Genomic DNA, 72,089 nt, shown 5'->3' with positions numbered 1-72,089 from the left:
TCTCTCAAATGAAGTGGGACCAAATCACCTTGCTAATTACCCATTCAAAAACAAATGACCCTCTTTCTATATATTTTATTTCTCACAAAAAAAAAAATAAAGCCAAATTTGATATCGGATTCGGTTCACCCCTGGTCTGATCTTCGAATCGGATCGAATCCTATGATCCGATCAGAAATCATATTGGATTCGGATCACCACTATCCGATCCAATGTGTTATATATATATATATATGGTAGTTATTTATTTATAAATATATTATTTATATTGTATTTTTATAGATTTGTTATAATATTTATTTTTTATAAAATATATATATATATGATGAAAATAATTAAAAAGTACTTGTATTTTTTTTTCTTTATTTAAATTGGTATATTTTCTTTCAATAATTTATTATTTTTTAAAGAAAACAAGTCAGATTAAACCATATATGAAGATCCGAAGATCCGATAGGATTCGAATTCTATCAGATCCAATCGGATCAGTTACGACATGAACAATGTCGGATCGAATTCGAATATACCCTGATTTGAATCTGGTTCGATCCGTTTGCATCCCTAGGCCCAAACCCGGCTCAACTATATACATTTATACATTCATATGTGTGTATATATAAATGTTGCATACATATTTACATATATATATATACACGTATTTGTATATATAACATTTGCGTACATATTGTGCATACATATTTACATATATACATAAATATATGTTTTATATATTTACATAAATACATTTATATATGTTTAATTTTAGAGTGGGTTCATTGACCAACCCAAACCCGGGACTTGGGCCCAAACCCAACCCAAGTGTATCAAATTATAGTGTGGGCTGGGTTCGAGTTGGGAACAACGGGCTTGACCTCGGGCTTAGTCTGAGCTCAAGCCTTAAGCCCAAGTTTTAGGATCGGGCCTGGATTGACCATAAACCCGACCCAACCCTCCCGACTTGCACTCCCTACATACTATGAGTCTAGCACCAGAAGCTAATCACACCATTATATTGATTTTTTAGGTGTTTGGCATTGATGTCATTGCTCCAAAGATGTTTTCTAAGAAAGCAGTGTTGTATGCATGAGTGTCTGTTGCATTGTTTTCTCAGAAAATGACTTTTTTTTTTTTATTTGGCATTGATGCTGCTATATAGGTTGTTTTTTGGGAAAACAACATTGGTTTTGTTTGGTATCAGTGTTGTATAACCGTTTTCAGCATTGGTCTACAATATCCAACGCCTAAGATGATGAACAAAGTTTAGCTGAACGCTTTAGCTTTTCAATAGGTTGTGGAACCAATGATAAGGTTTCATGCCAATATTTAAATACATGGGGCTTGCATCTTTACAATGGGCCCCATGAATTTATTACTAGCGTGGAACCTCTTTATTGATTCCACATCCTACTGAACAACTAAAGCGTAGGTTGTTTACTAAGAAAATATTGAATTTGACATTTCTTCATACCACACTTTCCTGATTTCCAAGGTGTGGTCGAAAGCAACATTTTTTTTCTAGAAAAAGGATACCAAATAAGAGACCGTTTTCTAAAGCACCACTTTTTCTTATATGTACGACATGATGCCAAACATTGCCAATATCGTTACACTATGATATCACCCATGACATGGAGATACCGGCACTTAAATCAGCCTGTGCTTCAATACGACTAGAATTTTTTTCTCATTTTGGAAAATATTCTTACTATGGGCCCACCAAATAAACCCCGTAATTGTTCTTTCTCCAACGATCAGACCACCATTCTAACCATGGTTTTCAAAATTGGACCAGACCAGACGGTCGGACTGGAAAAACCAATAACCGTTCAACCCTTTATGTCTGATTATTCTGTAAACTGGTAAATCCTAAAAAACCGTTGAAAATGTCAGAAAATCACTGACCCGGGCGGTCAAACCGCTAAACTGTTTGACCCGGGATACAAATTTCATTTTCGTTGATTTAAAAAAATAATAATAAAAACAAAAAAAAAAGAATTAGTAATTAGGCCTTTAGGGTTAGAACGAAAGTCATTAATTTCCGTTTTAACCATTCCCTCCTCTCAGTCCTCATACCCCGACTGACGACTTGCGGCAGCCACAACTGACGGCGATTCACGACGACCAGCGGCGGTGGTAAGCTTCATCTACGGCGCTTTGCATTTTATCAAGGACTTGCAGCGGCGGCCGGCGATTTTGCAGTGGCCAACCGCCAGCGGCCACGGTGGAGTCACCGGTTCTAGGTAGAAATCCACAAGATTTGGCATAGCATCTCCTTTGACCAAAGAAGAGAACAACGACACCTACATTTTCAACCGAAGATTTGTAGTGGCCAACAGCCTTCGTGCACTTGAAGGTGAACAATCAACCGCCGGTGACCAAGATTTACAGCGGCAACCGGCGAACACAGTGGAAGGATTGCATCAGCCAGCTTGTATTGAGGCTTTCTTGCACCGACAACTACATCTTGCTCCCAAATCTCTGCGCATTAGTCATTCCCCCTTTTTGTAATATTGGGGCTTTCTTACACGGACAACCACCTCTTGCTCCCAAATCTGTGCGCATTAGTCATCCCCCCTTTTTGTAATATTGGGGATTTCTTGCACCGACAACCACCTCCTGCTCCGACTAGCATGTATTGACCGGCGGAAACTTCTACAACAGCCCGAGAACGAATGCAGTAAGTGACTGAATAATTGTGGAATCTCAATATCTCATCCTTTGTTTCTTGTATTTATTTAATTTTTATGATTTTTTATTATTTATAAATATTTTTTTGTTTTTTATTTTATTTATGATGTCACGGGTCAAACCATTCAAATCGTTCGACTCGAACGGTTGAACCAATGAACCAAAAAACAGTGACAAGAACGATTCTATTTCCGGGTCGATTTTCAAAACGATGACTCTAACACTCAATCACGAACACTTTTATCTGTAGCTGTTCCATCCTCAAATTTAGCACTAACCCAAACCATATGGGCCGGACTCCAGGACAACACAACAGAGTATGATCAGTTGTTTTCTTCGACTTACCACAAATACAACATGGGCCGGACTCCAGGACAATACAACAGAATATGATCAGTTGCTTTCTTCGCCTTACCACGAATACAACAGCTTTCACCCCACACATGGCACATTTGCAAGTTTTAACAAGTGGGTAAAGCCTGCATTATCTTCAGATGAAGGTGCTTTTGGGAATTCTTTTTTGAAGGGAAGATCTATCAACTATAATTGAGCTTTTTACATAATGATTTTGGCAGTCCAAAGATCATTTGGGTGGAGGTATGTCTTTCCACACAAAGACGAAATGAAAAAAAAGGTGAAAAGCTCTATTTCTAATTTTTTGAAATAAGTTTAAATCAAGTTTCTTATGTTTACTTGAAACAATTTTTCATTTCCCAACCAAACAAAGAAAGACCAAAAAAACAAACTGCTAGACTTCTCGAATGAGGAATGTTGCCTAATAGTCGAAAGAATCCATGATGCCTATCTATACCATGTCATAATCTCATGGTCAATGAACTGAGCAACGCTACATACATTTGGTGAATGTAGCTACTGATTTGGGTGGCCCAGCATAGAAATCCAAGGATCACAAAATGCCAGAATACCCCATCCATCGCTAACAATCCACCTGCATCCCCATGTAACAAGGTCTCTTTGCTTATACCCCCTTACCTTGCTCCTTGCCCCACCCAAAATTACGACGTAGGGCACTTATCTTATTACAAACATTCCTTAGTAAGAGGTTAGTTTGCGCGTGGTGATGTGGTACAACAACATTGACTCGATGGTGGTTTTGATAGAAAAACTTCAGCTGTTGGGGCCCTGCAGCCTATGCTGTTGAGAGAATTTTTGGGAATACCATGTTACCATGAGAATGGATAAATTAGTAATTATATAGTAATTTAATTTTACTAAAATCCAAAGCAGGGCATGAATAGATGAACTGCCCAGAATATACCCAGCCAAAAAACTGTCTCAACAGCCTATGCTGTTGGGCCCCAACACCCAAAGTTAATCTGGTTTTGATAAGTACACTTAAGCCAGCCTGTGATAGAACATTTATCTTCCAATCTTGAAGTCTACTTTTTAATCTTATCCAGTAAGAACTTCCACCCCAAGTTTTGATGTAAATTTTCAAATAACATGCCTCTGAGATATTTGTCTTGTTTTCTCGTTAACTTCACCGCAGAGATTCTTGTATATGAATTATATAAATGACTTTGATATTATATTTCACGAACAATATGAATTGAAAATCATGAAATTTGGACCCTTGACAATTTAGTAAGAACATGACATTCAAACCAACTTTACTAATAAACACAATATAAATTTTAAGTATATATGAAAATATATATTTAAATCAAATTGAATTGTCTTATATCAGATTGCATAGAAGTAGATCTTCATTTGATCCAATTATAAAAAAGTTGAAATTCAGATCACTTTTAATGGGATCAAATCGTCTTTGGACAATCAGATTTTGTTTACAGTCCTCATATTTAAACCACAGTGCCCATATATATATATATATAAAAAAAAATCAGATTTTATGGATGACATTGGGTTTATCTATATCTATGATATACTACTATTATTAAAATTATCAATGAGTGTGAAACTTTTGTTTAACTAAAACATCCCTATTTTTAAATTTGATCCCTCTCTAATTGTGAGGGCAGAAAATGTAATTTGGACTACTATTTTTTACTTCATTTAACTCCCTCTCATTAAATCTTAGATTTAAGGTATTAATTACTATTGTCTCTTTCATTGAATCCCATTTTTAAGTTCTTTTTTTTCTCACCAATAAATTCTAACACTGATATCTATATCCAATACTTTGACAATATAAAACCCATGTTATTTTTCTTTTAAATTGACCCAAAAATGAAAGGGTTTTTCTATTTTGTGGCAAGTCAATGGTTCAACCTTTTAGGTCAAATGTGTCAAACCGTTGATATCATAATTAAAAATAAAAATTGAAAATAGATGAAAAAATACAAAAGTATGAAAAAATATAGAAAAATTTTGTAGAAAACATTTGGGCACATCTCTAATATTTTATATTAATTATAATAAAGAAAAATAAGTGTGGCAAACAAGAATTGTTTTTAATGATGACGAAAATGAAATACAAAATATAAAACTAACCTAAAAGTGAAATTGTTTTCTTATTTGGTGGCAAGTCAATAATTTAACCTTTTAGGTCAAATGTGTCAATCCCCGGTGTCATAATTAAATAATAAAATAAAATATAAAAATAAGAAATAAAAAAAATCATAAATATTGTAAAAAACATTTGGGCACATCTTTCATATTTTATATTAATCATATTAAAGAAAAATAAGTATGAAAAAGAACTGTTTTTATTGATGATGGAAACAAAAAACAAAATTTAAAACTGACCAAAAAATGTAATTACTTTCTAGTTTGGTCGCAAGTCAACAATTCGACCTTTTGAGTTAAATGTGTCAACCCTTGATTCCATAGTTAAATAATAAAAATTAAAAACATAGAATCACAAAAAATTGAAAAATACAAAGAAAAAATATAAAGAACATTTAAGCACGCCCCTAATATCATATACTCATTGTTTTAAAGAAAATTAAATGTAAAAAATAGGAATTCTTTTTATACGCATAGAAATATAAAAATTGTAGAAATTTAAAAAATATATTATTACTATTGTCATCTAAAATTTCTAAGTACAAAACACAAGAATAATTGTGTGAATTGCTAGTTAATATTGAGTTAAACGGAACATATTTATTAATAAAAATTCTTGGTTTAAAAGAACTCTAGTACAGTAGTACAAAACCCCATAAAAATTAACAATTGCAGTATAATTATATATCAAGTTGTGGAACTCTGGTATTTTATGATTCAGGGGCTATCATATTTTCTTAGGCCAATTGTTTATGGTGACAACATTGGATTGGGTCAAACAACAAATCATACCCTGGTCCAACCCGTTGAATGCCTATGAAATACGCACTGATCATAATTGAATCAACAACAGGTCATTGAATATGCTTGACACCATTTTCACGCCTTCCAAATGACAATATTACTATTGTCGTAGTTAAAAAGTCATATCAACAAGTTAACATCACTAGTAGATCTTTACAATATATCAAATTATTCTTTTAACTCATTTTGCTGCAAAGTGGGTGTTTATACCGAGAATAATCATATTACTATTAATAAATAAGCAATGTACCTTTCGTATTGTCGCTTTGGCCGAGTGGTTAAGGCGTGTGCCTGCTAAGTACATGGGATTTTCCCGCGAGAGTTCGAATCTCTCAGGCGACGGTTAGAGTTTTAATGTTTTACATAAGGGTTCATTAACTGGAAATCGTTCTAGTATCATATGTTCCCAGAAGCACATTTTTTTTTAATTATTTTATAAAAAAACCAATGCTTTATAAATAGAAAATTTACTAATATGACTAGGGATAATCATGGGCCAGACTTAGCAACCTATGAAAAGGACTGTAGGCCAGGCCCAAGTTCCGGGCTTGAAACTTAAGACCAAGCCCACCTGATTATGGGCTTATAAAATTTATATGTAAAAAGTAAAGCATATATAATATTTTATATTATATGTGTTGATGCTTGGATTGGCCGAGGTGAATAAAATAATTTCGTCCTTAGATTTCGGAGGTTGATCGGAAGTTTCGAGGGCTTGGAGAGGTTATTGCCGAGGCCGAGGCGGAGGAGGCTCCGAGCACTATAGAAGCCAAAGGTGGGTTGTCAAGGTACTGCAAGACAGAATACGTCAGAGGCCTCGTGTGAAAACCCGAGGTAGAGTCTTCGACGGTCAAATTAGTATGGGGTACGAAGAGGGGAACCAAGATATGGTTTGTGAGCCCAGTTCTAAATTAAGACTGTAGATTGTATTCGATTCCTCCCCTTACCTGGAGGAGGGCACCCTTATTTATACTTGAACTGCTTGGAGGTAGGTGGAGATGAACGCCTAAGATGGGTGCTGTACAAGAACAATCAGAGAGCTCTGCGGGGACGCGTGGGCGCTCCGCGATTGGCTCCGCATTGGGGGAGCAAAGTAACCCCTGTTGTAGCGGATCTCATTCCCGAATCTGGCACTCATGGGCTAGGTCTCCCATCCTCAAATGGGCTGGGTTGGGTCACCCCACATCACTTGCCCCCCACTCTTGAGGCCGAGAGAAAAATTCGGCTTCGACTGATGGGAGTAGTAATGGTGAGCGCCAGTGGGCTAAGTAGATGAGGTGTACCCTGCAGTGGCACCCCCTTTCTCGTCTCTACCTAGTTCGTCTTTATAAGTTGGGCCGAGGCTGCAAGTGGCCTATGGCACTGCTGCTTCGGACAAGTGACCCGGGAGCGTGCTCAGTGCGGATACTCTGGTGCCATCATTTGGGCTGAGGACCTGTGAAGCCGAAGGCTGTTTAGGCCGAGGGCCTATGGGGCCCAAGGATTCATGTGCGGGATGGCTTTTCGGTTGAACCAGTGTGCATGCTCGGGGGAACGGGTCACCTAGATCGATGGGTCACTGTGGGCAGACATGCTGATCTGTCTTGAGCGTCGTTTCGTCTTCCAAGGATGAGCGCTCAGGAATGCAGCACGACTGGATCGCAGGTGTGGAGGTACTTCTCATCTGTTAGATTCGAGATGATCCGAGCCATTATCAGTGCGTCGCTTCACCTTCCGAGGCTGAGCATCATGTGGCGCGCCATGATTGGGTTGTGGAGGTAGTGGCTTCTCAGCTGTTGGATCTCAAGAAATCTGGGTTGTTCGCTCTTCTTTAAATTGGGGCTTCAATAGCAGAATTCTTGTCATTTTGCCTCCAAGTGCTTTCGCCTTCGAGTGAACTCAGCTCCCAGATTCTCCAGTCTTCAACACTCTACCTTCACTTCTTTTCCTTCCACTCCCCTTTTTAGGTAATTTCCAACGATGTCTTTCTTAGATTCTGGACCTGTGTGCTATGAACTTCCGAATGTATCGGAGGGGAGAGTGTAACCTCCAGGGGAGCCAAAGACATCTGCTGAGGCAATGACCATCCCTGTGAGAGCACTGCATCTGTGACGCCGAGGGAGGCTGAGGGGGAGCAAGACTCGGACCTCATCCTTGGGACAAGTGTTGAGAGTGTTGCCAAGGTAGTGACCAAGGCTGATCCTTCTCGCCCAGAGTTCGAAGGTTCTCTGGAGTGGGATAAGGTCAAGGCCTTGATGAGGCAATACTTCACCCCTTCGCCCTATGGGGCGAGGGCACCATAGGCGGGTGATCGGCTATGGACTCCCAAGGAGGGGGAGATCTGTGTTTATCAGCACTTCCTCCAATTCAGTCTTCGGTTCCCCCTTCATCCTTTAATCTCTGACCTACTAAGGGTGTATGGGATTACTCTTAGCCAACTGGCACCCAATGCGATAGGAACCATTGTGGCAATGCTGGTGGTGGCTCGGCTCTAGGGAGTAGAGTTGATGCTGAAGCTCTTCCGAGCGGTCTTCCTGCTAAGGAAACACTCTTTCGAAGCTGGTGTCTTCTACTTCCACCCCCTCAAGTCTAAGCCCGTAGATAACCCTTCTTCTGTGCACAACTGGAAGAGTAAATATTTCTTTTTATCTTGTTCTGAGGGCTAGTCCTTTAAGTCGGGGTGGGGAGAGGCCAGCTTGTCTGCGGAGAAAAGTGACCCCTTGCTTATGAGTGAGGAAAGTGATGATCTCGTGTGGCTGCTCAACCTGGGGAGAGTCCGAGCCCAGCCCTTGGTGGAGGAGGAGATCTCATTGGTTTTCGTGGGGCTCAATCCTGCTCCTCTCAGTAGGATAGGCCATGCAACTCCTTTCCACGTTTTCATCGTCTTCGTCTAGGTAATGGTACTAACTGCCATTTTGCTTGCAGAGATGCAGATGGATGCTCGAAAGGCCATACTTGACTGTGCCCGCGTGATATAAAAGAAGTGGGTGAAGGCTGGCGGATAGATGCCTCAAAGGTCCACTGGGGGCACACCAGCCCAGAAGGAGAAGGCATCAGCCCCTACAAAGGGGGGGTCTTCCCATCAGGTCCCTGCCAAGGGGATGAGAGCACAGGTCCTTGCCAAAGGGACTTCTTCAATAGCTCCCCTGAAGGGAGCCACTCCACAAATCCCCACGAAGGGGAAGGGGCCCATTGAGGAGGGCCATTCGGAGTGCGAGGAGTAAGCGCCACAACAACTGGCTGAGGTGCCGAGGGGACCTGCCTACGAGGTCAAGGCTGAAGGGATTAGAGATCCATCATATGGATGGCCGAACCCTGCAGGTAGGTTAGGCGAAATTTGAAAAATTTCCTCTCCCCTCATCTGGGAATCACATTCCCTATTTTAGAAAATCTGCATTTTTAAGAATCAATCTTGAACCATAAACCGAACCAGATCTGAAACCAGAAGCAGGAGAGGGATATACCTGATACAAAGAAACAGTATCTCCCAATAGAGGTGTTCACGCCCAAGGAAGGAACCAACAACTTTCCCACAAAAGATGGCGTAGTGTAGGATGGAGCAAAATCAGCAATGTTTGTCCAATGAACCAAACCCTTCACAAGATTTCGCTGGAGGCTATGAGCACAACTTCAGATTAGCCTTTCTCCAAAGACTGATATCAAGATCCAATCTTGATCGTTCCTACTTGAAAGAGGAGATTGAAGTGGTAGTTATGGCGGCAATAGGAAGGAGGTGGCAGGGAGAAAATAGCACAGTGGTGCTATGTTCTCTCTTCTGTGTCTCTTGCTCTAAAAATGAAAATGAGATCTTCTAAAGGCTGCCGAACCCTTCTCCTTTTATAGCCTTAAAGGGATCAACTCCTAATCCCATTAGGAGTTGTTGATCCAAATCATATTTGGATTTGAATTCTCTTTAAGAGATAAGCATAGACCCTTATCTTATTTGTAGATTAGATCAACCCTCTCATAATCTTATCTGAGTGGATAGGTTAAGACCCTATCCTATCTGCTAATCTAATCTCAGATTCGCCCCTTTATTTAACTAATCAAATCAGCCCAGCTCGAAATGGGCTTTAGACCCAATAAGTATATGTGCTCACTTAGCCTTCCAAACTGTTGCCCAGTTAGGCTTTCTTGTATGGCGTGGGGCCCAAGCATTGATCTACACATCAGCCACAAGGGTTCGGCCCAGCCTTTGTTACAAGGCCTAGTCGAATTCACTGGAAAGCCCAATGAACCCCCTAAGCCCATCACATGGACTCTATGGGCCCAACAGTTACACTAAGTGGTCCCTGGGCTAAGCCACCTTGTAACACCGAGGGACTGTGGGCAGATGCAAGATTAGCCCATCAGGCATTACCGTCAATTGTCTTACACTTAACCTTTCAGCCCTTAATGATCATACACTGCTCGACAAGAGAGGACCTCTCCCTCAACTACAAGGAACAATGCTGCACTCTCTACTCACATGGATCCCGGGAATTAAAAATCTTTTGCAAACGTTTTGAAATCATAATATATATATTTATATCTGTATATAAAATATATTTTGCAAAAAAAATTTCAATGATTGAAATCGGCTGCCGGCAATCTTGGTTTCCATCAGAGAGAGTACAGCCCCAATCATTACCTCTGTCCGACAAAGGGGCTGATTTTGTCACTATGATCACCCACTCAGATGAATTCTCAGACTGTCCCAACATACCCATGTTTTGACCCCCTCTAAGGATCTCACTAATTGGCATATCAAAGACAGCCCAATCCAACACCTAGTGTAGTATCATAATCAAGTACAGGGGTCAGGTGTAACTTTCTAGTTTTGCCCTCTAATCTCCAAGGTCCAGGACAATATTGAAAATCTGGTCCGATTTAGGGTTTCAAGTAAACCTACACTGCATGTACCTCGAGTCTCACCCTAGCAGTTGAGACAGGCCACCCCAACACTTGGCGGCACATCAGTGTCAGCCTTAGCAGGATAAATTTCCCCAGACTTATCCAACGACTGTGAACATTCTAAACTAACACGAGTCTCATTAAGTGTCCAGTTTAAGTGTATTACACAGAAACACACCACAAGAACATGAATCAAATATGCACTTTATTCATTTACAATAAATGTCATAAGTACATCCATCTGATTGGAGCTAAGGGCATACAACTGTCTAACAGCTCCCACTTGCACTTAGGTCCAATTTGGTATAAGTCGGAGTCTCATACTTTCCGCGTGTTTCTCAAACACTTTCTGTGTCAGTGGTTTAGTCAATGGGTTTTCTACATTTTCCGTTGATGTTACCCTATAAATCAGGACATCCCCTCTACCAACAATCTCCCACAGTACATGGTACTTCCTCTCGATGTGCTTCGATTTTGAGTGGGCTCATGGCTCCTTAGCTTGAGCAATCGCTCCATTGTTGTCACACAACAACGGGATGGGTGATGTGCTGGACAGAACTACTCCCAATTCGTGAACGAACGTTTTCATCCACATAGCTTCCTTGGCAGCTTTACTTATGACAATGTATTCGGTTTCGGTTGTGGAGTCTGTCATTGACCCCTGTTTCCTGCTTTTCTAGCAAATAGCACACGATCCTATCGTGAAAACATGCCTAGATGTAGACTTTCTATCATCTGGATCCGACTGGAAATCAGCATCAGTATACCCCTGGATCTGTAGTGAGCTACCGTCGAATACCAGACAAAACTCTTTTATCCTTCGATGGTACTTAAGTATATTTTTCACAACGGTCCAGTGCTCCTTCCCTGGGTTGACTTGAAATCTGCTTACCACACTCACTACATGAGCAATTTCAGGACGAGTGCACAGCATGACATACATGATGCTCCCTACGACTGAGGCATAGGAAACGTCCTTCATACCCTCAATCTCCTCAGAAGTCTTGGGAGACATCTTCTTGGAGAGAGTGATTCCGTGCCTAAAAGGAACATTTCCCTTCTTGGAGTTCTCCATGTTGTATCTCTTGACAATTTTGTCAATGTAAGCAGATTGGGATAATCCTATTATCCTCTTTGATCTATCTCTATAGAGTCGAAGGCCCAGTATATAGGAGGCATCTCCAAGATCTTTCATGGAGAATTGCTGTGAAAGCCACACTTTCACCGTAGTCAACATTTCTACGTCATTCCCAATGAGTAGAATGTCGTCTATATACAGAACCAAAAACATAACCTTATCCCCACTTGAATTCCTATAAACATAGGGCTCATCCGGGTTCTGCTCAAAGTCAAACTTTTTTACGGTAGAGTCAAATCGGATGTTCCAACTCCTAGAAGCTTGTTTAAGTCCATATATGGATCTATTTAACTTACATACCATGCGTTCCTGACCCACAGCTATGAAACCTTGCAGTTGCTGCATATATATATGTTCAGTAAGATCTCTATTCAGGAATGCAATTTTGACATCCATTTGCCAAATCTCGTAGTCATGGTATGCTGCTACAATTAGCAGGATCCAAATGGATTTAAGCATGGCCACAGGCTAAAAGCTTTCCTCATAATCGATGCCCTCTTTCTGAGTGTACTCTTTCTCCACAAGACAAGCTTTGTAGGTCTCAACCTTAACATTGGGGCCTTTCTTCCTCTTATAGATCCATTTGCAACCAATTGCTTTTACCCCCAGGGGCAGATCTACTAGAGTCTAGACTCCATTGGTCTCCATTGAGTCCATCTCATCTTTCATGGCATCTACCCACTTCAGGGAATCTATGTCCAACATAGCTTCCGCATAAGTCACGGGATCCTCCTCACTAGTCAAGGCTTCCACCAGGTAACTATCCTAGTTATAGCCAAAATGAACTGGTGGCCTGAAGACCCGAGCAGATCTCCTAGGTTGGTCAATACCTGGAACTTGTGGGACACCTCCCACTGACCCTGAGCTCTCCTCATGAAGAACTATTTCCTGACGGTGTGAGTCCAAGATATAAACATTCTCTAAGAACTGTGCATTTCGGCTGTAGAACACCTTCTACTCACTTGGGTCATAGAATAGGTAACCCATAGAGCCTTTTGGGTAGCCTATGAATAGGCAACGACTGGTCTAGGATTCCAACTTGTTCGCACTCGTTCTTTTAACGTGCGTAGGACAACCCCAAATCTTTAAGTGTCTGACACTTGGTTTTCTTTCCGGTCCAAAGTTTGTATGGAGTATTCAGAACCGATTTGGTTGGAACCCGATTCAGCATGTATATCGCAATCTCTAATGTGTAATCCCAAAAGGATGTGGGCAACTCTGAGTGTACGAGAAGTGACCGGACCATATCCAATAAGGTCCTATTCCTCTTCTCTAAAGCACCGTTAAGCTGTGGTGTAGCAGGAGGAGCTAACTGTGATACTATCCCATTGACCTTCAAGTAGTCCCTGAATTCGTCAGAGAGATACTCGCCACCTCGATCTAATCGAAGGGCTTTAATTTCTCTCCCTAACAGTTTCTTGACTTCTTGTCTAAACTCTTTGAACTTTTCAAAGGATAAGGACTTGTCTCATTAGGTACATGCAATCATACCGAGAATAGTCATCGGTAAATATAATGAAATACACATATTGGTTACAAGTCCTAACACTCAGGGGACCACATACATCACTATGTATAAGGTCAAGCATGCCTGTACATCTTTTAGGCTTACCGTTAAATGGCCATTTTGTCATCTTACCCTGAAGGCAATGCTCACAAGTGGGAAGATCTTCTACAGTTATAAAATCCTAAGGACCATCCTTTACCAACCTTGTGATACGGTCAACACCAATATGGCCAAGTCGGTAATGCCATAGGCACGTGGGATTAATTGTATCACGATTTCTTTTCTTGGGGATATCAGCCGACGTAGTTTCGGCTATGTTAGTTTCTAGAGAAGGATGTAGAACATAGAGACCGTTCTCCAGTTCCCCGTATGCGATGAATCTGTTGTTTCTTTTAATAGTAATCGTATTACTAAAGAAGACAGAATAACCATCATCACATAGTTTTGAGACAAAAATCAAAATTCTTCTTAATTCTGTACATAAAGACAATCTTTAAGTACAATTATTCATTCTCTAAAAATTAACTCTACGGTTCTTATGGCTGCAACTACAACACTTGCAAAAGTCCCAAGTAGTTGAAGCCCCGGAGTCAATACACCAGGACACAAAAGCTACCATTAAATTGGTTTTTATGACACAAGATTCGAAATTACCTTTCTTGGATTCCAGGTATTGAGGAAAATTCCTCTTCCAGTGACCGGTCTGCTTGCAATACCTAGGTAGATTTTCTGGTTTGGTCAATACCTGGAACCTGTGGGACACTTCCCAATAACCCTGAGCTCTCCTCATCAAGAACTATTTCCTGATGATGCAAGTCCAAGATATAATCAGTCTCCAAGAACTATGCATTTCGGCTGCAGAACACCTTTTGTTCACTTGGGTCATAGAATAGGTAACCCATAGAGCTTTTTGGGTAGCCTATGAATAGGCAACGACTGGTCTTGGATTCCAACTTGTCCACACTCCTTTTAACGTGCACAGGACAACCCCAAATCTTCAAGTGTATGACACTTGGTTTTTCTTTCCGATCTAAAGTTCATATTGAGTGTTCGGAACCGATTTGGTTGGAACCCCATTCAGCACTTATATTGCAGTCTCTAATGTGTAACCCCAAAAGGATGTGGGTAACTCTGAGTGTACGAGAAGTGATCGGACCATATCCAATAAGGTCCTATTCATCCTCTCTAAAACACCGTTAAGCTGTGGTGTAGCAAGATGAGCTAACTATGATACTATCCCGTTGACCTTCAAGTAGTCCCTGAATTCGTCAGAGAGATATTTGCCTCCTCGATCTAATCAAAGGGCCTTAATTTCTCTCTCTAACTGTTTCTCGACCTCTTGTCTGAACTCTTTGAACTTTTCAAAGGATTCGGACTTATGTCTCATTAGGTACACGTAACCATACCGAGAATAGTCATCGGTAAATGTAATGAAATACACGTGCTGGTTACGAGTCCTAACACTCAGGGAAACTACATACATCACTATGTATAAGGTCAAGCGTGCTTGTACATCTTTTAGGCTTACCGTTAAATGGCTGTTTTGTCATCTTACCCTGAAGGCAAGGCTCACAAGTGGGAAGATCTTCTATAGTTAGAAAATCCTAAGGACCATCCTTTACTAGCCTTGTGATACGGTCAACACCTATATGGCCAAGTCGGTAATGCCACAGACACGTGGGATTAACTGTATCACAAATCCTTTTCTTGGGGATTTTAGCCGACGTAGTTTCGGCTATGTTAGTTTCTAGAGAAGGATGTAGAACATAGAGACCGTTCTCCAATTCCCCGTATGCGATGAATCTGTTGTTTCTTTTAATAGTAATCGTATTACTAAAGAAGACAGAATAACCATCAGCACACAGTTTTGAGACAGAAATCAAATTTCTTCTTAAGTTTTGTACAAAAGGACTATCTTTAAGTATAATAGTTCATTCTCTAAAAATTAACTCTACGGTTCCAATGGCCGCAGCTACAACACTTGTAGAAAATCCCCAAGTAAAGTGTTACTTCTCCTTCACTCAGCCTTCTGCTTACCTTGAACCCTTGTAGTGAATTACACGCATGAATTAAAGCCTCTGAGTCAATACATCGGGACACAGAAGCAACAAACAAATTGGTTTCTATGACATGAGATTCAAAATTACCTTTCTTGGGTTCCAGGTATTGAGGACAATTCCTCTTCTAGTGGCCGGACTGCTTGTAATAGTGACAGGCATCTGATGCCTTGTCTTTCCTCTGCTTTTTGAGTTTGGTTGCCTTTTTCTAGGGCTTTCTCTTTGCCCTCCTCTTCTTGCTCGATTTGCTTTAACAAGCATGGCAATGGGCTCATCCTTCTTAATCAATTCTTCAGCCCGCTGAGTTCCTGTAAGCTGATATTCAGCTTGTTCATGTTGTAATTCATGATGAATGGATTGAAGGATGAAGGCAAAGAGTTGAGAATAGCATCTATCCGGGTTACTAGATCCAGCCCGGATCCAAGAGCCTCCAGTTCGTTAATATAACTCATCATTCGAAGACAATGGTCATGAAATTGTTGGCCCTTGGACATCTGTGCGGTCATGAACTGCTTCAAAACATTCTATCGAGTAGAACGGTTTTGCTCTTCATACATTGTCTTGAGACTGTCCAATATATCCTTCGCAAGTTCGATTTAATCGAACTGTCTCTGTATTGAATTATCCAATGAGGCAATGATATAGCAGCGGGCAAGGGAGTTTTTCTCCTCCCATTCTTGGTATTCTCTTCTCCGGGCCTTAGAAGCCCTATCTCCCGGATGATCCGAGGTAGGATTCTTGGCCACCTTGTCCAACTTCTCAGAGGTTAAGACCAGCATGAGGTTACGATACCAGTCGGCATAGTTTGGGCCCTTAAGCTTGTTGTCATCAAGAAGCTTTACAAATTGTCCGTTTGCCATTTTCTGATAAAAGAACAAACATCTGTCCACAACCTAATTTGATTCATGTTCATTACATAGATATGGCTTTTAATCTCTGTTCCATTCCCATTTGTTCATCTCTGAGATTTTCCTCCTATCTCAATGACGGAGACAACAACTTGCCTCCGGAAATGTGAAAAACCACATAGGGTGCATGGAGTCAACTGTTTTAGCTGCAAAACCCCACCACCTTTCTGTGAAGAATCATATCCACTCATTATATGAGCTTTCCCTTTGACCTTTGTCAGACAAGGTTCATAACCATTTTCGGTTAAACCTTTCTATCCATGCTTACCCATCATATTCGAGAATGCCAAGGTACCATGATAGAGTTCCCATTTTTTGGTGAAGCCCCTCCCACATCGGTCTATGACGCCCCTATCATCTTATGAAACACTCAGACAAATCCAACAGCAAATGGATAGCCCATTTTTTTTGTGCGTTTCCTCATTACTGAATGACCCATCTTCATGCTAATGATGGAAGGCCTTAGAGAGTTCGTCATATGAATCTCCCTATCACATGCACTCATATTGCTGGAGGGAACAAGAATTATGCCCTAGCTTAATTTAGGTCAAACCAGAGTGGCTCCAACTGACTTTCATAAAGCCAGATTTTGGTGGGCCCTAATCGGCTAGGGTTCCGCACATATCCTCTTCAGGAGGTGTGGGGCCCACAACTGAGGGAGATCATCCAATGATCTTTAGGGACACCATGGCAATGATGTGCGCAAGAGCCATTGTCGTATCTGCATGGGCCAAGCACTTATGGCCCATGAACGTTACACATCACACATCCATACATTACATGTAGGGATAAATTGTTCCAATCAATTAAATATCTGTAAAGCCCATAATTAAAGCCCATTTTAATCCATAACATTAACAATTAACATTATCTAGGTATATGGGCCGAATTACGGTTAAGCAGTTTGACCCATATAGCCTTACAGGTTGGGTCGAATTAAACTATTAACTAATTATCAATCCTTAGGCCCATCAGTAGGAAATTAGAGCTGACAATCAGCCTCCATCGAACCTTATATTCGGTCCAACCAGTTTGGACCAATCTGATTTGAATGGGTCTAGGGTTTGATCTTTAATTAAAGATTTAATCCAAGAAAATGATCTGAAATTAAATACTGATCAAAGAAAAGCAAGAATCAGTCAGAGAAGGCTCTTCGCACATCACATCCTGCAAAATAGAGGTTAGATCACAGAATGTTGTTTCATAAACTACAAATCGAAATAGCGATATTCCCATCTGCGAAATCTCCTTCTTGCGCCGCCTTCTTTGGTCCAAAAATAATAAAATACAACCTTAAAATTTCTATTAATATTACCTCAGATCGAATCCTATACATTCATTCTAAAAATAAAATAAAAAAAATTTTTTACAGACCAAATGTAATAAATAAATCAAGAAACTGCAAAATTGCAGTTTTCTACGCCAATCAAGATTTTGATCTCCAGTTGTACAAACAACCCATAACTCAAGAAAATTATAATGAACAATTCTAAATAAAATTCAGATTTATAAAATTTAATTTTAGACCATTCACCCTCTATCAAGGAAACAATTTTTCTAGAAAAAACCCTAATCTGCGCAAATCGGGTAGAACACCTTTTGCCCATTTGCGCAGGTTCGGGTCTGCATTAATTCGGTTCAAGACTTGAACCTGCCTCTGATACCACTAAAGGGATTAGAGATCCAGCATATGGATGGCCGAACCTTGCAGGTAGGTTAGGCGAAGTTTAAAAAATTTCCTCTCCCCTCATCTAGGAATCACATTCCCTGTTTTAGAAAATCTACATTTTTAAGGATCAATCTTGAACCATAAACCGAACCAGATCTGAAACCAGAAGCAGGAGAGGGATATACCTGATACGGAGAAACAATATCTCCCAATAGAGGTTTTCACGCCCAAGGAAGGAATCAAAAACTGCTCCCACTGAAGATGGCGCAGTGTAGGATGAAGCAGAATCAACAATGTTTGTCCAATGAATTGAACCCTTCACAAGATCCAATCTTGACTATTCCTGCTTGAAAGAGGAGATCGAACTGGCAATTATGGCAGCAATAGGAAGGAGGCGACAGGGAGAAAATAGCGTAGTGGTGCTATGTTCTCTCTTTTGTATCTCTTGCTCTGAAAGTGAGAATGTGATCTTCTAAAGATTGCAACCCCCTTCTCCTTTTATAACCTTAAAGGGATCAGCTCCTAATCCCATTAGGAGTTTCTGATCCAAATCATATTTGGATATGATTTCCCTTTAAGAGATAATGATAGACCCTTATCTTATCTGTAGATTAGATCAACCCTCTCGTAATCTTATTAGGAGGTTTCCAGATCTGAATCTGTATTTAGATTTGGACTCTCTGAGTGGATAGAGTAAGACCATATCCTATCTGCTAATCTAATCTCAGATTCGCCCCCTTTATTTAACTAATCAAATCAGTCCAATTTGAAATGGGCTTTAGGCCCAATAAGTATATGTGCTCACTTAGCCTTCCAAACTGTTGCCCGGTTGGGCTTTCTTGTATGGCGTGGGACCCAAGCATTGATCTACACATCAGCTACAAGGGTTCAGCCCAGCCTTTGTTAGAAGGTCTAGCCGAATTCACTGGAAAGCCCAGTGAACCCTCCGAGCCCATCACATGGACTCTATGGGCCCAACAGTTACACTAAGTGGTCCCTGGGCCAAGCCACGTTATAATACCCAGGGACTGTGGGCAGATGCAAGATTAGCCCATCAGGCATTACCCTCAATGGTCTTACACTTAACCTTTTTGCCCTTAATGATCATACGCTGCCCGACAAGAGAGGACCTCTCCCTCGGTTGCAAGGAACAGTGCTGCACTCTCTACTTATATGGATCCCGGGAATTAAAACTCTTTTGCAAATGTTTTGAAACCGTAATATATATATATATTTATTTATTTATTTATTTATGTATATAAAATATATTTTGCAAAACAAATTTCAACGATTGAAATCGGCTACTAGCAGTCTTGGTTTCCATCAGAGAGAGTGCATCCCCGATCATTACCTTTGACCGACAAAGGGGCTGATTCTGTCACTATGATCACCCACTCAGATGAATTCTCGGATTGTCCCAAAATACCCAGGTTTTGACCCCCTCTAAGGATCTCACTGATTGGCATATCAAAGACAGCCCAATCCGACACCTAGTGCAATATCATAATCAAGTCTAGGGGTCAGGTGTAACTTTCCCGTTTTGCCCACTAATCTCCAAGGTCCAGGGCAATACTGGAAATCTGGTCCGGTTCAGGGTTTCTAGTAAACCAACACTACATGTACCTCGAGTCTCACCCTGATAGCTGAGACAAGCCACCCCAACACTTGGCGGCACATTTGTGTTAGCCTTAGCAAGATAAATCTTCCCAGACTTATCCAATGGCTGTGAACATTCTAAACTAACACGAGTCTCATTAAATGTCCAGTTTATGGGTATTACACAGAAACATACCACAAGAACATGAATCAAATGTGCACTTTACTCATTTACAATAAATGTCATAAGTACATCATCTGATTGGAGCTAAGGGCATACAATTGTCTAACAAAGACAGGGAGGAAGAGGCCGACCAAGGGGGCTGTAGGGGGTCAACCGCAACAAAAGGTGGCCCGCACTAGGATTTCTACCGGTGATGCCCCAAGGAGGCCCTATAAGGAGCGAATGGGGCCATTTTCTGCTCCCACGCCGTTATAGGAGCTTGCCCAGCGGTCTGACCAAATCTTCCGCCCTGAGTGGGAGATCCGCGAGGGGGATTCTATCCAGAATGTGGGAGTTGGCCCTGCGTTGGTGAGTGGGGCTCTCCTAGCATGGGACCGCTTCTAGATGTTGGGGATGGCCCCGAATTGGTTGTATGAGCAGGGGCTGTAGAGCCTGGCCGAAGTAACAACTTGCTCCTCTTTCCTTTTCTTCTTTTTTTCGTTTATCTGCTAGGTGATAACTATTTTCTTGTTGTAGGTCTGTCTTCACTTTGTTGGGCTAGGGAATCGGTTGAAATTGGCACTAGCCAACATGGACAAGTTGGGGGATGAGAAAGGAAAGCTTCAGGAAGCCACGACCCTGTGCTTTCTCTCAGGCTTCTTCCAGTAGTTCTAAGTTTGCTCGGAGGACTTCATCATTCTCAACTTCATTATATGCCTGAACTCAGAGTGTCGCCTGGCTGATCTCTACTAGGATTACTACTTCTGTGCCGTAGGGTAAACCAAAGGGAGTTTCTCCCATGGCTGTCCGAGGCGTAGTTCGGTAAGCCCAGAGTTCACTGCTCAGTTCTTTAGCCCATAGGCCTTTAGCTCGGTCCAATCTGGTCTTCAACCCATCCATTATTGTCCTGTTGGTGACCTTGGGTAGGCTGTTCGTTTGAGGATAGCCTACTGAGGTGTACTGTTGCCTGATATCGAAGGGGGAACACTACTCCCAGAACTTGGTGTCATCAAATTGCTTCCCATTGTCGGTGACAACATGTAGGGTAGGCTGAAGCAACAGATAATGTTTTTCCAAAAGAAATTTTGGATGGCTTGCACTGTGATGGTGGCCAAAGGCTCGGCTTCCACCCACTTGGTGAAATAGTCTATTGCAACAACGAGGTACTTTTTGCACCCCATGGCCAGAGGAAAGGGGCCAAGGAGGTCCATGCCCCATTTGGTAAAGGGCCATGGGCCGCTAAGGGTTGAGAGAGTAGTGGCCGGTCGGTGGCATAAGTTGGCATTCCTTTGACATGGATAACATTTTTGCACCAATCTAGCCACGTCCTTGTGGAGGGTAGACTAGAAGTAGCCTTGCCTTAGGGCTTTTTGGGCCAAGGCTCTCCCGTCGAGGTGGTTACCACAGATGCCTTCATGAATTTCTTGTAGCACATAGTTGTCCTCCTTCGAGCAAAGGCAACAGAGGTAAGGCAAGGTGAAGGATATTCGGTACAGCTTCCCCTCCAGTAGGGTGTAGCGGGTTGCTTGTTGTTTGAGTCATTTTGTCTCATTTCTATCTTCGGGCAACTGTCCAGTTGATAGGAAGTTGACAATGGGATCCATCCATGAAGGTTTGCCCTCTATGGGGAGTACTTGGACTTCTTCAATGGAAGGCCAAAGTAGCTTCTCGACATGTACGGCCTGGCTGGGAGTTCCACTCGAGGTACTTGCCAACTTGGAGAGGGTGTCAATTTGTGCATTCTCGGCTCATGGGACCCGTTGCAAGGAGAAGCGTTGGAAGTGGCTGGCTAAATCTTGGACTTTGGCGAGGTACTTGGACATGCTTTGTTTTCTAGCCTTGTACTCGTTGTTCACCTAATTCACCACCAGCTGAGAGTTGCTGAAGGCTTTGACATGTGAGGAGTCAAGGTCCCTAGCAAGCTAGAGACCAACGAGGAGGGCCTCATACTCGGCTTCATTGTTTGATGTTGGGAAGTCAAATCTTAGCGCATACTCTAGGACAACATCATCTGGGGTGAGTTGGATGAGGCCCGCTCCGCTTTCTTTAGCATTGGAGGAGTTGCCGGCCCACTTCGTCAGGCGTCTTGAGACCTTGGGTTTGGTGAGGACAGCCTTGAGGGGCTGGTTCATCAGGACCACTATAGTATGGGCCTGAAAGTATGGTTGGAGTTTCTTTGCTGAAACCACGAGGGTGAAAGCCAACTTCTCTACCTCGGGGTGCCTGGTTTCGGCATCGCAGAGGACCTTGCTAGAATTGTAAACTGGCTTCTACACACCATCATCCTTGATGAGGATTGAACTAACTACTTCATCCCTCACCGAGAGGTATAGGTATAGGGTTTCTCCTTTGGCCAGCCGAGCTAGGAGGGGAGGCGAAGTAAGGTATGCTTTGAGCTCGTCAAAGGCACACTAGCATTCCTTTGTCCATTGGAACTCTTTTAGCTTCTTGATGGCATGGAAGAAGGGTAGGTAGTGGTCGGTTGACTTTGACATGAAGCGATTGAGGGCTACTATTCGGCCGGTGAGTTTTTGGATCTCCTTCACTATTTGTGAGGGAGCCATGTATAGTAATGCCTGTATCTTCTCAGGATTAGCCTCAATGACTCTCTGAGTGACGACGAAACCTAAGAATTTTCTTGATGTGATGCCGAAGGCACACTTACTGGGTTGACCTTCATATTGTACTTCTGGAAGGTGTCAAAGGTCTCAACTAGGTCGAAGATGTGGGTCCCACCCTTCAGGCTCTTCACTACCATGTCATCCACATAGGCTTTGACGTTCATCCTCATCTACTCTTTGAACACCTTGTTAATAAGGAACTGGTAGGTGGCCCCAACATTCTTGAGGCCGAAGGGAATCGCACAGTAGCATTATGTGCCATGTTCAGTGATGAACAAGGTATTCTTTTCATCATTTGGGTGCATCTTTATCTGATTGTATCCGGAGAATGCATCCATGAAGCTAAGTAGCTCGCACCCTGTAGTGGCGTCAACGAGGTGTTTTATCCTCGGCAAAGGAAAACTGTCCTTGGGGCAGGCTTGGTTAAGGTCTGTGAAATCAATACAGATCTGCCATTTCCCATTAGCTTTCTTTACCGTAACTACATTTGACAACCAGTTAGGGTAGTGTACCTTTCGAATGAAGCCAACATCGAGTAACTTTTCAACTTCTTCCTCTATGGCCTTCCAACGCTCCAGTGCAAAGTTCCTCTTCTTCTACCGAACTAGCCTAGAGCTCGGGTCCACACTTAGCCTTTGTGTAATGACCAAGGGGTAAATTCCGGGCATGTCAACAATGGACCAATCAAAGACGTCGACATTGAGTTTAAGGAAACTTACCAATTCAGATAGGCTCTCGGGGGGAAGGTTGGACTTGACACGTACTATGTTGTCATGCTCGTCCTCGTCTAGGGGGATTGAGATGAGGTCCTCGGCCAGCCGGCCTTGGCTCACTGACGGGAGACATGCTAGTCCCCATGAACAACTCCGACACTGTGCTCGATAGGAAACTTGAAGGCGAGGTGGTAGGAGGAGATGGATTCCCGAAGATCGTGAAGAGTTGGTCTCCCTATGATGGCGTTGTAGGGTGTGTCAATCTTCACGGCCAGGAACTCTGTCATCCTTGTCACTTGCTGGGACTCTGTCCCTACTATGGCTGGTAGGGAAATCTTGCCCTTTGGTTTGACGCTGCTGCTAGAGAAGCCAACTAGTGGGGCATCTACTAGATGGAGGTGCTCTGGAGCTATCTTCATCTTTTCAAAAGCTTCGTAGAAAATGATGTTGGTTGAGGAGCCACTGTCAACAAAGATCCTTTTGACTACGAAGTTTGCAATGACGACCGAGACCACCAATGCGTTGTCATGGGGGACTACTACCCCTTTCAGGTCTTCGTCCGTGAAGGAGAGGGGTTCTTGCTTCTAGTTCCGGTTCTTCCTCCCTTCGGCTAGGAGGTTTGGAGTTGTCCTCCCTTCGGTTGGGAGGTCTGGGAGAGTGGGTCAGCTGGACGGATACTACCAGACTTGGAGGGCTTGGTCCGTTGCCCGTGGCCAAGGTTGGGAACCGATTGGCTGGTGGACCCATGCCAGCCCGACTGTGTGGACTCCCCAACGGGGCGGTCACCCTGGGGGCGACCTCCTTTCTGGGGGTAGTTCTACTCAACTCGCTGTGTAGTCAAATGTTGTATTAATTTTCATTATTTTTAAATAAAATTTATTTTGACTTTAAATTAGTAAAAATCTATTATATATACCTAAAACCCGGTGTAAGACCATAGACAAGTGTAACTGGCACGAATAAGATTTAGTCCATCCTGAGTTGAAACCAAGTCAGCCCGGTCCAATGACCAACCCAAATGACCAAAAAGTAATTCCTGAACAAATTATATTAAGATATATATTGGATTAGATCGTTTTCGGATTGGATAGGTGGTGACCCAAATTTGATCCAATTTTTACTCAGATCTTATTATTCAATCCAATCTGAAGGGAAGATATCAGAATCCAACAAAATAGGATCAGATCATGATCCGATCCATTTGCATCACTAGATCTTGGACATGAGCTATTAGTTGGGGCTCAACAGTTGAGGATTCTAGATCTGTTAAACACACGTACTTATGGTTTGTGCTGAAATTTAATTAATTATAATGGGCGCAGTGAGGATCAAATACTAAACCACTTTTTTACATGGTGTTTGGAAGCGTGGGTTCTTTTTGGGACCAATTTTCAAGAAAAAACGCCTATGCTTCCAAGATCCGTTTTTCACAAAAAATACTTCTGCCATGTAGGCAGTGGGCAACAGTATGCTGTTTGGTAAGGTGATTTTCATCACCGTTTTTCATGTATGTGCTGACAGGTGAGCACCACATAGGATACACATTAGTCAACCATTGAGGGAAACAGTTTACTGATGCATGAAATGCCCAAGGTCCCAATTTTCGAGGCATGCCCAATTTTTTAATAATTGGCTGAACCAAACAATGAGATACATGGGCGTTTGTTGAAACACCTATTTGGATCCAACGTGACACCATTTTTTTGAAAAACGGCCACGGTTCTAAACATCCCCTTAATAAGTAGGTTGTAATAACATTTTAAGGAATCATTCACTAAAAACCATTAAGCTGTTAGGTAAGGTACCTTAAAATATTTGTCATATGACATATTTTATGTTGTAAAATATCCATTTATGGATTTAACTAAAGGAGGGACTATCAAACCCAACCCGATCTATCCTCTCTCTATCAGCCTAAAGCGTAAGCTGTTAGATGTAAAACAGATACTTGACTTTGTGTAGATCATAAAATTTAAATCTAAATATCATATATCATATATTAACTATTATATATCAATGCTACAGTATTATTGGGTCAGGTCAGTGCAGATTTGCCACTTAACCTCACCCAGTGACATCCCTAGCTACTTGAGACGTCCTCCCGTGAAGTGCAAATTTCTAATGTTGGACTAATGGAAAATATCACCTACCTCCCTGAGTTTAATCCTTTGTTGGAGGAATTTTATCCTGTCTTTCAAGCTTTTGAACTTGTGCCGTTTGTGGACGCTTAACATGTGATTTATTCTCGCTGTTTAATTAGTTTATTTGTTCTGTGATTGATCATTTCTTGGATGTATTTTTGTAAAATTACTGTTTTGAAAACTGATCCAGAGGTTAAACCATCTCCTAATTGAACGTTATTAATTTAACCATTTTAATCAAATCCTGATCATAAAAAAACTGGATCCTCAATTCTAACCGGGTGACGATTTGAACACACGGGGTAAAATCCTGTGTGTTGTTTTAATTTCTCTACTTCTTATTTGTACCTGATGCTTTGTTTGAATCTTAATGAAAGAAAATCTGCGTTTTCTACATTAAAAAAAAAAAAAAAAAAAGGAAAGGAAGAAAAGTCTCAAATGAGGATTGATCGCAATCTCCTGGCTCACTTTCTTTGCAACTTCAGCGGGACTACAACTATAAAAAGTGAACCGAAAAATCTCCATTAACATTTGATACATAGCATTTCAAAATATCAAAAGTCTATACCACCAAGTCAAATCTCTACTGTACAATATACAGTTAAGTTTATTGCAATTAATTAACTAGTGGAGACGAAACAAGCAAATAATTAATTGAAGGAAAATGTCAAATCAATTCTTTAACAAATACAAATATATATATATATATATATATATATATATATATATATATATATATATATATATATATATATTTATATATATATATATATCAATCAAATTACATAATCTGACCATTGCGAGTTGAACGAGGAGGGGCGATCCATGGGTTCGTCAAGCTCATTTCCTTCCTTCACAGGCTGCCTTTGCTCTCCAACGCTTTGCCCCCTGGTGGACGTACAACATTGAAATTTAAATATCCCCATATTTGTTTGTTTTTATTTTTCCAGTGAAAAACCAAAACTGAATTGACGTAGGTAAGTTTAAATAACCCTATATTTGTTTATTTTAATTTTTAAAATTTCAAGGAAAACGCAAATTCTAAGGGGAATTGGAAGGAGAGAGAGAATAAACATGACCACGAATACATTCCCATTTTTTTTTGGTAACAAACAACTGCATTATAAGTATATAAAATAGAGTAGGTGACTTAGAATTCGCATTTTGTCTTCAACAAATCCATCCTGCCAATGCACAGCTATAAGGGCTGTGAGGATGGTGTAAAGAGGGATCTTGTGAATACGAAATGAGAAATGCAAATTCAAGTTCCCAGGTACAAAAAAGAAATGAGACGCCACAATTGAATAGGTCCACATTAAAATTTTCTTCAAGGGACAACAGCGTATATTATTCAGATTATCAAAACTCCAAAGAATTAATTATTTCCACAAGTCCAATTAATAACAATCTAATTATAACTATGAATAGTATATTGAAATTATGATATATATCAATCTATTAGGCGAGACCCATTTGCTGATGAGTGTAGAGACTACAGATGACACCTCATCATAGCCTCATGCTGAGGTGGCAATAGGTAAAATCGGGCTATGGTATGGATGAAACTCTATGACATCTTAGCATAGGAAAAAGACAAAATGACCTGAGATGGTAGGATTGCGTGATTTGTATTTAGGGGTTTTGGAGTTTGAAATGGTAAATTTTAATAAAATTTGCGAGTTTCAAATTACCGTACCGTGGGTGCAATAGAAAAGATGTGGATGAAGAAGCAGCAGAAGCCGTGGTCAACCTGGATGAATCGGTGGTGCAGCTGTTGATCGAGCTTTTGGTGTGATCTCGTTGGCTATTGCTAACTCCATAGTATGGTGTAGTGGGAAAGGAAGACACATCCATTGAAGAAGGCCAACGGGCAGAGTACAAGGGCACAGGCATGTTGGGAGGGAGAGTGGGCAATGGAGCTTCAAAACTGAGAACATGGATCACTTGACTTATGGAAGGTCGACTCCTGCAATTTGGGTGAGCACACCACAGCCCAACAATCAGCAAACACTCCATCTGCTTCTCATCAAATCCCAAGTTTCTTAGCCTTGAATCCGCCGCTTCAAGAAGCTCCCCCTTTCCATAGAGCTCCCACACCCACTCCACCAACATCTTACTCTCTTCAAATTTGAGCTCTACAGACTTCCTTCCACAAGCAAGTTCCAACGCAACAACTCCAAAGCTGTAGACATCCGAGAGTTTGCTAGCTTTTCCTGTTATACAATACTCAGGAGCCATATAACCCATGGTACCGGCCGGAACAGTTGTCTGTGACCGCTGCTCATGGTCTATGAGTCTGGCCAGCCCAAAGTCCCCAAGTTTGGCATTGAAGCTTGAATCCAACATCACATTACTAGACTTGATATCTCTATGCAGGACGCATTGTTCCCACCCTTGGTGCAGATAGAATAGAGCAGACGCCAAGCCAAGAGCTATCTTGTACCTTATGTCCCATGTCAATAAGCCTCTGTGCTTGAAGAGATAGGAATCAAGGCTCCCATTGGACATGAATTCATATACAAGGAGTAGTTCGCTGTGTTGATGACACCAACCAACAAGCTGAACGAGGTTTTTGTGCCGCAATCGGCTAATGATCTTCACCTCCGACATGTACTCCTTCACCCCTTGTTTAGACCCTCTGGACACCCTCTTCACGGCCACATCCATCTTGACATCTCTCAGAAAACCTCTATAAACCCCTCCAAATCCTCCCTCTCCAAGCTTTCGTTCTTCTGCAAATTTTCTTGTCGCCCGAGCCAATTCACCATATGAGAATCTCTTAGGTCCCGTTCCCTTCTCGAATTCATCGTTCATCGAATGGTCAAGGACAATAGTGTCATCCTCTTTCTCTCTATCTCTCTTCCTAATTATCCGCAAGACAAGCCAGAAAACAACCAAGCTGCTCACCAAGAAAATACCTGCACCAGCAGCCAGTCCTGCCACCAATCCTCTATTGTTTATTCCTCCCGTCGCCGGACTCTGGTTATCCGATCCTGCACTCGAATTCCCTAATTTCGCAACCACGTTTGCTGAATTTTCGAAGCGGAAAGGAGACGGCATTGATAGTGCACAGGAGGCAAGTGAGAATAAGAAGAGAGCAAGAAGGGGAGACTGAACAATTAGGACATTTGGAGATTCAAGATGGGAATCCTGTAATCTGCTAAAATCCATGGTTGAGTCTCATGAATGCATGATTGAATGGCTAAGGAAGAGATCATGATGTTGGTTGCCTAGAAACTTAATAATTAATGGCTGCATTGGTTTGAGATAGTTGAGCTATCATTGTCCTGACTCCTGAATATGTTTGTGCAGCAGCTTGTCAAGCCGCGGCCATAGGCCCAAGAATTAAAAATGATTGCAAGTTGGGCTCTGCTTAAGGTTTTTAAAGTACAGAGAAGCATTTTATATTAGGAGCTGAGGGGGCATCATATGGGAAATCTGTCGAGCTGATTAATCTTGATAGTCATAACTCATAAGTTAAATAATAAAATGAGAGAGTCAAAGTACGCTGGGAGAAAATTTGGGAGTATAATATAATTTTTAAAGAAAAAAATAAACATTTTTTTGGGAAATTGTCAAAAACTCACCATTAGTTTTCAGCATTTCTCTTAAACTCACCACAACCTTTCAAAATGTCTAAAATTCACCATGTCACTAACTTGACCGCTGTTAATACATTACTATTTTAACCTTCATAGAAAAATATAAAATATATACATATATTTTAATATTTATATATGAAAAAAGGAAAAAGTTCAAAAAATATTTTCAAATATAAAAACACAGAAATTACAAAAATATAAAAAATTATAAAAATTGCACACAATAAAAAATTGTTTTCAAATTATAGAAAAACACAGAAATTGCTAATAAATAACAAAAAACACAGGAAATGTAGGGGGCAAGAACCCTACACGAGTATATTTGGCTCCACCCCTAACTCGAAGCATGACCAACCCAACCTGACCCGATTAATTGAAGAGGGAGTGGATACGAATGGAGCTTTTCACTTACAAAAAACTTGCTAGATTCAGTCTATATTAAGGATCCATTTGGCGAGTCTTTTTGGGAAGATCTTCTAATAGTTCTGACAGTCAAAAGACGTATCAAGTTTTTGCATGAAAATCTGAACAATTCGAAATATGTTTGGCAGATGCATGTCTTTCCGTGTCTTTTCATATAAGAATAAAATGCAAAAGATGTGAAAAGCTTCATTTGGAGCTTTCTAAAATCAGCCCAAAATGGACTTTTTGCGTCTTTTCGGCATTCCCTTTTTTGGCGACTAGATTTTCCATGCACCAAACAGGCCCTAAATTTTAATCTAATTCAAGCCCAGTTAAACTTGGAGTATGAAGCCTGTGAGCTCAAACAAATTTATATATATATATAATATTTTTTATTTTTATGTGTATAATAAGAAATAATTTTTTTGCTGAGCCAAATTTAATAGTGTAATATTGGGATTGGCCTGGCTCAAATTCACCCATAAAAGGGAATATCGAATCTTATATAAGGGTTAGGCTCAACATGGACTCATCCGACATGAAACCCGATATGATTAAAAATGATTTCATTCCTAACCCGTTAGGATCAGGTCAATATGGTTTACCACTTAATACAATCCACTGATATTCATAGCTGCACCTGCCCATACCGCGGAAAAGAACTATTTTATTGGGTGAATTGGGATCTGTTCGTCACACAAGTAATACAACGGAGAACGGCCAGGTCAAATCTCCTTCGCTTCGCCCAGCCAAAGACCGTGCGTTAGCAACTGAACCAGTTGACGCCTTCATTTTGAAACTTTTTCAACACCTAAAATAACAGTATTAGAGAAAATTAAAATTAAAAAATCACTTAGAAATTACAGACAAGTACGGATACATACGATGCAGAATTCTGAATTTCAGCCTCCTCCTCCTATTATTAGTCCTCTCCTCCAGTAAATCACATCCTATTCGTGAATTTGACATCAACTCAGGGTGAGGATGCATTCTCCTTATACTTTGAGATTATAAAATTCTGATCTGGGCTGATTGGTCATTCTCCCTATAAATTATTGGCATGAGCCCAATTTGACATTTGATTTAGACGTAAATGGATGACGTAGAGTTTGTATTATATGAAGAGCACCCAAGTGTTAGGAAGGCTAGTATTAGATTCTTTTGCAATTAAATTGCAAATTTCTCATTGGATAACCATGGAGTAAGCCTTAACTGGCCTAACTTCCATGTTCTAAAAGGAAGAAAAAAATTAAACAAAAAACTCAGATTCTTTATTTTATTTTTTTTAAAATCAAGTAAGCGAAGCATTTATTAAGAAATAAGATCGTTTACAATGAGATCATGAATGAACAGAACTCTGGTTCAAATGTCCAGGTTTAGATGCTTCTAATGGAACAAGTAAACCACGCAATGCTGTGCGCAATTTTATTTTCATTAAGGTGCATTTGGAAACAATGAGAATAAGTGTGAATGTAAATATGTAGAGTGTAAGATGGTTCATATAAATTGTAAAATTGGGTTAATTTTGCATTGACAAATTTATCTCCAATAGGGCATTGCCGACCTCGGTGCGATGATGATCCAAGATACGTTGTTGGTAAGTGTTCGCTGCCCTTTGACTGTTCCTTTTCATATACATATATTTTGCGAATTGCCTATTTTTTTTGTAAGCGAGCTGCATGAGTTGGGCTCTGTATGACTGCGCCCTCTCTTTGGAGCACAACGCCGCGAAGATGATGGTTGAGATCGAGTCTCTTCAGTCAAAACTAGAAGGCGCCCGGCTAGAAGCCCAGGAAGATTGTTAGATATTCCTCAATGCGTCGACCAGTTTGACATGCCAACTAGATGAGGTGAAGAGTAGGATTGCTAGCTTGATCACCAAGGTGGGAGAACAAGCTTGACAGCTCGAGGAAAGGCGAACCAAATATGCTGATGACATCCAATGAGTGAAGCAGCTCGGTGTTGAGGAGTCTCATAGCTCGTCGGAGTTTGAACACGCAAAATTAGTGGCTATCAGCATCCAATTTTTGCTCGGACTCTACCTCTTCATACCCTCCTTTTAAACCCTAAAACATGGAATCACAACTAGATCAAATTGAGACATTACAAAGCCAAAAATCCCTTTTTTGACATAATCCATAGGACAAATGAAAACCTCGAGATCAACATCAACATCCAATCAAATATAGCTTATAGACTTGGTAAACTATATATTAGTCACACATCCACCATTCATTAGGATACAATTGCCTCAAGATCATTAGGATACAATCAACTATTGACTCTCGTTGCAAGTCTATAACGATCAACCTCAAAATTGCTAAACTTCCATTTTGACGACCCCACACAACTAGATTTGAAAAACCTAGATTAACCATTTCTTTGTCAGATCATAACCATCCACTTGACTCTTCACCTTAATCCATGTTTACCCACCAAATTTTAGCTTAAAATTCCCCTGTTTGACCCGCCATCAAGCCTAGACCCTATTTCATCAAATCTCATCGAATAGAACTTATTGTCCATCCTCCTAGCTTCATTTGACCAATCAGACCACACCATTGTGTTCAAAAACCCAAAAAACCCTAGCACGTCAAATTTCACGACCGAACTTCTCCATTTGACCATTAAAAAAGTGTGATTTCATTATTGGTCGTCTTATTAACTAATAAAACCTAGACCCAAATCAATGTTTGACAATTTTGTATGCCCTTAGCTTCAATCAGAATGATGTACTTTATGAGTTTATTGTAAATGAATAAAAATGCATATTTGATTCATTTCCCTTGGTATGTTTCTGTGTAATACCCTTAACCTAGACACTTAATGAGGCTCATGTTAGTTTAGAATGTTCACAGCCAGTGGGTCGGTCTGGGGAGACCTATCCTGATAAGGCTGACACTGTTGTGCCACCAAGTCGGTTGGGGTGGCCTGTCTCAATTGCTAGGGTGAGACCCTAGGCACATACAATGTAGGATTAATTGAATCTTTGAACTGGACCAGATTTCCAGTATTGCCCTGGACCTTGGAGATTGATGGGCAAAACTGGAAACTTACACCAGACCCCTAGACTCGATTATGATACTACACTAGGTGTCGGATTGGGCTATCTTTGATGTACCAATCAGTGAGATCCTTAGCGGAGGTCAAAACCTAGGTATGTTGGGACAGTTTAAGAATTCATCTGAGTGGGTGGTCATAGTAACAGGATCAGCCCCTTTGTCGGACAAAGGTAATGATCGGGGATGCACTCTCACTGATGGAAACCACGACTGCCGGCAACCGATTTCAATCGTTGAGATTTGTTTTGCAAAGTATATTTTATATGAGATATAAAATTATATATATTATGGTTTCTAAAAAGTTCGCAAAAGGTTTTAATTCCCAAGATCCATATAAGTAGAGAGTGCAATACTGTTCCTTGCAGCCAAGAGAGATCCTCTTTTGTCGGGCAGTGTATGATCATTATAGGCTGAGAGGTTAAGTGTAAGACCATTGAGGATAATACCTGATGGGTTAATCTTGCATCTGTTCACAGTCCCTAGGTGTTACAAGGTGGCTTGGCCCAGGGACCACTTAGGGTAAGTGTTGGGCCTATAGAGCCCATTTGATGGGTTTCAGGGGGTGCACTGTCCATAATAGTGTATTTGGCCAGGCCTTATAACAAAGGATGGGCCGAAGCCATGTGGCTGATGTGTAGATTAATGCTTGGGTTCCACGCCATATAAGGAAGCACAATTGGGCAGCAGTTAGGAAGGTTAAGTGAGCACATAAGTTTAATGGGCCTAAAGCCCATTTCGATCTGGGCTATTTAATTAGTTAAATATGGGGTGAATTCTGAGATGGATTAGCAGATAGGATAGGGTCTTAACCCTATCCACTTTGAGAGTCCAGATATGAATGTGATTCAGATCTAGAAACCTCCTAATGAGATTAGGAGAAGGCTAATCTAATCTACAAATAAGATAAGGGTTTATCCTTATCACCTAAAGGGATGTCTGATCAAATCAGATTTGGATCAGCAAGTCCTAATTGGATTTGGAGCTGATCCTTTGAGGTTACAAGAGAAGGAAGGGGCGGCAACCTTTGGTAAAGATTATTCACATCCTCTTGAGTGCTGAAAAAACACAGAAGAAAGAATTAAGCAACCCTGCAGAATTCTTTGTCGTCGCCTCCTTATTCTTGCCACCCAGTTTGCCAGTTCGATCTCTAGTTATGGGAGAAGTCAAGATTCGATCTTGACATCAGTTCTTTGAGAAAGAATTGATAGGAAGCTGTGCTCACGTGCCATCCTGTTGTTTCTTGCGAAGGACAAAATTCTTGGAGAAGAATACTATTGATTCTGCTCCATCCTACATTGCGCCATCTTTAGTGGGAGTAGTCTTTGGATCCTTCCTTGGGCGTGAACACCTTCGTTGGGAGATATTATTTCTCCGTATCAGGTATAATCCTCTCCTACTCCTTTTGATTCAGATCTGGTTTAGTTTATGGTTCAAGAATGATTCTTGAAAATATGATTTTCTAAATAGGGAATGCGATTCCTAGTTGAAAGGGAGAGAAAAATTTTTGAAATTTGCCCCTTTATTCCACAAGTTTTGGGCGTCCATACAGTGGATCTTCCATCCCTTCAGTGGTATCAGAGCCATGGTTCAAATCTTGAACCAATTTGTTTCAGATCTGAACCTGCGCAAATGTGCAGAAGGCCTTCTACCCAATTTGCGCAAATATGGGTTTTGGGAAATTTGTTCCCAAAATTATGGGAGAATAATATGAAATTAATTTTTATGTAAATATGATTATTATTTAGAATTTTCTTGATTTATGGGCTGTTCGTACAAGAGGATATCGAATTCTTGATTTGCGTAGGGAACCTATGATTTTGCAGATTATGAATTATTTTATTACTTTTGGTCTGTAAAATATATTTTTTTTTATTTTTAGACTGAATGTATAGGTATTCGATCTGATGTAATTATTAATAGAAATTAGAATTTTTATTTATTTTATTTTTGGATCGAAGAAGGCGGCATAGAAAAGGAGATTTTGCAGAGAAGGAGATTTCGCAGAAGGGAGAATTACAATCTGCGATTTGCAGTTTATGAAACTACAAACTGTGATCTAACCTCTATTTTGCATGATGGATTGTGCGAATAGCCCTGTTTGACTGATTCTTGATTTTCTTTTATCAGTATTTAATTTCAAATTATTTTCTTGAATTAAAGATTTAATTAAAGATCAAACCCTAGACCCATTCGAACCAAGATTGGTTCAAATTGTTTGGACCAAATTTAAGGTTTGATCTAGGCTGAAAGTCAGCCCTATTTTTCTCACTAATGGGCCTGAGGATTGATATTTAATTAATTGGTTAATTCGGCCCAACCTGTAAAGGCCTAGTTTTAAATGGTTAAAACTACTAATGTATGTGGTCCCCTAAGTGTTAGGACACAGAATCAACACATGTACTTCATCACCTTCACTGATGATTTTTCACGATATGGTTACGTGTACCTAATGAGACACAAGTCTGAATCCTTTGAAAAGTTCAAAGAGTTCAGACAAGAGGTCGAGAAACATTTAGGGAGAGAAGTTAAAGCCCTTCGATCAGATCGAGGTGGCGAGTATCTCTTTGACGAATTCAGGGACTACCTAAAGGACAATGGGATAGTCTCACAGTTAGCTCCTCCTGCTACACCACAACTTCATGATGTTTTAGAGAGGAGGAACAGGACCGTATTGGATATGGTCCGGTCACTTCTCACACACTCAGAGTTACCCACATCCTTTTGGGGTTATGCACTAGAGACTGCAATATACGTGCTGAATCGGGTTCCAACCAAATCGATTCCGAATACTCCATATGAACTTTGGACCGGAAAGAAACCAAGTGTCAGACACTTGAAGATTTGAGATTGTCTAGCACACGTTAAAAGAACGAGTGCAAACAAGTTAGAATCCAAGACCAGTCGTTGCCTATTTGTAGGCTACCCAAAAGGCTCTGTGGGTTACCTATTCTATGACCCAAGTGAGCAGAAGGTGTTTTGCAGCCGAAATGCATAGTTTTTGGAAACCGATTGTATCCTAGACACCCATCGTCAGGAAATAGTCATTGATGAGGAGAGTTCAGGAGCAGTGGGAGATGTCCCACCAGTTCCAAGTAGTGACCAACCTAGAAGATCCACTCGGGTATCCAGGCCACTAGTCCGTTATGTTTATGACCAAGATAGTTACCTGGTGGAAACCTTGACTAGTGAGGAGGATCCCGTAACTTATGCGGAAGCTATGTTGGACATAGATTCCCAAAAGTGGGTGAAGGCCATGAGAGCAGAGATGGACTCAATGGAGACCAATGAAATCTGGACTCTAGTAGATCCGCCCTCCGGGGTAAAAGCAATCAGTTGCAAATGGATTTACAAGAGGAAGAAGGGCCTCGATGGTAGGGTTGAGACCTTCAAAGCTCGTTTGTTGGCGAAAGGGTACACTTAGTAAGAGGGCATCGATTATGAGGAAACCTTTTTGCTTGTGGCCATGCTTAAATTCATTAGGATCCTCCTAGCTGTAGCAGCATACCATGATTATAAGATTTGGTAGATGGATGTTAAAACTGCGTTCCTGAATGGAGATCTTACTGAAGATATCTATATGCAGTAGCCGCAATGCTTCATTGTTGTAGGTCAGGAAAACATGGTATGTAAACTTAATAGATCCATTTATGGACTTAAGCAAGCTTCTAGAAGTTGGAACATCCATTTTGACTCTACTGTCAAATCATTTGACTTCGAGCAGAATCTAGATGAACCCTGTGTCTACAGGAAGTATAGTGGAGATAAGGTTACCTTCTTGGTTCTGTATGTAGATGACATTCTACTCATTGGGAATGATGTAGGAATGTTAACTACGGTGAAAGTATGGCTTTCACAACAATTCTCCATGAAAGGTCTTGGAGAAGCCTCCTATATATTGGGTCTTCGAATCTATAGAGATATATCGAAGATAATAGGATTATCCCAATCTGCTTACATTGACAAAATAGTCAAAAGATACAGCATGAAAAACTCCAAGAAAGGAAATGTTCCTTTCAGGTATGGAGTCACTCTCTCCAAGAAGATGTCTCCCAATACTTCTGAGAAGATTGATGGCATGAAAGATGTTCCCTATGCCTTTGCTATAGGGAGCATCATGTATGCCATGCTGTGCACTCGTCCTGACATTGTGCAGGCAGTGAGTGTAGTAAGTAGATTTCAAGCCAACCCAGGGCAGGAACACTGGACTGCTATGAAAAACATACTTAAATACCTTCGAAGAACAAAAGAGTACATTGCCGCAAGTGAGGCTGCCAAAGAAGTCGTGTGGATGAAGAAGTTCATTCACGAGTTGGGAGTAGTTCCATCCAGCACATCACTCATCCCATTGTTGTGTGACAACAATGGAGCCATTGCTCAGGCTAAGGAGCCATGAGCCCACTCAAAGACGAAGCACATCGAGAGGAAATACCACGTACTGTGGGACATTGTTGGTAGAGGGGACATCCTGATTCAGAATGTAGCATCAGTGGAAAATGTAACAGACCCATTGACGAAGCCACTATCACAGGAAGTGTTTGAGAAACACGTGGAAAGCATGGGACTCCAGCTTGTACCTAATTGGACCTAAGTGCAAGTGGGAGCTGTTGGACAGTTTTGTATGCCCTTAGCTTCAATCAGAATGATGTATTTTATGAGTTTATTGTAAATGAATAAAAGTGCATATTCGATTCATGTTCTCTTGGTATGTTTCTATGTAATACCATTAAACTGGACACTTAATGAGACTCGTGTAGGTTTAGAATGTTCACACCTAGTGGGTCGGTTTGGGAGACCTATCTTGATAAGGCTGACACTGTTGTGCTACCAAGTCGATTGGGGTGGCCTGTCTCAACTGTCAGAGTGAGACCCTAAGCACATACAGTGAAAGATTAATTGAATCTTTGAACTGGACCAGATTTTCAATATTGCCTTGGACCTTGGAGATTGATGGGCAAAATTAGAAAGTTACACCCGACCCCTAGACTCGATTATGATACTACACTAGGTGTCGGATTGGGTTGTCTTTGATGTACCAATCAGTGAGATCCTTAGCGGAGGTCAAAACCTGGGTATGTTGGAACAGTCTGAGAATTCATCTGAGTGGGTGATCATAGTGATAGGATCAGCCCCTTTGTCGGACAAAGGTAATGATCGGGGATGCACTCTCACTGATGGAAACCAAGACTGTCGACAGCCAATTTCAATCGTTGAGATTTGTTTTGTAAAGTATATTTTATATGAGATATAAAATTATATATATTATGGTTTCTAAAAGGTTTGCAAAAGGTTTTAATTCCTGGGATCCATATAAGTAGAGAGCGCAACACTGTTCCTTGCAGTCGAGGGAGAAGTCCTCTCTTGTCGGGCAGTGTATGATCATTATGGGCTGAGAGGTTAAGTGTAAGACCATTGAGGATAATACCTGATGGGCTAATCTTGCATCTGTCCACAGTCCCTAGGTGTTACAAGGTGGTTTGGCCCAGGGACCACTTAGGGTAAGTGTTGGGCCCATAGAGCCCATTTGATGGGTTTCAGAGGGTGCATTGTCCATAACAGTGTATTCGGCCAGACCTTGTAACAAAGTTGGGTCGAACCCATGTGGCTGATGTGTAGATCAATGCTTGGGTTCCACGCCATATAAGGAAGCCCAATTGGGTAGCAATTAGGAAGGTTAAGTGAGCACATAAGCTTAATGGGCCTAAAGCCCATTTCAAACTGGCTATTTAATTAGTTAAATATGGGGTGAATTCTAAGATGGATTAGCAGATAGGATAAGGTCTTAACCCTATCCACTGAGAGAGTCCAGATCTGAATGTGATTCAAATCTAGAAACCTCCTAATGAGATTAGGAGAAGGTTAATCTAATCTGCAGATAAGATAAGGGTTTATCCTTATCACCTAAAGGGATGTCTGATCCAAATCAGATTTGGATCAGCAAGTCCTAATTGGATTAGGAGCTGATCCTTTGAGGTTACAAGAGAAGGAAGGGGCGGCAGCCTTTAGTAGAGATTATTCACATTCTCTTTAGTGCTGAAAAAACACAGAAGAAAGAATTAAGCAACTTTGCAGAATTCTTTCTCGCCTCCTCCTTGTTCTTGCCGCCTAGTTTGCTAGTTCGATCTCCAGTTATGGGAGAAGTCAAGATTCGATCTTGACATCAATTCTTTGAGAAAGAATTGATAGGAAGCTGTGTTCACGTGCCATTCTATTGTTTCTTGCGAAGGACATAATTCTTAGAGAAGAATAATGTTGATTCTGCTCCATCCTCCATTGCGCCATCTTCAATGGGAGCAGTCTTTGGATCCTTCATTGGGCGTGAACACATTCGTTGGGAGATATTATTTCTCCATATCAGGTATAATCCTCTCTTACTCCTTTTGGTTTAGATCTGGTTCAGTTTATGGTTCAAGGTTGATCATTGAAAATATGATTTTCTAAATAGAGAATGCGATTCCCAGTTGAAAGGGAGAGAAAAATCTTTGAAATTCGCCCATTTATTCCACAAGTTTTGGGCGTCCATACGATGGATCTCTCATCCCTTCAATCAAATATGTCAATCTACACTTCTAATCAAAGATCCATCACTTCCATCAGGTTCAATACATTCAAAAATGCCTACCCACCAAATTTTAGCCCAAAATTTTTATGTTTAACCCTTCATCAAATAAAGATTTTATTTCAACAAATCTCATTGATCCGAACTTATCAGTCATAGATTTTCATCATCCCAACCCTATTTCGCCAATCAGACCTAACCACCATATTCAAAGATCCAAAAAAATCCCAACACATCAAATTTCATGACCTGGCTCACCCATTTGACTATTAAACTAGGAAAATGACATTTTAATGCACCAAATTGAATTGCCACCTCATATGTCCCAATTTGAAACCTCAAAAGGGTGATGAATGATGTTAGACCCACTCTTGACCTATTCAAGCACATAGATCAATGAAATTGAAACTAATAGACCTAAGAAAATCCCCCCACTTAAAGCCAAGAAAGGATAAAACCACATTCAAAAGTTCATCAAATTTATATTTTTTGCCACTATCAACCCCAAATACGAGACTGCCTTGACAGACATGCCCCAAGCTCTTATTGGATGCACAAAATCCATGAAAACTACTCATAAATCAAAGAAAATGTTTCATCAAATAGGAAAGCTTGACTGAGCATATGTTTCCTTAAAAAATCTTTGCCTATTTACATAAAAAACTTTTATTGAATCCCAAGCATTATAAATGGACGAATTCAAACCTATCCCCGTCTCTTTCTCAATAAATACTAATCCAATTTAAGCTCAAAGAAGGTGGGATGAAGAAAGAGAGAAAAAAAAAACAAAGAGATCCAAGAAGCATTCCCAACTCCCGTAGGTACCTTGCTTGCGAGAAAACCCCCAAGCATTTGAACCTGAAATTCCAAATTCGTTTTACTATGTTTCAGACTTGAAATTTGCACGAAACCTCCAAGCATTCAATAGTTTCAAACCTCTTTCAAGTTCATCCAACCACTCTTTTGTTCAGTTTGACTGTTGGAAAACTCCTGTCAAGGTTGTACACGGGAGGTAAATCTCTCATTTTAACATTTGAACCTAAATTTGTAATCTATGTTCTCAGTTTAGCTTTGGATTTCGTAAAGTCTCGAAACCATCGGAAACTAGTTTGCATTTCTAGTTTGCTCCATATTGAGAAAAAGAGATAGAGAGGCCAGGGTCTTAGGGAAATTAGTACCTAAGACCCGATAACATCACCTTAAATCAATTATGGGTGAAGTTGGAAGCATTTTCGCCTGATTTTAGGAACTCTAAGCAACTATATTTAGTGGTGTTTCATTTGGGATGTTATAACAATTTGGAGAGAGGGTTTCCTAACACCTCTCTTCTAGTCCTTCTAGATTTAGAATCTCTTGATTTGGTGTCATCCCCATGGAGAACAAAGTCACTATCAAAGCATGTAAATCAATTTTTTAGACCTAAAAATGAGGGCCCATTTCCTCTAAAAAATGGGTGGCAACTCCATTTCTTTAAGCTGGCCATGAACTTTCTAGAGCTCATAGTAGATGTTGCATTGGATCTTAGGAAGGGATTTCGTTTATGTCGTTGTTACCTCCAGCATCAGTATCTGAACTTCAACTTTGGCCATATCTCGCTTAGCTCAGTTCCAGACGAAGTGAGTGACCAGATAGATACTAAGCCGGACACTTCGGACAACATAGTGGAGGATGGTGTGGATGAGGCCAAAGAGGGCATTGGAGAGCACGATGCCAAAGATGAACCATGAACTACCTCTTTTTTTGGACCCCCCTATACATATTGTACACCAAGCCTCCAAGCTCAGTTTTCTACTATCATCTTTTTCTTTCTTTTTTTTTTGTTTTTTTAGTAGCAATGTACTTTTTTTCTCTATTAATGAAGTTGCCTTTTTAGCATATGTTGTGCTCCCCTTGTACCTTTTATTTTCTATTTTAGAAAATAAGCTAAGTATAAAACATGAGCCGAGGTGGCGAGGTGCACATGGAGTTTTTCTGGCTAAGTCAAAATGTTTTTGAACTGTTGGCTCTTTATTGCTGACGTCTTCTGAGGTCGGCTTAGGGTGCCTTAGAGCCGAAGTGCTTATAGCATAGATCGGCTTGACCAAGTCACCGTAGTGGGTGGTTTGTGTTTTTGTACTTGGTGTAATTCCAAGCCTTAGCGGAAGCAGGTGGAAACTTTGAAGTCTTCACAAGTAGTACTTCTTTAGATTGTCGACGTTCTACACATGGAGTACTTGTCTCCCCTCTGAGGTTTTGATCTCATATGTTCTTTCTTTGATCACTCTTGACACTCTGTAGAGGCCCTTCTAGTTCGGACCCATTTTTCCCGAGCTAGGCTTAGGCACCATAACTTTCCTGAGTACTATGTCCCCAACTCGGAATTGGAGTCTCTTAACTCAAACGTTATAATACCAAGATACTTGTTATTGGTACATTTCGGTTCATATATAGGCCAAGTCACAAACCTCCTCTACCAGATCTAGGTTAATCTGTAGCTCATCCTCGTTTGTCCACTCTTCGTATGCCTCAAATCGCAACGTCAGCACTTCAATCTTTGTTGAGATGACGGCCTCAGTCCCATATGTTAGGTTTTAGGGGGTCTCGCCTATTGTTGTCTTGATCGTCGCCTGATAAGCCCACAGAACACTAGGCAGCCCATCCACCCACAAACCCTTAGCTCGGAAAAACCAAACTTTGAGTCCACATAGTATGGCCCTGTTTGTCACTTTGGCTTGACCGTTCACCTAAGGGTGAGTCACCATGGTGAAGTTCTGCTGAATTCCCATCTCTGCATACCAGTTTTGGAACTTGATATCTTTGAACTGCTTTCCATTGTTTGATATTAGCACATTGGGAAGTCTGAAGCGAAATATGATGCTCCTCTAGAAAAAGTTTTGGACATTTTGAGTTGTGATGGATACTAGTAGCTCGACTTCCACCCACTTAGTGAAATAATCCCCCACAACCACCGAGAACCTCCTCTATTCAGTCGCAGGTGGGGAGGAACCGAGTATGTCTATCCCCCACTATGCGAATGGCCACAAGCTTGTCAGGTACCTCAGGTTGGTGATGGGTTATGGCTTGTTAGCATAACACTGACACCTATCACACCTCCGAATTAACTCCACTATGTTGACCTTCATTGTGGGGCAATAGTACCCATGTCACAGGGCCTTTTGAGCTAGTGCCTTGCCCCCAAGTGTCCTCCACAAAGACCTTCATGGATCTTGCATAGCACTTTGTCAATCTTTATTGGGTGTAAGCAGTGCAGGAAGGGGAGCATGAACGACCTGTGGTACAGCTGCTCGCCAATGATTACATAGTGAGCGGACTACCACTCTACCCTCCGTGTTGCATTATGATCTGTCGGTAGAGCCCTATGGTGCAGATAGTCAATGAGCGAATCTATCCACCTCGATTCTGTGACCATGACAGGAATGACCTCTTCTACCACTCTTTCTATACTTGGTCATGGTAGGTCTTCAATGTACATTGTTCTCGTGATGTCTATCACACCGGCCAACTTCGAGAGTGCATTGGCCTTAGTGTTCTCAAACCTCGATTTGTTGGATCAACCAAGAATAGAACTTGGGCAAGAGCTCTCTAACCTTGGCCAAGTTGGCCAACATGACAGGCTCCTGAGCCTCATACTATCCATTCACATTTTTCACCACTAGTTACGAATTGCTACAAATGAAGAGATGATGCTTCACATCGACCACGTTTGTCTATGATAGTCCAACTATAAGTGCCCCATACTCGCTTCATTGTTTGATGTCCAAAATGCGAATTGGAAGGGCATACTCCAACTTGACCTCACTTGTCCATAGAGGATCAGTTCGGCTCCACTTCCTCCTTGATTCGATGTGCCATCCATGTGGAGGATCCAAGGCTCTTCATCCCAGGTTAGGATGAGTGTCACGCTAGTTGAAGCCTCCGAAGTGTTGATTGTCTTGTCCTTAGGGGTCGGCATGCTGAAAGTACACTCGGTGATGAAGCCAACCAGGGCCTAGGCCTTTATTACAAGATGTGACTCAAACTGAATGTCATATTTTTTGAGCTTGATCACCCACTTTGTTAGTCTCCCTGACACCTTAGGCCTTTGTAGGAATTACCTCAGAGGTCTATTGGTGAGGACGATGTTAGTGTGGGCCTAAAAATAAGGGCATAGTTTGTGCACTACTAACACTAGCTAAAAGGCCAGCTTCTCGATACTAGGGTACCTGGTCTCGGTAGTGTGCGGGACTTTGCTCACATAATAAACAGGTAGTTGGACTTTGTACACTTGTTGAATTGAGATAGAGCTAATTACCTTGTCACTCGCAAAGAGGTAGAGTGTTAGCTCATCTCTAGGTTCCGACCTAGTTAGCAAAGGTAGGGAACTTAAGTACCTTTTGAGCTCGTCAAATGTGAGCTGACACTCTTCGGTCCACTCGAAGTCTAGGTTCTTCTTTATGGCCTTGAAGAATGGAAGGCAACACCCAACCGAATTAGACATAAACCAGTTCAGGGAGGCTACCCGACTTGTTAGTCTTTGTACTTCTTTTATTGACCTAGGAGGTCGCATATTTAGGATGGCCTGTATTTTGTTTGAGTTGGATTTGATGCCTCGTCGGTTCACTATGTAGTCGAGGAACTTGCCCCAAATGACACCGAAGATGCACTTGTTTGGGTTGTGCTTCATTTTATATTTTCTTAGGATGTTAAAAATGTTGTTCAGGTCAGCAATTAAAGAGTTCAAAAACTGGGTTTTTACTAGCAAATCATCAACATAGACTTCAATTTTATTTCCAATAAGATCAAAATATATTTTATTTACAACGCGGTAGTAGGTTGCCCTAGCGTTTTTCAAGCCAAAGGTCATAACTTTGTAACAGTACAAGCCTGTTTCAATTACAAAAGTTGTCTTGTCTTGGTCGGTTGGATCCATTTGAATCTAGTTATAACTGGAATAGGCGTTCATGAAGCTCAACAGCTTGAACCCTGAGGTTGCATCAATCAAGCGATCTATCATAGGGAGTGGGAAACTATTCTTTGGGCAGGTTCTGTTGAGGTCTATGTAGTAAACGCACATGAGCCACTTATCGTTAGTCTTCTTCATGAGAACTGGGTTCACAATCCAACTCGAGTATTGGACTTATCTCATGAAGTCTGTTACGAAGAGCTTCCCGACCTCCTTGGCAAGGTTCCTTTTCCTCTACCGGACTGGTCTGACTAAAGGGTCAACATTCAATCTACGAGTTATGATAGAGTTTATGTTGGGCATATCTACAGCTGACCAAGCAAAAATATCTAAGTTATTAACTAAAAACCTTACTAGTTCAGAGCATAGTGGTTCCTTGAGGTGTTTGCCGATCTATATTGTCTTTGAGGTGTCGGTGTCTAAGACTGGCACCAAGATAGTGTCTTCCATCAAGTGAGCTCTTTCCTCGATGTACTTCGGGGGTGGCTCCAGTTCGACATTGACGTCCTGCTTTCCTTTTCCCTTGAGTGCTACCACATAGCACTTCTATGATTTTAGTTGGTCATCATGCACTATGCCTATTGCATAGTCCATTGGGAACTTTATCACTAGGTAGTAAGTCAACACCATGGCTCTAAGGGTATGTAGAATAGGTCGGCCTAGAATGGCATTGTATGGTGAGGTTGTTGCCACCACTAAGAAGTCATGGTTGAAGCATACTTTGTTTGGTGTTGAGCACGTTGTCACCGATAGATTAATATGGCTTAGAGGCTACACCACTTCTCCACTAAAGCCAACTAGGGGGATGACCGGAAGCAAGTCCTTACTCTCCAATTCCATATGCTCAAACATCGACAAGAATATGATATTTGCCAAATTACCAGAGTCGACTAGAATCTGTTTTACCTCAAAGTCATTTATTACTAACTTGATCATGAGGGCATCATCGTCTAGATATTGGACCCCACGTGTGATATAGTTCCGGTTCTGTATGGAAGGACTACGAGAGTGCCAACTTGATGACTGGTTTCTCCTATAGGGAGACATGCTTCTTCTACATGGCGATTTTCTATGCTGGTAATGGGGTGACTTGCTGTGCCTAGGTGACCTCTTCCTTTGCTTCTACTCCCCTGTTCATCCTCCGACCTCTTCCTCTTTCCGCTCAGCTCTAACATGGACTCAAGAGATTCCTCGGCTTTTGTGAACTTGGTGGCCTGGTCAAGAAACTCCTCCGTAGTGCTTGGAGGGTTCAACTTGACCTCCTAGTGCAAGTCAAGGTGCCAGATGCTGTTAACTGCCATGGTGAGATGAACGGTGGGGTGGAGGTTAGGGATCTGTAGGTGCTCCAAGTTGAACCGTCTGATGTAGTCTTAGAGATCTTCGTCGGGGCGCTAGACTACATTGAGAAGGTTGGTAGCTGACTTTGGACACCTTTTGCTCATTACAAAGTGGGCGGTAAAGAGATCAGCGAACTACCCCCAACTCTTGATGGAGTGGAGCCCGCGGCCAGTCCCAAGTACCACATCTGAGTTGTGCCTCGGAAAGTGGTCAGGAAGGCCATGCATAAGCTCGCATCGATGGTCCCATAAAGCTGCATTAAGGCTTGGAAGCTATCAAGGTAATCGACTAGGTCGGTTGTGCCATCATAGGAGTCCGGGCTTGAGGGCCTTAAAATCCTTGGGCTATGGGACGACAAGGATTTTAGCCATCAACAGTGAGGTGTATGGTACGTGTTGTGCTTCCGAAGTGGCAATCTGGCTCACCTCTTCTTTCTTTCCATCTTCCACCTTCGCCTCCTCCCCGTCTTTCGGAGCGACATGGGTTTTTCCAACGACGCGGCGTGAACGTCTGTGATGCCTTCTCTTGGACCTCTCGATGGAATGAGTAGCCTTGTTCCCAATCGACGCTATAGCTTAACTCGACTCTTCAGCCGGGACTTGGTTTTGAGCATTGTGATGATGAGGCAGATCTAGTACCTGGTTCTGGTGCTAGTCATCGGGCATCTAATTCTGATTCACATTCAATGCCAACGTAGGGACCTACCTGATGACCTATTGCCGTTGTTCGTGCTGCTGTAGGGCTTGTACACCAGGTGCAAGCTATGGTTACACCCCAACCTTTGCTATAAAGCGACCTTCCCAGTTCTGCATCTACAAGACTATCCCACAAATGTATCACACCATCTCATAAAACTGGTGACCATGTATCACAATGGGAACCATAGAGGGCTTGACCATTGGGAGAGGCACATTCACAACGGACAGAGAGAGGTTCAAGCCTTGCATGGCCAGGACGCCAAGTAAGGTCATGGGATAGTAAATTGTCCAATTGTGATGATGGGGACCTCGGGTTTAGTGCAGGCTGGTCCTATCCCCTATCACAATACTTCAATGTGCGTGTTGTTGTTGGCGTTGTTGACGGGGTTATTGCTTGATGATGCCATTGAGTTGGAGCTTAGGAGTTTGGTGACAACCGGGCTTTTATGTAGTGATTCCCATAGACGACGCCAATTGATGTTGCATAATTTGACATGTTCCTGTTGGAGTTCAGCGCAGATGTCAGTCTAGTGAGTTCATCGGGTCCAGCTACAAGAGAACAGTATTAGAGTGTCCGGGTAGCTATACCTGGGGTGGGCACTCCGAATCTTAAGTTAGCGAATTGGGTGTATAGCTTAGAAAGCGAGAAAGCTAATAGATTTAGAGAGCTAAATCACTCCTACCTTTTTTGAGGAAGGGGATGCCTTTATATAGGCTTACAGCCGTGAGCTCCATGAAGCATGTTTGAGATCTCTAGCCCATATGGTTTGGAGGTGGTTTCATGCCTAGAGACGGACTCCATGTAAGTGGGTAGTGTTTATCTGGTTTCGTTCGAAACGGGTGGATCAGAAGTCAACTCTATTGATGTGGCATCGTGATCCTGGGAAAGTTGGAGACAATAACTCGCTCGAGGAGGAGATTGCCCGTCACACTATGCAGGCCACTATTTGAATCTCTACTAGGTCTGCAGAGGCAAGTTGCCTCTTACACCGACTTAACATCTTCAGTCTGTCTGCAGATCGTCCTACCGAGGTGGGGCCGAGGAGGTCACGATGGGTGCGAGGTGTCTGAAGTTCTCCCAAGGCCCGCTTACATGGCGTTGAGTTGTTGTCTGATGATTTTGTGGAGCCACATGTCATGATGTCACCGGAGGGCCAAATTACCCCTTATCAAAAACAATTCTCATGACTGGTTACATAACCCAATAGCTTGTTAGACATAGCTTGCATGACAACTGGTCGCACATTAGCTAGTTATTAGACCTATTCATTGGCTGGGTAGCCCAACAGGCTTATCCAACCTGGCCCATTCTATATCGAGCTTGAACTTGTTTTGAGGCTTGCTTGTGGTTGTAGGCTCATGATCTGGTTGTAAATATCAGGCCTAATAATTAGTAATATTTACTTTCACTTCCTAATATATTAATTTTACTTATAATATATTAATAGAAATATATAATAGTAATCTACTTTTATTTCCTATTCAAACTGGGCTTTGGGCTTTATATGGGACATGCTTGGGCTTTTACATTTCTCTTGATAAGTGGTAAAGCCCAGGTTGAGTTTGTGAATAGGTATTGCTGAGACCTACCCTGAAGTATGGTAATTGCAATCACCTTTCCTGAATTTTCTAACACAGTTGCAAATAGATTCCCTCTATTAGAACCATCTAACAAGAAGCACAATAATGCCCAAAATTCCCATGCAGACTTTTAACCAAAATGTTTATTTTTCAAAATTTTTCTTCATAACAATCACTACCCCAAGCCTCTCTAGTCTCTTTATAAAAATTGATTATTTTTCAAATTTGCCCTTTATATCAATCGCTCAAAGGTAAAACTATAACTTTAAACTCTCTTTTTTTCATTGTTCATAAAGTTTGTATTGTTTATTTTTTTTCTGTAGAAAATCAGCCTCAGTAGTAATTGCATGGGTATTTTAGACATTTTGATGCCTTCTATTTAAGTATTTTAACAGAAAAGGTCTACTTGTAACTATGTCAAAAAAGTTCAATGGAGATGATTGCTATTATCAAACTTTAGTATTTACCTAAAAAATAGACAAAAAAAAAACAATTATAAAAAATTTCCATTCCGCTAATTGATTCAAAGTAGGGGTGTCAACGGACTGGATTTGGATAGGATCCAATCCGAATCAAATTAGATTTGGACGGATTGGACGGTCCAATAAAATATATTAGTTTGGACCGGTCCATAATTAATTGTCAAATGTGTATGTTGGATTGGACTGAATATAGTTCACTTGCCCAACGGTTCATCCAAATTCCATCGATTTGAATAATACTAATTTCTCAACTTAAGTGGTAATTTCCCTAAGAAATACTAATTGCTGATGTGGCTTATTATTTGTTCAATTCAACAATGCTTCTCTCTCTAGCTTATGTAGGGATGTTAATATTGGGTCTGTGGAGAACGGGTCCCGGACTGATTATTAATCGGGACAAAATAATGGAGCCAAAAATAGAGCTGTTAATGGACTTGATATCTGTCCAATCCGATCTGGTCCAGTATCAATCCATTATACATGGATCAAGTCTAATCCAAACCAATAAATACCTTAGACCATTTTGATCTTAGTCCAACTCAGTATGTATGTATGTATAGTTATATATAATATATCGTGTGTGTAAATATATATTTATCAATAAATAATATAATTATAATCCATATGTAACATATGCATTATTTTATGTTTAATTTATATATTTAATTCAGTTTTAAATTTTTATTTGTAAAAAATATTAAAAATGCAATTTGAGGTAGAAAATGTCTTTTTTTTTTTAACGAAATAGTGGGGCAAAGTGCTTACAATGCCTTGGAACGCATAAATCTCAAAATAGTTACCAAAAAAAAATGATAATCTCAATCAGTCATCGAAATGCAACATTATGGCCTTTGAAATTTCAAATACGTGTTTAGTGTAAAATCCATGACTAGAGGTGTAACTTGGGTCATGACCCTTACATATATATATATATATATATATATATATATATATATATATATATATTCAATTTTATTCCATTGTGTTATAATATTTTAATTTCATTTTATTATTTCATATATAAACCATTGTATACATCGAAATTCAAATAAAATAAAATTTAATATTTTCTTTATCTTTTGTCTATTTAATTAATTTATTTTAATTTTTAATTTTTTTAAATTAAAAAATGCCTCACTCATGGCCTGGCGCAAGGCCCAACCCGCAGCATGGCCCAGCCCAGGCCCGCCTAAGCTTGTGTCAGGCCTGACCTATTAAGGATTCCAGAGAAGGCAGCCATGACCCACATAGGACTGCAAGTCAACACAGCACAGGCCGTGTTGGACTGATCACATAGGACTGCAAGCCAACACAACACATTGAAGTTGCCTATTGCTTGTTGAAATTAAAACTAGAAAAAAAATGTCGATTTTTTTCGAAATTTCTTAGTACTATACATGTATTTGGCATTTCCAACAGTCATAAATAGATATCCAGAAAAGCAACCACGGGATAAACTTATTTGCGAAGGTGTCCCAAGACAAATTTCTAGCAAAACAGTAGGAAAGTGCTAGGAGTCTCTTCCAGCTGAGTAGCCATATGCACAATCTTTTACAGAATCCTTACAAGTTAAATACAGTCAAAGAACTATCATGGGCGTAACATAATACAAGAATCATAAAAACAAGTTCCCTCCCATTCTGTTACTGCAGTTGATGGCCGTCTGCTTTTCTCTGGAAGAAAAATGACCCAAGAAAAACAGCAATGCCAGTTATTGCAATTGTAAACACTAAGCGCCTCCGTGATAGATCATGTGGTTGTCTTCTTCGAGCATCTTCATCTCTTTCAGATGAATTTGCGTTCCTTAAAATCATAGAACACACATTCTGAATTAATCATAATGTTCTACAATTTTAAATATTTTCCAGTGAGTATTAAGGAGAATTATGAATCTTCAGACGACAAGAACAGATGCAATGCACACTAGCATTAACCAGAATGCTTGAGAATTCCAACTACAAGCTGGATCACATTTGATGATTTTTTTGGAAAGCATATAGGCAGGGAAATCTCAGCATTAGCAGTTAGCAGGATCGAAAATTTCACTCTGAGCAAGAAGCCAAAAAAAAAACAAATATTGGGTGCTATAATTACCAGTGGGTCCCGAACTGATAAAAAACAAATCTGACTGATACTTCAATTATTCCGTCTTTACGGGACTTCCCGCGCACAAATGCAGTCATGTTGAAGTCTCCCCAGTGCCTAACTGCCCAAACCAGTAGAAGCTCGGGTTACTCTCACAAGGGGCATCTTGGAATAGCCGACCAACTAGGTAAGTTAGGTCCATGTACCTATGAAAATCCACACGACACCATGACCATCCCTACTATAGAACATTTGAACTGAACAGAAACTCAATGCAGCTTTGCCCAACTGCCCATCCCAATAGTCAGTTCCTCCAACAAGGTGCTTCTAGGAATATGTGGTGAGTTAGGTCCATATACCCATGGAAATCCATTTGAGACCATCATATCTACTGTTGAGTGTTGTTGAACCAGACAAATTGGAAACCATCAATTTATCCTTCAACTCACGAATTTCCTTCATCCCACTTGATAATCATACTTCCTGAAGCTCCTCAAGAAGGTAGAACAACCCCCATCCTTGTTCGCTTCCAAATGGCCTGCAGACAGTAGAACAACCCATTTCTTGTTATCTCCGGTTATTGATAGATTTGACAGGAAGCTGTCGATGTGGAAATCATAATACTTATCAAAACGTGGTAAACTTACTCTAATTATGAGTGTCTTGTCTTCACTCCTAATTTATTACCTGTCTTGTCTCCGGTTTTGGTAAATGATATTGGAGATTCAGCAAAGAGAGGACAACCTCTGGAGAAGAATCATGGCAGATAAGTATGGGGTCACAAATTTGGGGTGGGACTTAGGTCCTGGCCTACATCCAAGGGGATGTGTCTTGTGGCTGTGGAGTAACATTGTCTCTATTCTTCCTGACTTCTTGAAGGGGATTGGATGCAAGGTTGGCAAGGGTAATCACTTCAAGTTCTGGCTTGACAAATTGTGTGGGGACATTGCTTTGAGTGAGAGGTTCCCCTCTCTCTTTGATATTGCATGGGATAAAGATGCTGCAGTTGAAGATTGCTTTGAATCGGTGAATGGTGAGATTATTTGGGGCCCTACTTTCAGAAGAAATCTTAATGATTGAGAAATTGGTCCACTAGCAGAACTTCTAAGTCATATTCATGGTTTCAAGCCCAACCCACAGTCATATGACGAAAGAATATGGTCTTGGGAGATGTCTGGTAAGTTCTCTTCTCAGTCCTACAACAACCTTGTGATTGGTGGGGATGGAGACTTCCCTTGGGCTGTAATCTGGAAATACTATGCACCCTCAAACATTGCCTTCCTGGTTTGGACTGCAGCACTCAATAAGTGCCTGACTACAGATCAGCTGCTCAGAAGGGGATGCAACTTCCTAGCATCTGGTGAGATCGTTGAATCCTCTAATCACATTTTCATTCACTGCTGCAGTTTTTCTCATCAGCTTTGGGAAATGGCTTTATCCTGCTTTGGTGTTTGTTCTTGCCTGCCTGTTTCAGTCCTTCAGCTTCTTCAGGGGTGGACTATCAAGGGTTTAAATGTAAGGCGCAAGCTGCTATGGAGGATTTTTCCAGCTGCTATCCTATGGGCTCTATGGAGGGAAAGGAACAGCCAGATTTTTGACAATCATTATAATGATATAGCTTCAGTCAAGTACAAAGTTTTAGGTTCTCTGTGTTCTTGGTTAAGTATACAAAGAGCTTTTAATGGTATCCAGCTTTTATCTTTTTTGCAAGCTGGACCTTTTTTTAACTGATCTCTCTTAGATCTTTTAGTAAATTCCCAATGTACAGGCTCTCATTGTACATGGGCTGTTGTGTTTGGCCTTCTTTTTGCAATACAATCCTTTACATTTTTCAAAAAATAATCAACCTTCTGCCCACTACCCTTGGTTTCTTGCAGCACGATAATGTCCTGCATCCTGGTTTGCTTGTTTGATGATATTTATATCTAGGCATCCTTTAGGTTCCGTACTCATTCCATGGCAAGTTTCTGATCTGTGTCGCTGACCTGACTTAGTCCAGGTTTAAGGATGTATATTTTGTCACCAAGAATCACCCACACAGCCACACACCAGTCTTGTCACTTCTCATCCATTCTACCAATACCTATTGCATCTGAAGTGACATTTCCCTTTCATCCTTTGTCATTCTATCCCTGCAAATTACCCCTATTTGGTTGGAGTCTAGTCAGTCATTTGAGTTATCAAGGGGTCAAAAAGTGTAGATGAATCAGCTAACTGAAAAAGAAAGTACAAAATAACCTATGCATCCTCTATAATAATATCAAGGATGGACAAAACATCCATTCTAAACACATCTTCAAATTCTAGGTAACCAATCAACCTGTCCAAAATAGAAGATCTGCCATCAACGCAGATTCTTTTGTTGTCTTGTTTAGTTTCCTCAAATGTTCTTCAGTTTCTCCCACCAAATTACCCAGCAGATTCCCCATAGAAGTATACAAAAATTCTCATTTAACTGTTTCTAAGAAAGGGTGACCAAAGAGGGAAAAAACATCTAACAAGAGAGTGAAGGATAAAATACTGACCCCTGGAACAGTGCAAAGAAAAAAGATCAAATAAACTGTCATTGAATGAACAAATGTTGAACATCTTCTTTGGGATTATAACAAATAAAGCAGACTAGTCATGCAAAAAACTCAAATATTCAAATGATAGTCAATATGGTGTCAAGGAAGAAATGCCATGCAAATGCTTCCGGTCTAAATGAAATTGGAATGACCCAAATACTTCTAACCATATAGAGATCTGCCTGATTTCAATCAGTGCTTTGTAGAATGATTAACTATAAAGTTTAGTTACCAATCAAAAAAAAAAAAGGATTAACCATAAGGCAACTGTTTGCGCGCTACTTCCACCAACCATATTGTGTGCAGATATTATGGGTATTCCTATACTTTCATTAGTTGGCTACAAAAGGACGGAATCACAGACATGTATTTTATGATGCCAGAAAATGGTACATTCTTGGGCCCTTGTTGTTGAAGAGGACACAATGGTCAAGCATGGATACAAACTGAGACTAGTTTTTAGTTAGGTTTTTTGTATATAAAGGTCATTACTTAATGTTGATCCCAGCTATCTGGGGTCTTAGGATGGGTAGGAATACCCATCTCATATCATGCAGTAATGCCTACAGTTTTTCCTTGTAGAATTCCTACATCCAATTGGTCAAAAAAAATATTCACAATGTGTTCTAGATTGCTCCTGAAATCTCATCCAATGACCAACTCTTTTTTTTTTTTTTGATAGATCATCCAATGACCAACTCTCCAAGAATTCTACAACCATCAAAGTTTAATTTAAAAAAATTCGGCAGAAGGGATCCAGTTTAAGATTACTGTGTCTTGTTATTCAAGAACCTGGAATACCCTGCAATCCTCTAATAATATCATTCGTAGGGGGTGAAGATCTTCATTAATTGTGCCCATATGAGCCACCTTCATGAATGTGTGTTTTATCACAACCCTTTTTTTTTCTTTTTTTATTTGGAGGGAGGGGGGGGAGGGATTTCTTTGTATGTTCTTCCATTTATCTCTTCCTAGACTGTCCAAATGATTGCTCACCTAGTACATCCCTATAGGACCTTCCCCTCTCATTGGTCGGAAGAAAGAAAGAAGCCATGAAAAGATTGCCCATATTCACTGGAGGTGTTGACCTACACTCAGATAGAGAAGAGAGTAACTCCCAGCAAACAAAAAAGGATAAGAGATTATGAAATGGAAAATGGTTTCAAAACTTTCTTTGCATGGAAAGCATGTGTTGTTACAAATGCCAGTTGGGTCTTAGTTTTTACGAGACATGAAAGTTTTCATCTTGATGTGATTTCCTACCAATGGAAGGCCCAAACCTTTGGTGGTACCCATCCTTCTCACAATTAGATTTTCAAGGAAAATACCATAGGCTGAGAAAGCCTAGAAAACTTCTCCTATGGAATATCTCATAGGTATTAATTTTTAGGTAGTGTTCAAAATAAAATCCCCAATTTTTGAAAGAGGCCCATTCAAAATGCTTTTACCAGTCCAGAACACCAAAGAGGGAGAAAAAAGTGACCACTTACACACTTTTCCCCAATTGTAAAGTGATCTTTGAATCTCCAGCTCTTATAGAAAGTCCTTCATAATCTTTTTTTAGTTTTAGACATAAGGACCTTCAACACATTTGTAGGTTAGAAAGTGGAACTAATCAGGGTAATACTGCTACCAAGAGAGAGGTACTTCTTTCCATATGCCAAGAGCTTTTAGTGAAAACTAGGTCAAAACAGGGGTACAAAAGAAAATAGACAACTAAATGATGAACAAAAAAATAAACAATCTAGTTCTATACTTTCTTCATTTTAGTTTCATTTTCTTAGGCTATGTTTGGTTTGAAGGAAAATGTAGGGAAAGGTAAGGAAACCTGTACAAGATTTGCAAAGGTTTCCCTACCTTTCCCTACTTTTTCCTTCAAACCAAACATAGCCTTAAGAAAATAGAAACCCACGAGGCTTAAGCCTCACAATCTAAAGAATAAAGATCACAGCACCTTCCCAAATGCTTCTGTTTTTAATCATTGATAAGAAGCTCAAAATGAGAAAATTCCAAGTCTTTAATTGAATAGATATGAACACATTGTGGAATAACCTACAAGATGCAACCATTTGTCATAAAAGATTTGTTCCAATTACCATTAATCTATGTTTTGCATGACCACACGTTGAGCTGAAGAAGTAGATACAACAGAAACATGAAAGATGAGTGAACAGAATTTTAGGGGAACAGGTATTGAGTTAGATTGAAGAAATAAAATATAAACATGTGGTCCTCATTTCTACCACCATTGCACCATGAAATGTCTCAAGGAGAATAAAACAATAAATTAGAATATACTTCAACAGTTTTATCATAAATATGAAGAAATCCACTTGTTGAAGACTAAATGCAACAAAATAATACTTATCTACCTGGAAGGTCCAGCAACACTATTTGAACTAACATGACACCTGGTTTCATGGCCACTTCGCTCACACAGCCTAATGTACCTGCCACAGAGATGACAATATTCTGTCCGATTGCCACATACTTCCTGAAATTAAGGAATGCCAATTCAACCAGTGAATGCTATCAAGACTCAAGAGTGATCTTACTTCAACCCAATTTACCAACAGGTTTCTACCTGATGCTTGAAGAGATCAACTGCAGGCAAAGGGAATTCACAATATTCACAAGTGACAATCCTTTGGGGGCAATTTTCATCTTTATGGAGAGACAATATTTCACGATCTACTGTCTCACTGCATAGTGAACAAGATACCTGCTTCCCACAAATTCAAGCATCAACCACAAATATATGGCATGATATTTTTTTATCAGTCAATATATGAGTAATACATAATTATAAATATGCATGCATGTATCTATTTGTATGAATATGCATATCTTTCAACATGTAAACTTCAAAATCAAACCATATATCACTAATATGCATGACTCAAGAATTAAAAGATGGTAACATTTCTCCAATGGCAAGTTTTCTTTTCCTGATCACCACTTTAGCAGTGACTTAAGTTTGAACAGCAAGTAAGAATAAACCTAGACAGCCTGGAAGAAGTTGGATTGTCTGGTAAGAGGTTGGAGAACAAGTACAATTCAGGAAGTTCTCAGCCTGGTAATCAATCTTGACACTTCAGCTAAGAACTTGATGACCTGTTTGAACAAGAATGACAGAGGTGGGAATTTCATTTACACCAAGAGCTTCAACTTATTATAAGATAGCATCAAATTTTCAGAACACATTCAAATTCTCAAAGGCTAATGTGGTGATCTAACTGCTATTGGTAAACCAGTAAGCAATAGAAGAAAAGTTACCTAGATTTTGAATGATCTTTAGCCCCATGCTTAAACTCCTTACTGCTTTGTAAAAGGAAGTTATTCCCTCTCTAGTGTCATGAAACAAGGATCTCCATTAATAACTCTGAAGGACAAGTCAATCCAAATCAAAACATGACTTTCTATGGCCAGTACCCAGTATTCCAATGGTGAAAACAGGAGTAGGTGTACATTCCATAAAAACTAAAACGGGAACAAAGGCAGCAGAATCAGGAGACTTCTCCAAGGAACATGGAATCCCAGAGACTGGACAGCAACAAGATCAGGTTGAGCATGCAAAAGGACAAAATAAGAAAAATAAAATTATTGGTTAGTCGTTACCCCCATCCACATGTACACCCCATATGATGTGGATACCTACTGGAATTACACCAAAATTTGCATGATTTGTATTTGTCTTCAATCATCATTCCAGAAAGACCTTCTTCCCTTCCAAATCACCACCACCACTTCCTTAGCCTAACAGGTCCAACATCCTTAAGTTCTGAAAATCCCACTACCCATCATCTCCAGTCTACATGATTATTGCCTTCTTAACTAAATAGAATTTATTTTTAACCCTTCACGCCTGCTTTTAATTTCTTAAATATAGCCTTGTCCTTGGTTCAGAGAGAGAGAGAGAGAGAGAGATGCCATTTAAGATTGACTTTTTCAATTTCTGACATCAGTGTATGGATATCATAAATGATTTGTCAAGTTGTTTACTCAGGCAGAATTGATGTTGGAGATACAGGGTCAGAGCATCTATCTCTTCTAGGCATGTGAACCTAGAGGTAGAAGGAGACTCAGAAATAGTCATTAGCTGGCTGCGGATTGGTGCATAGAGCCTTTGACAACTTCATTATCATGTTCAAGAAACCAGATCTTTGGCTCTTTCCATTCCCTTCTTTTACTTGGGTGATTTCAAGAGTCAAAGGTTCTCAATTTTGCAAGTGAAGAAGCTAGAGGGTTAGCATGCCTGCATGCAAGAACAGTTTGTAGTGGACACAACATACATGGAAAATGCTTTCCTATTGAAGGCAGAGAGTAGAGACAATTACAAGGTCTAACAGTAGACCAAAATTGTAACAAATTTTCGTTTCTTGAAATAAAATAATAGATAACCTATACTTAATAAAAAAAGATAAGGATGAATTAAGAACTAGAAAGAGTATTGATCTTAGCCCATGAACTATAGCTTTAAGTTTCTCAATAAATTAGCTCATTTTAAACTAGAAGATATTTTAAACTAATTAAAAAGATATTATATGTCCCTGAATAAGAGAAAGAAGTTCCACTCTTGTTGAATATTCCTGAATCCTGACCTATGAATCTGGAGCACAGACAATAAAACTACCCAAGAAGTTACTGAAGAACCCACCAATCCTTGATGGCCCCAAACTGCCAAGAGAACAATTATAAAAATTGAATTTGATGGTCCTCACACTCTTGGGGAGGAGGGCATCCTGAAGAAGTAAGAATCAATGGGGTGAAGCAAGAGATCACCATTCTCACATGTAGTAAATAAACCAAAATACATATAAAAACCTGCACTTCCCGAAGCCCAATAGTAACTTTATATGGGCCATCTCTGAAACCTTGTCTTAGGAAAAATTAAAGGGCAGCCCAGTGCACAAAGGCTCCCGTGGCCAATGCAAGGTCTGGGAAGGGACATATGTATGCAGCCTTACCCCTGCACATACAGAGAGGCTGTTTCCAAGATTTGAACCCTGGTCACCCAGGTCGCATTGGACAACCCAACCATTGTGCCAAGGCCGACCCTTGACTTAGGAATAACTGAAGCCACAAAAAAATTTGGGAATTCCTCTTATCCAAGATCAACCAAAGAAAAACATGCATCATACATCTCCATAGGATTTTCCTGATGGATAGAGGGACAACTTTACCAACCCCAAAGAAAGTGAACGGAAGAGCAAGTTCTTTACCTTCTCAGTTTTAAGGCAGAAGATGCAAGCTTTAAGATAGTCTTAAGTGCACTCTTCTCCTTAGAAAAAGGTCAGATGCATTCACTTTCTTGTGAAAAAGGGTTGGATCCAGCCAACTTGTGGGGCAGCAGGGACTTCCCACAGGCCACAGCACTCTTATAAGTGTTGGATCCAGCCCACTTATTTAATTGCAAGGGCTTCAAAATTCAAATAAGGAAGCAGAGGAAAAACAGATATTACATTCAGGACTCCAATGTCTTAACATCATAGGTCTCCAAGACAACCTCACAGAAAAGAAACATCAACATTTTCAGCATCTCTTAAAACCTGCCTAAACATAATTCCAATAATACCCAATTTCATCACAAGGCTGGAATCTTAGTATTCCTTATTCATGAGAAAAATCAGTGGCAGTCAAAGAAGGAAAAATTTAACCATTCTACAAAGCCTCCTTATTCAAATATAATAGATCTACTCTTTCCTAGTTGCTACGAGATTATAGGTTGTAATTATAGGCTGTAAATATGTAGTATTAGCCCAATTAGGAACAGCTTGATTATAGGAATTATTCTTTCTTTGATTTTCTTCCTATTTTAGTATCTACAAGGCTGTATGATTTTCTTCCTTTTTAGTATCTACAAGGCTGTATGATTTTCTTCCTTTTTTAGTATCTACAAGGCTGTATATATGTGTACTATTTTCTCAATTGAAAGATATCAATTTCTTCCAATTCTTGTTCTATCACATGGTATCAGAGCTGGAGACACCAATTCCAGTCTGAAATTAATTTCTGGTTTTCTTCCCTTTGCTGCCCAAGTGAGCAGCTTTGAATTTTGTACGTTGCCCAAGTGAGCAACAGCTGCGATCTCTAGGTCACCCATTCCGAGTGACATCTGCATCTCACCGCCCCTACCAGTGGAAGCGGAATCCCTAGATCAGCCTACCCACTTTCACCGGTCTCTTTTCTGACGATCGCCTCAGCCTCAGTGTTACTCCTATGGTGTTTGTTTGCCCATCAAGAAAGTCTTTCTTCTCTGTTCTTCTTATACAGTTGATATTTCGGTGCTGCCAGTTGTGATTTCCTACTGTTTGGGTGTTGCATCTGCTGCCGATTCTTTTTAAGTGTGTTTTATTGGCTTTACTAGTTGCTAAAAGTTTATTTTCTTGTTTTTATGATGGCGGTTGAACAAAAGAACTTGGATATGCCTAGTGTTATCCCCATTCTGTCTAAAATCACTGAACAAAAACTAAACGGAACTAATTATTTAGACTGGAGTAAGACTGTTCGTTTGTATTTACGGAGTATCTCTAAGGACAACCATCTGACTAAGGACCCTCCTACTGATGAGACTTGCACTGAATGGCTAAGGGTTGACGCTCAATTGTTTTTGCAAATTCGTAATTCTATTGAGAATGAGTACGTCGGTCATGTCTCTCACTGTGAGTTTGTAAAAGAACTAATGGAATATTTGAATTTTTTGTTCTCTGGTAAAGAAAATATTTCCCGTATTTTTTATGTTTGCAAGACATTCTATCGGGCTGAACAACAAGATCAGTCTCTTCAGACCTATTTCATGAATTTCAAACGCACTTATGAGGAATTAAACGCCTTGTTACCTTTCAGTACTGATATCAAAGTTCAACAGACTCAACGTGAATAGATGGCTATTATGAGTTTTTTGGCTGGCCTTAATCCTCAATTTGATGGTGCTAAGTCACAGATTTTGTCTAATCCTAAGATTACCTCTTTAAAAGAAGTGTTTACTAGGGTACTTCGTACAGATACTAGTTCCCATACCTCACCTGTACAACAACCTAGTGCACTTGTCAGTCAGAATAGTGGATCAACTGGCCAGTCTCGTCCTCAGAATAGTAACAGAGGTGGCAGTAATAGTGGTCGGAATGCTAGAACTCAGGCCATAGGGGGAGTAGTTTGCTACTATTGCCATGAACCAGGTCACACTAAAAGGACTTGCCAGAAATTGCTAAAGAAAAACCAGAAGTCTTCTGGGTCTCAATCAACTCATGTTGTAACTACGAATGATGCTCCTCATCCATCATCAGATCAGACCATTACAATTTCTGCAGATGAGTATGCGAAATTTACCCAGTATCAAGAGGCATTAAAGAACTCCTCTCGGTCTATCACTGCCCTTGTTGAGTCAGGTAAAACCAATACATGTCTTCTTTCTTCTTCTTCTCAGTGGGTCATTGATTTTGGTGCAACAGATCATAAGACAGGTAATCCTAGTCTCTTTTCCACTTTCCAATCACACTTTTCCTTCTTTAGTCACCTTAGCAGATGGTTCTATTTCTTCCGTCCTTGGTTCTGGCACTATCAATCCCACACCAACACTTTCTTTGTCATCCGTATTGAGTTTACCAAAATTTTCTTTTAATTTGGTATCTGTTAGCAAACTCACTCGTACTCTTAACTGTTGTATCTCATTCTTTCTTGATCATTGTCTGTTTCAAGATCTTATGACGAAGATGATTATTGGTAAAGGATGAGAATTAGGAGGTCTGTACATTTTGGATACCCAGGAACCCTGGACCATTGCCTGTTCCAGTACTTTATCTCCTTGTGAAGCTCATTGTCGGTTGGGGCATCCAGTTTTACCTTTGTTAAAGAAGTTATGTCCTCAGTTTCATGATGTATCTTCTTTAGATTGTGAGTCTTGTCAGTTTGCAAAACACCATTGTCTATCGTTTGTTTCTCGAGTTAATAAAAGGGCTAGTCATGCTTTTGAGTTAGTACATTCAGATGTTTGGGGACCTTGTACCATTATGTCTAAGACTGGATTTCGATATTTTGTTACCTTTGTGGATGATTTTTCTCGTATGACTTGACTTTATTTAATGAAATCTCGTTCTGAGTTGCTTTCACATTTTAAAACCTTGTGTGCTGAAATAAAAACCCAGTTTGATGTGTCTGTACAAACATTGCGAAGTGATAATGCCAAATAATATTTCTCTGATTCCTTTTAGACTTACATGGCTCAGAATGGAATTCTCCATCAATCATCTTGTGTTGATACTCCATCTTAAAATGGAGTGGCTGAGAGAAAAAAATAGACATCTTCTTGAAACTGCCAGGGCTCTTTTATTTCAAACACATGTTCCTAAACAGTTTTGGGCTGATGTTGTTTCTACAGCGTGTTTTTTGATTAATCGTATGCCCTCCACTGTTCTAAATGATCAAATTCCTTATAAGATTTTGTTTCCTAATAAATCTTTGTTTCCTGTTGAACCTCGTATCTTTGGATGTTCTTGCTTTGTTCGTGATGTTCGTCCGCAGGTTTCCAAATTGGACCCCAAGTCATTAAAATGTGTCTTCCAGGGATACTCTCGTCTCCAAAAAGGGTATAGGTATTTTTCTCCTCTCTTGAACAGGTATCTTGTGTTAGCTGATGTTACATTCCATGAACATCTTCCTTTCTTTACCGCTCCATCTACACCTGTGTGTCTACAAGAGGATGATGATCTACTAGTGTATCATGTCACCGGTCCAGACGCTAGTGTTGTTCCAATACCCCCACCACCACCTTCTCAACCAAAACCACCTATTACTCAAGCCTATTCTCTTCTTCGTCATCGGATCCAATGCCCTGTGATATTGATCTACCTATTGCTCTTCGGAAAGGTAAACACCAGTGTACTTATCCAATTTCCTCTTATGTTACGTATGATCGTTTGCCCTCTACTTCTTGTTCATTTGTTGCCTCTTTTGATTCTATAGGGATTCCCAAATCTATTCACCAGGCCTTATCCCATCCTGGGTGGCGTGATGCCATGCTTGAGGAATGAATGCCTTGACTGAGAATGATACTTGGGATCTGGTTGATTTACCTGCTGGTAAGAAAGTGGTTGGATGCAAGTGGGTCTTTGCAGTCAAATTTAATTCTGATGGATCAATGGCTAGCCTAAAGGCTCGCTTGGTGGCCAAAGGCTATGCACAGACATATGGAGTGGACTATTCTGATACTTTCTCTCCTGTGGCAAAAATGACTTCAGTTCGATTATTTATTTCTCTGGCAGCTACATATGATTGGCCACTTTACCAGCTTGATATTAAAAATGCTTTCCTGCATTGAGTTCTTCAGGAGGAGGTTTATATGGAACAACCACCTGGGTTTGCTCAGGGGGAGTCTAGGAAAGTTTTTCGTCTTCGAAAATCGTTGTATGGACTAAAACAAAGTCCTCAAGCTTGGTTTGGAAAATTTAGTCAGGCAGTAGAGAGGTTTGGGATGAGGAAGAGCAAATCTGACCATACTGTTTTCTATAAGCAGTCCACATTTGGCATCATTCTACTTATTGTATATGTAGATGATATTGTTATCACTGGGAGTGACACAAAGGGAATCTCATCCTTGAAATCCTTCTTGCAGAGCCAGTTCAATACTAAAGATTTGGGGCACCTAAAATACTTCTTGGGGATTGAGGTGGCAAGGAGTAAAAGAGGCATTTTCCTGTCTCAGAGGAAGTATGTTTTGGACCTGTTAATAGAAACCAGGAAACTGCGAGTCAAACCATGTAGTACTCCAATGCTTCCTAACCAGCAATTCACAAAGGATGGAGATGCTTTTGATGATCCTGAACGATATAGAAGATTAGTTGGAAAGTTGAACTATCTCACAGTGACTCGTCCTGACATTGCTTACTCAGTTAGTATTGTAAGTCAATTTATGTCCTCTCCTATAGTGCATCATTGAGGCAGCCTTAGAACAAATCTTGTGTTACTTGAAAGGAGCTCCTAGACGAGGGAGCAAGTTCCAAGATTGATTGAAGGTCCACTACTGGCTATTGTGTTTTTGTTGATGGTAATCTGGTTTCGTGGTGGAGTAAGAAGCAAAATGTGGTGTCGCGATCTAATGCAGAATCTGAGTATAGAGCAATGGCACAAGCTTTGTGTGAGGTTATGTGGGTTTCTCAACTCTTAACTAAGGTCGGTCTTAAAGTCTTAGTTCCAACGAAACTATGGTGCGATAATCAAGCTGCGATTCATATTGCTTCGAATCTAGTTTTTCATGAACAAACTAAACATATTGAGATAGACTGTCATTTCATTTGTGAGAAAATTCAACAAAACTTGATCTCTACAACATATGTGAAGACTGGAGAACAGTTAGGAGATATTTTTACAAAAGCTCTTAATGGAGCTCGGGTTTCTTATATTTGTAACAACCTGGGAATGATTGACATCTATGCTCCATCTTGAGGGGGAGTGTTACGAGATTATAGGTTGTAATTATAGGCTGCAAATATGTAGTATTAGCCCAATTAGGAATAGCTTGATTATAGAAATTATTCTTTCTTTGATTTTCTTCCTATTTTAGTATCTACAAGGCTGTATGATTTCTTCCTTTTTAGTATCTGCAAGGCTGTATGATTTTCTTCCTTTTTTAGTATCTACAAGGCTGTATATATATGTACTATTTTCTCAATTGAAATATATCAATTTCTTCCAATTCTTGTTCTATCACACTAGTTAAAAATAATTATGTTAAGTATAAAAATAAAAAATAGAAAGAGTTGCCAGCCTTCTATACAATGACCTTACATGTCTCCTTTAAAATAAATAAATGATAAAAATTGAGCCTTGTTGGTTCTGGGAAATAAAATTCAAGCTAAAGCCTTGAGTTCAGGTAAGACAGAAAACCACCAAACCAATTACTTCTCTACCTTGCCATGAGTGACTCTGTGTGTACATTTTATTTCAAATAAAAAGAGAGTTACTTTCTTTTCAAATTCACCAACAGATTGAGAAAGGCAAGATGTTTAACCCTGTTGCAAAAGAATTTCAAGTTTACACTTTTAGGTGTGGTGTGACTCCATTCTAAATCAAACTTCACAGCCTAAATTTTCTTCTTTCTCTTTAAAGTTTTTGGATTTGGAGTTTCATGGATCTTTCAACGGGCTCACAGTATCATGGATCTAACAACATGATAGAGGCGTAAAACATCAAAACCTATTGAAGAGTGGAACTGAAGCTCTAGATGTTGCTTCCCTCTGCTATATATTCCAATCTCCAGGAGTGGTATAGACAAGGATCATTCATGACAAATTAACTTCTAATTTGGCAGTGTTCTATGGAGAAAGGAATGCCTTTCATTGTTTGGATCTTGTTTTGAATCAAGAGAATAGAGTGTAATTATGTGACTGTAGTTATCTTTATTCTCTCTTTTCTTTTCCTTTTTTTTTTTTGAGGGTGGTCTCAACATGAGAAAAAATGGGCTCTAACCAACAACAGATGTATGTTTACATTTCCTGCATATAACGAAGGGATCTTACACAAGTTACATATCAAGAAAAAAGGAATAAAATACTAAATGGTTAATACAAATTGAACTATCAAAAAGATCTGCCAAATAAAATTATAAAAAGAAAGACTTTGGAAACAAAGATCAGATCTCATGGGCTTGAACATCACGGAGCCCTTACATTACAAAAGATCAATGTGTAACATCCCACGATCCTCAGTGTTTGCACTAAAACACATTTTGTGCTCTTGTTATTTCAAGAGTCCATGATGGATAAGGCCCATGATGCTAGTATTTCTCAACCAGCTCTACACATAAAACAAATATTTTTCATTGACTTAGTTGTATCCAGACTAGCTTTTTTTTTTTATTTTTTTGGTAGAATCCAGACTAGCTATTGAATAAACCCAGTTTTAGGGACAAAGTGACAGTCTGAACAGCTTCAACCACTCAGTCTACACCATGTTTCATAACACTATATGTATACCATACAATTCCAGAAAAGAAAAAGCTTCTGCAATAAACCAACATACCGGGGCATGTGTATTGAAGTAATGTTCTTCAGCATGCCTTTTGGGTACCATATCTCCACAAACTTTACATTTTTTCAGATACCGGGAGCAGTGTGCATAGTGCAAGTCAATATTTCGGGCTGGAATAGCTTTGCCACTAAAAAAAATATAAATAAATTGTCAATTAAAAATACTTCTTTGGTTACAAGAGAAGTTTTCCAGTAGAGCTCCTATATGGAAGTTGTTAAACCATAATCTGAAGCTGCAAGATATGCACAAGGTATTTGATGAAGGTGTTTTGTCATAAAAAAGAGAAGGGTCAAGTCGTCAAGAGAACACAAAAGGAGTAACTACACGTGGTAGCACTGACAAACATGTACTAATAAAAGAATGTAACAAGCGGGGAAAATGTATCAGTACAACAAAATCACTAGGGTCTTTTTTCAGAAATGAACTTTAAAGTTGCTAAATCTTAGCAAAACTGACATGATGACAAATCACCAGTGTCCAAATCATGCAAGTAAAGAAGATGCCCATCTCCACATATGATTATGCTAAACAAATCAACCATAAATTTTCTATGGAGGTTCACTATACATAAAAAGGCAATGCAATAAGATTGTAAGAATTCAAACGCAAATAACCAGTGTCCAAATCATGCAAGTATAGAAGATGCCCATCTCCACATATGATTATGCTAAACAAATCAACCATAAATTTTCTATGGAGGTTCACTCTACATAAAAAGGCAATGCAATAAGATTGTGAGAATTCAAATGCAACCCCACCAGTTGAAACCAGGAAAATGATTAATAATTGTGCAAGGGTATGATAACCAAAACGTCAACCATATCTGGCGCAGAAAAAAGTTCAGCACAATCATAGAAATTCAGCACGCAGAAAAAAATAATGTAGAAGAAAAATACAAGAGGCATGCCAAGGTATAAACAAGAATAGCTAAGGATATCACTCCAACAAAACTAGGTACTACATTGAATTTACACAAAACCCAGCTAATTCAGAAACAAATTTTGCCACAAAAGCAATCATTTACAAAACAAAAAAAAAAAAAAAAAACTTAACTCACAAGAAAGTGGATTTTCACAAGTAGATTGAAGATTACAACAAGAATGCCTCAAAATCAGGAATCCCCATATTAACTACAATAGATGTACAATATTAAAGGAAAATTGAAGATAAATTTCGCAATAGAGCTACCTCTTACCAGTGACTACAGATGCTTGTGATTTGTTCAGAAGGAATCGCCATGAAACTCTTTAAAAACTGGATAAAACGCTTGCCTCGCTGAAGTGTTTCTGTGGGAAAAATAGAAAAATTCCGAAGAAATAAATGAACACGGATCATGCAAGAATGCAGAGGAAAACGGAAATCTCTAAATCGGATTGCAAGATATAGCAAAAGTACATTAAAAAAAAAGGGAATACCAAAACCTTGAATCGGATGCGTCCTCCGATGCTCTTCAATTCTGAGAAACAGGGAAGAGTCGATTCCTTTCACCTGTAAACATTAAATAATAAAGACTTCCTAGTTCCAACTTCCAGTTCCAACCAAACTTTCGTCCACGTTGTTTTATACGTACGTGCGGTGTGATTCCATAAATTCTTCGTAGAGAAAAAAAAAAAAAAAAGCCAAAGACTCATTTAATATATACCTTACAATCAGAATCTTTAATTTCTCAGCATCCGGATCATTGATATCACCCGACATTCTTTTCCAAATCCAAAGGACAAAAGATCTCAAGCCCACTCCATCCAAGCGAGAATTCCATCATCCCTCAACGAAGCGGGAAATCTCGTCGTGCGGTCACTAATACGATGAGCAACGCGAATGTATTCTATTCTGTGCTCCTAATGCCTAATGGTGATCGGAAGATCAAGACCGTCCATCTCATCAGGATGAGTCGTTTTTATGATCTTTTCGTCAATATCAACCGCGTGGCTATGCTGTCGGGAAGACATGACATGATACCGGAAAATCATCATGCGTTAGATCTCTATTTCAGTTAAACTTGCCACGTCTATAAGTGGGGCTGCTATCCAGCACCACGTGTCGGATAATGATCGAAGGATGTCGAGTTTGTCTTTAAAACAGTAGAATCGAGGGGCACTCATGCACCCTCATGTTATTGAACAGTTCAAATCTGCTCCCCACCCCCTCCACACAAACGCCCCATACATCGAGCGTCCGCCATCTGTTCATTTGCACGTGGTTGGCATTCCCGTGTGCGGGGCTAACGGCCAAACTAACCCAAAACCCTCATTTCTACAATCCCGCCCCTTTAACCGATCCCTCGTACTTGAACTGTCCGTCCCCTGACCCCGTTCTTCTCCCCTTCATCCGAACTCTCCTTCTCCGGCACCAGCGACCGCTCCGGTGAGTTTTAGATAAAATCTGTAACCAAGGCGGCAGGGACAGTTTTTTTTTCATCAAAGCTGATGATGATGAAAAAGAAAAAGACAGATTTCATATCTGCAATAATGGGATGCTAACAAGAGGCGCAAGTTAATGAAAAAGAATACTGATGATAGTGATATATAAATACACAAGTGTCTATAAGTTCCCTGTATTTTTTTCAGATTTTGCTGCCTTCTTTTGTTTTTTTCTATATAAGAGTTCTTGCGGCGTTGTTGTAAATACAGTGTAGAGGCTCGGCTTTCAAGTATCAACCGGCCGGAACCGAGTGTTTAGAGTGCCAGAATAAGTGTTTATTCACAATATGAATGGAATGACACAACAGAATCACCGAATCGCTGTCTGTTTGTGAGATGTTAAAGGTCAATATATAATATATACTCTGTGATTGCTGATTTTGAGGTACAGAGCTTACGGACATGACATACCGAATGCCTGAAAGCGACTCTGGATCGGATCCAAGTTAGTTTCATACAACCGTCCCACAACCAGATCAACTTAACCAATCGGTAAACCCACTTTGGATCACAGACCTCTCACCCTTCAACTTCAACCCACTATAGTATCGGCCCACACAGATACAAGCCGTTCGTTATTTGTAAGGTTTAGGCGCTTCTAGCACCTGAACGGCTGAACCTGAACGACAAGGTATCTGAAATGAGAAAAGAAAATATTAGAGAACAGGGTTAATACCTGATCAAGGTGATTTACCGGAATAGTTACCGATGCCGGAGAAGGAGAGCTCGGGTGGAGGGGAAAAGAACAGGGTCAGGGGACGGCCAATTCCAAGCATGAGGGATCGGTTGAGGGGTCAGGGCTAGTTTTGGGGCGAACGGCCGTCTCGTTAACTCCACACGGAGGAATGCAGACCGTGTGCGAATGAACAAGTGCATGCTCGGTGTGTGGGGCGTTTGTGAGGCAAGAGGCAGTGGGGCGCAGATTTGAACTTGTTATTGAATGTCGTACTATCAAAGAAAGAAAGAGATGACAGGAGTTAAAAATTGGTTGGTTTAACTAATTGTTTATATATTATTTTGGAGTACTCTTTTAGTTTGTTTTGACAATTGTTTAAAATTTCAATGTCATTAACGCCATTAATAGAAAGATGAAAAAAATTATTTTAAAAGTCTATTTTAATCATTATTTTCTTTCAAATTTTTAAAATGAACCAAGAAAAAATAGGGTAGAATACAGGTCGAGAGATTGAGAAAAGGAGTGTCTATCAGCTGTGTAACCGCACAGGCGAACTAGCTGAGGCTGGGAGCTCGTCATTAGTGAACGTTGGAACAGGGGATGGCGCAACTGGCGCAACTGGCGCAACCGGCGCAACCATTGATTTTCTCAGCTATTGAGAACATATGGACCATCGATCGAGTGTCGACACATCATCTCTGGTTCAGAAAAAAGTTCTAATTCACCCACAAGAAACTTTGGTTTAAATAAAAACCCACATGATTATGTTGTCTCTCGAGATCGGCTTTTATCGGAACAAATTTGTGCTCACACCGTTTTAACAGTCATTTACAATCTTACATTGAAAATATTTTCTCATGAAATAAAGCACATAAATATGAAGATATTCTCAATGCAAGACAGTAAAATTAAAGGCTATTCTAATGGACTTTGCCTGAAGCCGAATTCAAACCCGGCTCCACCTGTCACCGTGATTCGCAACCCATTCCTTTTCAGCCCCAACGGTTTTCCCTCCAAGATTTGTAGTCCCAAGGATGTGGTGCTCCAACTCATCCAAGTCCTACTCCTTCCCTTCCACCTTACCATCCTTCAGCAGCTCAAATGGGTGCAACAATGAGCAAATCTTCATCGTCAGCAATGATATGACCCCACCAAGCTCACATGCCTGCAGCTAATACTGGTAACGCTAATATATTTGTTCTTACAACTACAAATAGTTTTGGTCTTGTTTTGTCTTCATATGAAAAGATTGAAAGTGGATCTGGATTCCCCTATCACGAAATACATCTACGGTATTGAGTAGTAATTGTAGCCAACCTTTAGAGGGGAGGAAGACAGTAGCATGAATACTAGGGTAGCGGTGACCATGCCGACCAAGATGAACATGAGACGTTGCTCGTGGAGCATGTAGCTAATTGGGCGAGTTACAGAGAACGTGGCTTCAAGGGCTTCGAAGAATACGTGTCCGCCTGAGATTGTGTCTCATGGCCTCTGCAAATCAATTCCAAGGCAATATTTTGATTTCCCAACCAATACTATTGTTCTGTCCCTCGGAATTACTCTGGACTTTCGAAAAGAGATTACTCTCTCTCTCTCTTCAAAACTCCTTCTTAGGTCGCTTCTAGAAAGTAAAACGATATACTCATAATGAACTTGAACATTGCCACTAAAAGTTTGCCTATCTGCTAAATGAAAGAGATCATTTGAATTCTGAAACGTATAAAGAAAAGGTTAACATTGGGTTTTAAAAAAATGTATAGGTCATGTGGTGTCATATATGCATGCATTGTGACAGAACATTAGACACTAACGATAGGGGTAGAAGTAGTTAATTGTTAGAAAACTTAGAGATACGCTAAGACAATATATAAACATTAAGGTTAGAATTAGTCAATTAGCTAAACCATAAGGGTAGTTTAAAAAATTTGTCCTTAAAAATAAGGGTAAAATACAAAAACCTCCCCTAAAGTTTCTTATAATCATAAAACCCCCTTTTAGTTTCACCTTACCAAAAACTTCCCTTAGGTTTTTGAAGAATTGGACAAAAACCTCTCTTCCATCATTGACCCAAATGGTAAACACATAAAGTTACAAAATTACCCTTGACTAATCGTTCTGATCTGGTTCAGGGTCTCAAGAAAACCCACACTGCATGTATCTCAGGTCTCACTCTAGTAACTGAGACAAGCCACCCCAACCAACTTGGTGGCATATCAGTGTCAGCCTTGGTAGGATAAATCTCCCCAGATTTATCCAATGACTGTGAAGATTCTAAACTAACACGAGTCTCATATGTGTCCAGTTTAAGGGTATTATACAGAAACACACCATAATAACATGAATCAAATATGTACTTTATTCATTTACATTAAATGTCATAATGTATATCATTCTGAATGGAGCTAAGGACATACACTGTCTAACATGCCTTCCGAAAGGAGTTAAGCTAACCAAGGTCCGAGGTTGAATCATCTGTTGTTCATTGATGACATACTGTTATTTGGCTATTGTTCTCCACAAGAGATCAACATGCTTCATGACACTATCAAATTTCAGGTCAAGAGGACAACTATGACAAGTCATCAATTCTCTTCGGTAGGAATGTGCATAGACTTCACAAGAACCTCCTATCACGTCAACTTGGTGTTAAGATAATGGCTCGGAAAGAAAAATATCATGGAATTCCAATTTTGGGAAGTAACAAAAGAAGGGTCGGTTGGAAATTTCTAGTGGAGAAAGTGAAGTCAAAACTTAAAGGATGGAAAGTACTCATCAAATCATCTATCTCTGCAATCCCATCCTATTTCATCTCAATACAAGAAATCCTATCTTATTGCACGAGATTTCTGGTGAGGCTTCTCTTCTGAAAGCAAACATATTTATCTAAAAGCTTGGTCTTCCATACAAAAGCCAAGGAGTGTAGGGGGGCTCGGTTTTAAGGCTATGGATTTCAAAACTAAAGCTTTGGTAATGAAACTAGCATGGTCCTTCATTTTGAACCCTTCAAATCTTTGGTGTGCACTTTTGAGGGGGAAGTATCATAAGCCAAATATTTATTATGTGAATTCACAAGCCCAGAGTTTTGATTTAAGAATTTGGCACAACAAGGTCGGTTGCAAAGATCTGCTTCACTTGGGAGCCCGTTCTTTAATTGGGGATGGTAGTGAAGTGAGAATCCTCCATGAAACTTGGCTACCTCATCCTGTAGAACTTCAACAAGGGGTGGAGTTGTGTGGACCCTGAACTGCCTCTTTAATCCTCACACTGTGACCACCATATCCATGATTCCATTACAATCTCAGATTATCGGAGCTAGGGATCGACTTGTGTAAACCCTAAACCCATCAGGTTCGTTCACATGTGCCTTTGCTTACAGAACCATAGTGTCTCAAGAGGATAGCAGTTCAGGGGCAATGGAAGCTTTTCTAGGGGTAACTTGGAAATATTTCTGGAAAATTAAGTTGCTTTTGTGTATCCTTTGTTTCCTCTGGATGTGCCTTAAACGAGCCATTCCTTTATTGATGGAGCTCTCCAAGCATAGTGTGAAGTTTGATAAGAAGTGTTTGGTGTGTAATGAAGGGGTTGAAGACATGGAACACAATTTTTTAAATTGCCCTACAATGAGGAATGTTTGGTTTGGATCGACTCTATCCTTAAGGGTGGATCTTTTTGAAGGGACAAACTTTATAGATTGGATCTTAAGCTGGTGAACCCAGAACGAGGAGATGTTTTCCTTTCCACACAGTGACTTTATGTTTGGTGTTTTTATTTTGTGGCATGGATGGAAAACCAGGTGTAAGGTGGAGGGTCAGAAGTTTCACCCCAATGGTATAATTGATGCAGCTAATGCCCACTTTCTGGAACACATCTTGTCCCTATTCCACCACCAGCCAGTTGTTGAGAGTTCCATTAGCACACCTGGCCTATTGATTTATGTATTTCAATGGGAAAGGGTTATGATTATTTTGTTCTGATTTTAATTTCCTCCCCCTTTTTTCTTTAGAGATACAACTACAAAAAAGAAATTAGTTTTCTAGTGATGTAACCTCATGTTTGATAGTGTTTATCACCTAATGAAAAATTCTTAGTTTTATAGTTTTTGTCCTAAACATACTGTACCATTGAGGTGTTGGGAATATTGGCTTACAGTGAAAAATTTTTAGTTTGATCATCTATTGTCTCTATAATTTGAATATTTACTGAATTGAAAGGCAATTAGTAATAGACTAACTTATGTCATTTTAATTAGTTGCTTAAGTCTTAAGAAAATTATAATTGAAGAAGCTT

At 40.1% G+C, this 72,089-nt stretch overlaps 2 protein-coding genes, 1 long non-coding RNA gene and 1 other non-coding gene across 10 annotated transcripts; 2 read left to right on the top strand and 2 right to left on the bottom strand.

Annotated features, from left to right (window-relative positions):
• The first annotated feature begins 2,030 nt into the window (after positions 1 to 2,030).
• Positions 2,031 to 3,370, top strand: LOC148876541 (uncharacterized). Its single transcript, XR_016105248.1, has 2 exons — positions 2,031 to 2,677; positions 2,939 to 3,370. It is a non-coding gene; the product is annotated as an uncharacterized LOC148876541 (long non-coding RNA).
• A 2,872-nt stretch (positions 3,371 to 6,242) lies between these two features.
• TRNAS-GCU (transfer RNA serine (anticodon GCU)) lies at positions 6,243 to 6,324 on the top strand. Its single transcript has one exon. It is a non-coding gene; the product is annotated as a tRNA-Ser (tRNA).
• A 19,786-nt stretch (positions 6,325 to 26,110) lies between these two features.
• LOC148876539 (L-type lectin-domain containing receptor kinase IX.1-like) lies at positions 26,111 to 28,666 on the bottom strand. Its single transcript, XM_088965628.1, has 2 exons — positions 27,064 to 28,666; positions 26,111 to 26,255 (listed from the first exon to the last, which is right to left on the bottom strand). Exons 1-2 carry the CDS (start codon positions 28,536 to 28,538, stop codon positions 26,144 to 26,146), a joined length of 1,587 nt encoding a protein of 528 aa, XP_088821754.1. The 5' UTR covers positions 28,539 to 28,666; the 3' UTR covers positions 26,111 to 26,143.
• A 20,794-nt stretch (positions 28,667 to 49,460) lies between these two features.
• On the bottom strand, positions 49,461 to 67,900 carry LOC148876538 (uncharacterized). 7 transcript variants are annotated; one of them, XM_088961877.1, is made up of 7 exons: positions 66,349 to 67,900; positions 66,128 to 66,194; positions 65,902 to 65,992; positions 64,698 to 64,833; positions 55,267 to 55,404; positions 55,055 to 55,176; positions 49,461 to 49,833 (listed from the first exon to the last, which is right to left on the bottom strand). In XM_088961877.1, the coding sequence occupies exons 3-7, from the start codon at positions 65,943 to 65,945 to the stop codon at positions 49,674 to 49,676; spliced, it is 600 nt and encodes a 199-aa protein (XP_088818003.1). In that variant the 5' UTR covers positions 65,946 to 65,992; positions 66,128 to 66,194; positions 66,349 to 67,900; the 3' UTR covers positions 49,461 to 49,673. The 7 variants fall into 7 exon arrangements, with proteins under 7 accessions (XP_088818003.1, XP_088818150.1, XP_088817934.1 ...); XM_088962024.1 differs by having other exon boundaries at positions 66,122 to 66,194; positions 66,349 to 66,484; XM_088961808.1 differs by lacking the exon at positions 66,349 to 67,900 and having other exon boundaries at positions 66,128 to 66,278.
• Between the last annotated feature and the right edge of the window lie 4,189 nt (positions 67,901 to 72,089).

This window comes from Nelumbo lutea, chromosome 1, assembly GCF_056320005.1.
Source record: "Nelumbo lutea isolate HS-2025 chromosome 1, American lotus-T2T, whole genome shotgun sequence".
Lineage (NCBI taxonomy): Eukaryota > Viridiplantae > Streptophyta > Magnoliopsida > Proteales > Nelumbonaceae > Nelumbo > Nelumbo lutea.
Note: the sequence above shows the minus strand (reverse complement) of the source record. Positions and strands in the feature narration are given on the sequence as shown.

What these genes read in the sequence shown, in the direction of transcription:
- LOC148876539 (XM_088965628.1), bottom strand. Translation starts at nt 28,538, where the DNA reads ATGGATTTTAGCAGATTACAGGATTCCCATCTTGAATCTCCAAATGTC. An exon ending in TCTTTTCTATTGCACCCACG is followed by an intron (nt 26,256 to 27,063) that starts GTACGGTAATTT and finishes TACGTCCACCAG; the next exon opens with GGGGCAAAGCGTTGGAGAGC.
- LOC148876538 (XM_088961877.1), bottom strand. Translation starts at nt 65,945, where the DNA reads ATGGCGATTCCTTCTGAACAAATCACAAGCATCTGTAGTCACTG. An exon ending in ACTTCAATACACATGCCCCG is followed by an intron (nt 55,405 to 64,697) that starts GTATGTTGGTTT and finishes TGTGGGAAGCAG; the next exon opens with GTATCTTGTTCACTATGCAG. An exon ending in TTGATCTCTTCAAGCATCAG is followed by an intron (nt 55,177 to 55,266) that starts GTAGAAACCTGT and finishes CCTTAATTTCAG; the next exon opens with GAAGTATGTGGCAATCGGAC.